Source organism: Pristis pectinata, chromosome 16 (genome assembly GCF_009764475.1).
Source record: "Pristis pectinata isolate sPriPec2 chromosome 16, sPriPec2.1.pri, whole genome shotgun sequence".
Classification (NCBI taxonomy): Eukaryota; Metazoa; Chordata; class Chondrichthyes; order Rhinopristiformes; family Pristidae; genus Pristis; species Pristis pectinata.
Window position 1 is genome coordinate 16,487,691 of NC_067420.1, and position 60,948 is coordinate 16,548,638.

Consider the following 60,948-nt stretch of genomic DNA (forward strand, 5'->3'; position numbering starts at 1 on the left):
GGAAATTGGGTCTAGGTAGTTTAGCTCATGGAGCAGACTCGATGGGCCGAATGGCTTACTTCTGCTCCTTTGTCTTGTGATCTTGTGATCCTTACTTCTTTTCCTAGATAAGGAGACTAAAATTGCACACAGTACTCTAGATGTGACCCCTCTAAGGCCCTGTATAATGCAGTAAGACATTCTTGCTCCTGTACTTCTCTTTAAACCTCCTGTGTTGAAGGCCAACATACCATTTATCTTCTCAATTACTTGTTTCCCCCTGCATGATGTGTTAGTCTTTGGGACACAAAGTCACCCAGATCCCAATCAACATTTTCTAATCTATCTCCATTTAATTAACACTCTACCTTTCTGTTTTTCCTACCAAAATGGATAAAACTTCACATTTATCCACATAATACTGCATGGGTCATATATTTGCCCACACATTCAATTGATTTGAATTGCCATAAAGTATTTTACGTCTTCCTCACATCTCACAATCCCACCCAGGCTTGTATCTTCACCAAACATTGAAATTTGCTTCTCTCATCCAAACCATTGATATATTGTGAATAGCTGAGACCCAAGTATTGATCTCTGCTGAGGCCCATTGATCACCACCTACCACCCCAAATAAGATGCAGGAAATTGCTTTGCTGCCCAATGACCAGTGGCCAGAGCCCTAGGAGGTCACATGACAAAATTGCCAGGAACCTCCCCATTGCAGGGTGTGGAGGTACGTTTCCACTGTAAGCATGTGTCCCTAAATGTATTACAGATGCAAGTCTCTCTGCAGTACTGTTGTTGCCTAATAACATGGATCTCCATTCTCAGTGGTCTTCACCAGCTGGCCATTCAGTCTCACTCAAAAATTTTGGCTTTCTTAATGGAAAATTCACTTAAAATCCTTCCCTTGCGTTTCAGTTATAGGAATGTATTTTTGTACATTTATAAACTGAGCGACTTTATAAACAGTGCACATTTTGAGTATATTATGAGGTCATCTTTGTTCCTTTATGGATGTTTATATTTGTTTAAGATCTTATCAGTTGGCACTCTCAGTAATAATGCATAAATACTTTAAAACAGGAACCAGATAACTTCAGGAAAGCTCTTAGGTGGAGGGAACCTGACAGTTTAAAAGGGCCTGAGGATTAGCTAAGGAAGCAGCTTAATAAGCAAGCAGATAATGACGAGAGGGTTTCTCATCTAATGCCCAAAAAGAAGCCACAGGCCTTTTGGATCTATCATTCTGGGTTCCTTACTCACAAACTTTCTAAGTTCTGTGCTCTTCATTGCTGCCAGATCTCAGCAAACCTTATTCCTCCAGATCATAGTACCCTTCCCACCAATTACAGTTAGATCCTGACAACATCCCAATACTTCCAGATCCCAGCATTCTCCCAATACTGCCTGATTCTGCTGAAACCCTCAACCTCTCCACACCAATATGCACATATCCCAGTGTTAATTCCCCACTGATACTGCCAGTTCCCAACAAGAAGCCACTGAGTTATGACAGATCGCAGCAACTCTCTCATTACTGAAGATTCCAGCATTTACAATCTCCTTCCCTGCCTACTACCAGAACCCCACATATCACTGAAAATACAAACAAAATGGGGATACTGGAAATCTAAAATTACACCAAGAAATTCTGGAGAGACTCAGCAGGTCTAGCCGTATCTGTGTGAAGGAAAATAGAGTGAGGCTTTAGGTCATAGAATCCTCATACTAGATCCCAGCAAATCTCATAACACTCCTGATACCACTAAATCCCAGTAACACCACCACCCGCCTCTCCCCCACTGCACTCCATCCTGAACCCATACAACGTACAATGCACTCAAACCAAGGAATCATTCTTTGCAATGTTATCATATCCCAGAGACACCCTTCCATTGCTTCCAAATGACAGGAAGTGGCCTTTCTCCTAGACTCTGGAATCTTTTCCACCAAGTACTGCTGGACCTGAGCCATCCTCCCAGTATCAATATGACCCTACCCCCACTCTAATTCCCAGCATTCCTCACTTGTTAAAAATTACTTTCCTTCAAAAAAAATTTGGCACATTTTTCGGTTTTTTATAGAAGCTCCAATTCACTGCTTGCAATTACAAATAAACTCTGCAGTACTACATTATTACAGTATAAGTCTGTGCGGTGATGCATTTCCTGTCAGTGTAACAATCACTTCTGTAGTACTTTTCATTTACACCACAACTTTTCCTCTAGCTTGTTGCATTTTCCATGCCTGTCACACTTGAACTTACCTACTTTTTATCTTTACCTTCATACGGCCAACTTTCACTATTGTGGTACAGTTCACTACCTCACCAGTATCTGAAGAAGCTAAACATTCACCAGCTCATACAGAGAAGTAGATACACAGACACAGAGACAGAGACCTCAAGATTCATGGAGTGGAGAATAAGGCACATTCAGTGAAACGTGGATATTCCCAGGAAACAGCAATTTGCCAAATTTAATAGCTAGAACTCCCATTTTCTGCCCAGCAACCAAGGATCATTGGTGAGTAGTGCTGGTGTCTAAGAGGGATCAGGACTTGTTGGAGTGGAAGGTGTTCAAAGCGTACAGCAGTGAGGAGTGAAAGACCGAGTTCAGGAGTAGATTTGGTATGGAGCAGATGGGGGAAGTTGTGATGTGCTCAGCAATAGTGAGGAAGGGAGGGAATGGTCAGAGTCAAAGTCGAGTTTATTGTGATATACACAAGTAGGTGTGCACAGGGGCAATGAAAATCTTACTTGCAGCAACATCACACAACATAGCATCAGATACACAATTCACAAGAAAAACATAAATTAAACATAAATTATACACAATTTTTATAGGAAAGAACACAATTGGAACAAAAAAGTCCATTGTAGTGCAAAGTGGTCATAGTGTTGCTATACTGATTAGGGTTGTACATTGGTTCAAAAGCCGAATGGTTAAAGGAAAGTAGCTGTTCTTGTACCCGGTGGTGTGACTTTAGGCTTCTGTACCTCCTGCCTGATGGTGGCTGCGAGGAGATGGCATGGCCCGGATGGTGGGGAACTTTGATGATAGATGTTGCCTTCTTGAGCCAGCGTCTCATGTAGATACTACCAATGGTGGGGAGGGATGTGCCCGTGATGTAGTGGGCTGAGACCACTACTTTCTGCAGCTTCTTATGTTCCTGCACATTCAAATTGCCGTACCAGACTATGATGCAACAAGTCAGGATACTTTCATATGCACAAGTACATATGCTTACAGGATACTTACAGGATTAGGGTGAGGATTTGAAGAAGGGGTGTTCTGATCACAGGACAGCCCAAACATTGTGACTATAGAACTCCTGTTAGGTGCTGAGTGGAGGCTGTGATTAACAGAAAGGTCACTGGAAAATTACTTGAGAGGCGAGGAGGTGTACACTTGGAACACTTTGAAATGCATTGGAGCACACTACAATTATCTCCATATTGCTGTCAGGTTTTCCAAGCATTAGAAGACACAATCAGTAGTTGTTAACTTAAACCAGGCTCCCGACAGCATTTTGGAAGTGCTTCATGTTCCAAGACAGGATATGTTCATCACTGTAAAATCGATGGCGGACACATACATGGTGGATTGGAAATGTTTTCTTTACCTTTAAATTTCAACTTCTCAATCCTCTCAATGCTTAGCATAGCAGGGTTAAACGTCAGCAAGACCAAGGAATTGATTGTGGACTTCAGGAAGGGGAAATCAGGAGAACACACACTAGTCTTTATTGAGGGGTCAACGATGGAAAAGATGAGCAGCTTCAAGTTCCTGGGCATCAACATCTCAGAAGATCTATCCTGGGCCCAACACATTGATGCAATCACTCTACTTTGTTAGGAGTTTGAGGAGATTTGGTACGTCACCAAAGACTCTTGCAAATTTCTACAGATGAGCATTCTGACTGGTTGCATCACCGCCTGGTATGGAGACTCCAATGTGCAGGATTGAAAGAGGCTGCAGAGGGTTGTAGACTCAGCCAGCTCCATCACAGCCACAACCCTCCCAGCCATTGAGAACATCTTCAAGAGACGGTGCTTCAAGAAGGCGGCATCCATCATTAAGGATCCTCACCAACTCGGACATGCCCTCTTTATGTTACTACCATTGGGGAGGCAGTATGGGATCCTGAAGACTCACACTCAATGTTTCAGGAACAGCTTCTTTTTTTTATTATTTTTTATTTTATTTACAGTGTGGTAACAAGCCCTTCCGGCCCAACGAGTCCACGCCGCCCATTTTAAACCCAATTAACTTACCTGTACGTCTTTGCAATGTGGGAGGAAACCGGAGCACCGGGAGGAAACCCACACAGACATGGGAGAACGTACAAGCTCCTTACAGACAGCGATGGGAATCGAACCCCGATCGATGGCGCTGTAATAGTGTCACGCTAACCGCTACGCTACCGTGAGCGTATCTTCCCCTCCACCATCAGATTTCTGAACGGTCCATGAACCTACGAACACTACCTTGTTATTCCTCTTTTGCACTATTTATTTATTTTTGTAACTTATAGTAATTTTTATGTCTTTATGTCTTGCACTGTACTGCTGCCACAAGACAACAAATTTCATGCCATATGTCAATGATAACAAACCTGACTCTGATCTTGATTCTCAATCTGAAATTGCCTTAATAAGTCATAACATGTTATATGCCACCCAACTCCCTTGGTACTGTATTTCCAAATGCTACCATTACTAGGTACCATCCTGGTAGTTCTGTAACCTGCTTCACCTTAGGATCAATGGCCCAAAATAACCTTAAGTTTCCGTCAAATCCTCACCCTAATCTTTCCCTCCCTTCCTCACTAGTGCTGAGCACTGGTATTCCCACACTTTCCCCCTTCTGCTCCACACCAATCCAACCCCTGAACCCTGCCTTTCCCTCCTCACTGTTGTAGATTTTGAACACCTTTCACACCAACAAGTCCTGATACCTTTTAGGTGCCAGCACTACCTGCCAATAATCCTTAGCTGCTGGGCAGAAAATGGGAGTTCTTGCTATTAAATCTGGCAAATCCCTGTTTCCTGGGAATAACATGTTGTGCCATTTCATCCCACTTTTTACATCAATTTCAGTGCTTCCACATACCTGAGCACCACTCTACTTCAAACTTCGACATCTTCAGTTAAACCCAGTCCCCAGGAATCTTTTCCATGTGGTCCTTATCAGATTTCATTCCACGAAGTCATGGATCTCAGCACCCCATGCAATGCTTTCAAGTGTGTAAACCACCTTCTGAATATCCCACATACTGTAACAACACTCTCACTGCTCCTATCAATCTAGGTTTCACCAGTACTCCTCCATAATCCTCTATCATTCCACTACCATCATCCCACTGATCTCCATTTATGCTCCCTCCCCTGCCATACCTCAGCAGCACTTTGTCTTCCTCCATATTCTCCGCAAACTACTTCCATCTTATCATCTTTTCTCACTTTTCTCATTTTTTGCCCACTTGAATGTTCATACTCAGATGCCAATGCTATCAATTGATGCATGCTCAGCACATACATAGCTACATTATGAAGGAGAAATATATATATTTAGTTGCTCTTTCTAAATAAGCTTGAGCACATTGTGCTTTGGTTGTATCACCTTTGCAAATTCAATTCCAATAGCTTCAATGGAAATAGATATTGGGAGGTGAACACAATCAGCAACTAACATTTAAACATTCATTTCTCCACAGTGACAATAATCAAGGCTTTTGCTTTTAAGTATACATGAAAGAATGTATGCAGTTATGTTCACCAACCTGAAAATACTGACAATAATCACAACACTTTACATTAAAAGTAGAATTTCCTCTGACGCACTTTGAATAACAATATTTGAGATTCAGTACAATATAATAAAATTATATTTGTGTTGTAAATTCGGGCATACATTCTGCGTTATATGGTCTGTTCCAACACACTCTCATATTTCTCTGATTCCTGCCTCTTGTGCACCCTCATTCACCCAACCATTTGATATAGACCAGACTCATCAGCCAGTGTAGCTAACACCCTGGTATTGGCATCATAAAATCTGCTTTAATTTCTGATCTTTCTCCAAAATTTTGGGCATAGGTAGCAAGAGAATGTTGAGTAACTGAAATGTAAGGAGCAAACTGTGGTTCTGAGTGAAAGAGAGAGCATAATTAAACTTTTGTACTGAGTTAGTGTGTATTGCCTAAATGCTTTGTCTATATGAAGGAAATAAAGTGATAACGGTAGAATATTTCCCTCTTTTTCTCCAAAGTAATGTTTAAATGACTGTAATTCATGAGCTGATGGTCCACATGTACAGATACTAATGTTGGTGCATGATAGTCAAACCTCCACATTTAGAAAGGTTTAACAAGATGCTGTGAAGCTGTCTATTGCAGAACAAGTTTATATCAAGGAAGGTAGGCACCTGTGTCCCCTGTCAGTCCAGATGACCTTCTGCTGAACCCATGAATAATCACTTGGAGGAAACAGTGATAATCACCATCCATAACCAAACGATTTTTCATGCCTGTTACTTTGGAATTTTCACCCAATGAAAGGGAAAATGGAATATTCATACACATGATATTCTGCTACATCATTTGTGCAATTGATATTTCACAGTTCTTCTGTCATTTAAGTGTGAATGAAACATAAGCAATTAACAGAACAATGAACTGTCACCAGTGCAGCATACTTTGTATTAATGGAGCCTTTTTAAGTTAGCAGCCAAATGCTTGATATGAACAAGCTAATGGCAATAAGATAGCAGTGTCATCAAGATAATATCTCACAAGGAGTTAATCTATTTTACAACAATAACTACTCTTCAAAATTACCTTGTTGGCTATAAAAGATTCCAATGTGCTGAGGTCAAAAATGGTGCTATATAAGTGCATGTTCTTTCTCTTACTATTTATAATATTTATTATAATTACAAGCAATGACATTTTATCTTTGATTTATTATCATTCCTTCCATAGCTCAACAGAATTACTTTGTGTATAGCTGAACTGGACAGGTTTGTGGGGATATGTTTACTCACAGTAATTTAGCTGATTTTGTATGAAATGAGAGTATATGTGCCATCATGGATTGGGTAAGACAAGTGAAAATTGACTGCAACTCTTGGTAACTCTTGCTGAAAACATTACTGTTTGGAAGTTAGGCAAGCATATAACCATACTCTTTATTTAATCATTGGACTGTGGGTTCACCGGCAAGGCCAGCATTTGTTGCCAATTCCTAACTGCCTTTGAGAAAGTGGTGAGCTGTCTTTTTCAACAGCTGCAATTCAGCTGGTGAAGATGGTTCCACGGTGCTATTGAGTGGAAAATTCCAAGACTTTTACCAGCAATGATGAAGGAAAAGTAAACACGAGGACAATCTTGCATGTGGGATTTTCTCATGCACCATCTGCCCTGTACTTTTAGTTGGTAGAGGTTGTGAATCGGGAAGTGGAGTTGAAGTAACCTTGGAGAGCAAGTGAAGGGTGTTTTGTAGATGGAACACACTGAGCTGTAGTGGTGGGGTGCCGGACATGTGGGTTGCACTGAATTACATGGTGCTGAACTTCTTGATAATTGTAGGAGCTGAGCTATCCAGGCTTCTGAGGAGTATTTTAATACACACTAGATCTGTGCATTGTAAATAGTGGAAATGCTTTGGGATGTAATGAAATAAGTAACAAACTTCAGGATACTACTCCCTGACTTGTGCTTGTAGTTGCAACCGTTAATCAGCTGTTCCAGTAAATTCTCATTTATATCAGTTTTACCAGAGCTCCTTGATTATTTATTAATTTATCTATCTTTCTATCTTTTGGGATCTGGGCATCATTAGCAAGGCCAACATTTACAATCCATCCATACTTGTCCTTAAGAAGGTACTTCTGATGAACATACTCCCATAGTGCTGTTGAGTGGGAAGTTCCAGGACTTAGACCCAGTGATGATGAAGGAGCGGTGATATACAACTTGAAAGAGAATCTACATGTGCAGGTGCTCCTAGACACCTGCTCCATTTATCCTTCTTGGTGGCGGAGACTGCAGATTCAAGAGGTGTTGTTGGAATAGCCTTAGCAGGCAATTACATTGCATTTTGTAGATAGTACAAAACTGCAGCCATATTGTTTCAAGTGGTTGATCAGGACCAATCCAGCAGGCTGCTTTGTCCTGGATGATTTTGCTGTTGGAGCTTCATTCATCCAGGCAACAGAGAGTATTCCATTATGCTCCTGACTTGTGCCTTGTAAAGGCTTTTGCATTGTCAAGAGGATACCCAGTCTATGACCTGCTTTTGTTGGCATGGATATATGTGGCTGGTCCAATTGAGTTTCTGATCAGTGGTGACCTGAGGACTTTGATGGTGGGGAGTTTGAATCTGGTAATGCTATTGAATGTCAAGAGTAAGTGGCTAGACTCACTCCTGATGAAAATGGTAGTCACCTGCTACTCTTGTGCCACCAGTGTGACTTGCCACATGTCAGCCCATGCCTGAATGTTGTCTTGCTACGTGCAGACATGCACTTTTTCATTTGTTGCAGTTATGAATAGAGTTGAACATCGTGTGTTCATCAGCAAGTATCCCCACTTCTGATCTTTTGACAAAGGAAGGTCATTGATAAAGAAGTTGATGGTGGTTGAGCCCAGAATACTATTCTGAGGAACTCCTGCAGTGATGTCCAGGGATTGGCGATAATTGACCTCCATCAACCGCAACCATTTTTTTTGTGCAAGGTATGACTCCAAATGGAGTGATTTCTCCTTGATGCCCATTGACTTTAATTTTGCCAGAGCTCCCTGAATCCACGCTCAATCAAATGCTGGCTCGGAGTCCAGGACATTCATTCATCTCACCTCTGGAATTCATGTTTGGTTCATATTTGGAAGAAAGCTATGGGGAAGTCTGGAGCCAAATGATCCTGGTGAACCCAAAATGGACATTGGTAAGCAGGTTATCAGTAAATGTCATTTGATAGGACTATCGATGACACTTTCTCTCACTCTGCTGATGATTGAGAGTAGCCTGATTGGCAGTAATTACTGTATTTGTTCTGCTTTTTGTGTTGAGGACATATCTGGGCAATTTTGCACATTATTGGGCAGATCCAATGTTGTAACTATACTGAAATAGCTTGGCTAGAGCATAGATAGTCCTTGAGCAAAGATTGCACTTGGTGAAATTACTCCCTGATGTCAAGGGTGGTAATTTTCACCTCCCCTTTGGACTTCAACTCTGATACCTGATTGTTCCAAGGCTGGAAGTATGTAATCCTGCCAGAATCCATTATCTTTATTGTGATGATCCTCATGATCAAACTCTCTGCCACTGCTAAACTATGGGCACTAAAGGGTACTCAGCACTGAGTGGAATCCTACCATAAGTTATGTTTCATGTGTAAGTTTCATGCAAATAAAAGGCATAGGATTTTAATGAATATGGAAGATTATGGCTGAACATGGATTTTACTAATTTGCTCTCTACCATCACTTAACTTATTTATTTTATGTCTATAACATCTTTCATTCACCAGTTCTAACGTAACTCCTAAGAAACATAAAAACAACTCACAAAAGAATGTCAGGTGCACAGAAACTATTAGGACATTGACAGGCAGGACTTTATTGCTCTTGTTGGTTGCTGAAAATGCCCTACAGTATTAACAGCCTTGTTTTAATGACCAGGAGGAAAATCAATCTCAAATTTGTCTGAATTTCCATACAGTTGTCACATTAATTCTGCACACTAATAAGTATTAAAATTAGATTAGTGTAGTGACATGTGCAATGGCAAACTCCTGCTCCAAATACCAAGTGATTTAGAGGGATATGAGAATGAATGTTATTAATATTATCCAAAAACACATGGACAAGACAAAATAGTTCACAGCTTGGTGAATAGTGAATACCATGGAATTATTGGACATAGATTGTTCCCATGTCTCTCTAATTTTTCCCTGTATGATTGGCAAATATTCATCAGAGAGTGGACATTTTCCTTCGCATTGTGAATACAGGAAGAGGTAATTGAAGTGTTTTGCTCCAGGTCATTCATGCACAATAGCAAGAGGCTGATTACGGAGAGACATTGAAATGTTTCTGGGAAGTGGTCACCTGCCGTTGCTGTCATCCATGAAAGCATTGGAAGAATTCACATACAGGACTAGTTAGTAGCTACATAGATTGTGGCAGTTAGTGGATAATATTATGGCAATCTACAGTAGTAATGGTTCCTGGTCTGTGAATAATTCTTACAGAGATTTCTAATTGTGCCTTAGGTTGATAGTAACAGAACCATATCACTGCCTCCATTTGCCTCCAGGTAAACAGTTTTTTTCAACTGAAACTCAGATGAAAAGAATCTCTTGCTATTGTGCTGTAGCAATGTGCTTTCTGTACTCTAATGTTCAGTATCCAGATTTTGACCACTTCCTTTGTCAAATAACTGTTTTAATAAAGCCTTTAACTACAGAAACTCAAAATCACTGCATAGGAAGGGAGAATGACCACTGGAGGCCAAAGTCAGGAGGTTAGAGAACTTGTGAAGAAACAAAAGCAGAGATGGTCTTGCACAAATGGAGTGGGAGAAGCCATTTATGGACCAGAACAAGGATTTGGGTAATGACTGAATGACATTTAACATTGGTCATCTAGAAATCATGGGAGTGGTTAAGTTCAGAAGCAACAAATGTGTGTGTGGATGATTGTTTAAAAGGCAATGCTTTTTAGTAGAAGTGGAAGTGGTCATGGATACATAGAGTCATAGAGTTCTACAGCATGGAAAAACAGAGCCTTCAGCCCAACTCATCCATGCCGACCAAGGTGCTTTCCTGAGCTAGTCCCATTTGTCTGCATTTGGCCCATATCCCTCTGAACCTTTAACACTGTAAAATTAGAAATAAGCAGCATTGCTGGCGGGATAGATCCGGGCTTAAAGCTCGGAGCAGGATTGGACAAAGGTGTTTATCGAATAGTGAAAAATAACTACGGATGCTGGAAATCTGAAATAAGAACAGGAAAGGATACTCAGCAGATCAGAGAGCATTAAAGGAAGGAGAAACAGTTAATCTTTTAGATCAGACGATTCATTAAATGTTAATGTTTGACACTGGAGACACAAGAGATTGCAGATGCTGGAATCTGCTGGGGGAACTCAGTGGGTTGAGCAACATCTGTGGGAGGAAAGCAATTGTTGATGTTTCTGGTTGAAACCCTGCATCAGGACTGTACTACTCCACTGCAAAATCTCTTTGAATTATGACAACTTTGAAGAAATTTTCCTCCTCCCTCCAATGGAAGTTCTGTGAGACCTGTGGTTTTCACTGCTCTCTGGATCTTCGACCACATTCTTACTAATGGCTAATGTCTGTTTTGCAGGACCAAGTAGACCAGTGGGAGTTGGTTCAAACTAAATCTGAGTTGTTAGAGGACAGGAGTACTGTAGTTACAGATTCATGAGGTAAATATACAAGATCATGTGGTAGCAGTTCAATCATGGTGACAATCTACTTTGCAGAATTTCAAAACAAGATCACAACTTCATTGTCTGCTTCTTGCTTAACTCTTATCAAATTAAATGCCCATTTCCACCCATACTAATACAAATAGATCTACTGTTGTGGAACATTAGAACTAGAAGCACGTTGCTTTATTTTGTTGCATTCTCAATATTGAAAGGAACACTCTGCTGATATCAGGAGACTTCACCAGGGAACTTCAGAACTCATTACTCTTCTAAAGTCCACTGAGTGTGCTAAAAGTAGCAGAGTGTTTTCTTCAGAATTTAGCTAATCAGATACTTATTCAATAGGCACTTCAGTGCTGACACCACTGGTAATGTTCCAATACTGGAGGCATTGTTATGACCAAGGCTTGCCACTCAAGTTGAGTTGAGGGCCTTGGAGCAGATGGCAAAGACATGCTCATCAGTGAACAGCCTATTCCCAGTGAGTCTTCAGAGGCACTGTATTCTATGTGCTTCTTTGATGACCAATGTATTTGCAAGCTAAAATTTGTGAAGGTTGGCATCACTGAGATATATGAGGTCCAGATCATTGCCCAACTCTTCTCCTGAAACCCTCATCCAGAAATGAGTACTCCTAAAGTTGGTGGAAACTGTGTTGGATAGTTAAAATGAGAAGGATGCAAAGAATCTTCAAGGCTACTTAGATAAGTTGAGTAAGTGGGCAAGTACATGACAGATGCAATGAGGTTGTCCACTTTGGTGGGGAAAAAATGAAAGGCAGAGTGTTGTTTTAATAATGAAATATTGGAAAATGTCAAAAGGAATCTAGGTGTGCTTGCACACTACTCACTGAAAGCAGATATGCAAATATAGCAAGCAGTTAAGGAGGCAGATGGAATGTCACAAATAAACCATGATCTGCTCATTAAAGGTGATCACTCCTTTAATGTTCATGTAGCATATGACTACTGTTAGACTGATGGGATTTCTTCATCTTCAGTTTATTTCTCCTCAGCAGAAGAGGGAAAACTCAAGGGATAGTCGCAGAGAGAATGGACCAGTAAGATAGGCACAGTTGAGTCATCTCCATTAGATAAATCAGAAGAAACAGTGGGTAAGGTGTAAATTGGAAGGGAGAAGGAGGATTAATTGTGAGCAAACTATTGTCTGTAACAAATCCTGCCCTTACTGGCAAGGCCTCTATGTTGGCCATCCCAGTGATGACCAGTACCCTTTCCCCCAGATCCACTCAGACAATGAACATGGTAATAGTTACTGCTAATTTGGTGCAGATGATCATGATGGTGTTCCAACTTCTGACTGTGGTGGTGTGATATATCTGGAATGATTAAACAGCTGATAATATTTATGAAGTGCGAGATATGTTTGTGAGTGTTAGAATAATGGTGGCTGTGCAAATCCATGTTGGAATATACAAATTTAATATAATAATGGCGATTGATAGAGATTGTTTTCAGATATCAAAATGATTGTGGTTTAAAGCATTGAGCTGCAAGTGTGTCTACAGCAACACACAAAAATCTGAAGGAACTTAGTGGGTCAGGCAGCATCTGTGGAGGGAAATGGACAGTCGACGTTTCAAGTCTAGACCCTTCATCGTTACTGGAAAGGAAGAGGGGAGATGGCCAGTATAAGAAGTGGGGGGAAGGGGTGGAGCAAGAGCTGGCAGGTGGTAGGTGGATCCAGGTGAGGGAGATGAAAGGCAGGTGAGGGAGGGGGGAGAGCGGGAATGTAAGAAGCGAGGAGGTGATAAGTGGAAGTGACAAAGGCTGCAGGAGATGGAATCTGATAGGAGAGGACAGTGGACCTTGGAATAAAGGGAAGGAGGTGGGGAGGGAAACTGGTGGGGAGGAATGTGTGGGTGATGGGCAGATGGAGAGGGTGAGTGAGGGGAAAGAGACAGGGTGATAGTGGGATAAGGGAAAAAAAAGCAAAGGGACACGGGGAATGGTTACCAAAAGTTAGGGAATTCAATGTTTATGCCGTCGGGTTGGAGACTATCAAGGCGGAATATGAGGTATTGTTCCTCTATTCTCTTCTGGCATCTGCAGTCTCTTGTGTCTCCAAGTATGTCTACAGGTGCAGTTGTTGTGAGCTGGGATTCGTTAACAATGTTCACTGAATTTGACCATACATGTAAGGTTATTTAACGTTTCCAGCACTGCATCCAGGTCTCTGGGGCATTACTTCTTTCATTAACCTCCAAGAGCATCTTCTTTGAATTCTTAAATAAAAGGAGAAAATGTTGAAACACTCAGGCAGCATCAGTGAAAACAGGAAGTATTAATATTTCAGTTCCAGGGCCATTTGTCAAAATTCAGTGTGGAGAGAAGTGGGTAAATACATTATTAGCCACGGTCAAAGGAATAGAAAGTCTGACTGAGGTGTAAAACTTGAGGAGTTTTTGATAGGATCAGGGTACGTAGAGATTTGAACATGAAATTGAAATTTTTAAGGTAAGGACATTATGGAACTGAGATCTACTTTGATTCACCATGTGCCTGGGTAATGGATGACTAGAATTTACTGAGAGAATAGAGTAGGCTTTGGATGGGTTGAAGAGGGCAGAAGGTGAAGTGAAAGACTGGCCAGAAACACAGGATGGAATGAGTGATGAGGGTAAAAAGTTTGTAGCAGATACTAAAGACAGCGATTTCAATCTTTCTAGTATCTTGATGCTGGAAATTACTGCACTTCAAAAATTAGAGGTCAGGAAAGCAGTTTGATGCCAGAGGCAGGAGAGATCATGAAAAATGTTGGTGAGGTGGACATGTACATTTGAAAATGACAGTAAGGCTCGTATGATATCACTAGAGGACAGCATGAAGATGGGAAGAAGAAGAAACGTTATCAAGAAGCCGAGAAAATTTCCAGGCTTTTCAAATTATGCCATTCCTGCTTCTATTTTGACCCAGAATGTTGACAGTTCCTTTCCTCCCACAGATGCTGCTCAACCTATTGAGTTCCTCCAGCAGATTGTTTGTTGCTCCAGATTCCAGCATCTGCAGTCTCTTGTGCCTCCTGCTCCTATTTCCTTGAGTTCTTGTGTTTCTCCTCGGGTTGAATCCTTATCTGAAAGACAAATTTCTGACAGTGGAGAGCATTCTTAAAGAAATAATGAAGGTTCTGATGAAAGTTCAGCAACTTGAAATACTTACTCCACTTCTCTTGCTACAAGTTATAATGACTGGCCTGTTGAGTATATCAAGTATTTTCTGTTTTTATTTCAGAACTCTACAACCTGTAGTATTTTGCTTTGCTTTCTCAAAGGAATCTAAATAGACTGGGTGTGATTGGGAAATTACATTTACAGTGGACAAATGAAAGATAATAAGGAAGGCAACTAAACATGGAATTGGATTACCTGTTCAAATATAGGAGAGATTAAATCCAAGAACATGTCTTGGAATCATTCAGTTCAAGTTCCAAATAATAAAGGTGTTTTTAATCATATAAAATATCAAATACATGTAATTCAAATTTAGTATTTGAAGGAATATATAGGATGGAATAATGTCAGTTGATGTAAATATCATACTTACATTTCTTATTAAAAGTTATCATTCTTTACCTGTAAGTCAGTTATTTGTTTCCTCTGGTGATTATTTACTGCATCTGAACCTCTGCTGCTCTGTGCCTATCCTTGCACTGATTTTCTGCTTACACTACGCTCAAACATTGTCTTTAGTGCTTCTCCCTCTGATGTGAAACTTATTTTCTCTTTCACGTTTTATTGTCAGAGTACATATTAACCAGAACATCATTATTCTATTATTTGGTACTTAGTATGGTCTAAACTATAAACATTACATTTAGTGTGATAAAGGCAATATAATCAATAGAAGTGCATTTGTATTACTGTTAATTTCCGACATTTGTTTGCAGTTTATATAGATGACAATTAAGACACTCTAACAGCTTGTGACTTTCCTGATGAAGAGCTAAGCACATAATCTAATAACATTGAATGTCTGATAAAAACAAAAAAATTGCTGGAAATATTCAGCAGGTCAGGCAGTATCTGTAGAAGGAGAAATAGAGTTAATGCTTCAAGTCAAAGTCCTGACAAAGGGTCTTTGCCTTGAAACATTAACTGTTTTTCTTTCCACAGATGCTGCCTGATTTGCAGAGTATCTCTAGCATTTTCTGTTTTTGTTTCAGATTTCCAGCATCTGTGATTCTGTGATTTTTCTATTTATTTCTTTGATTCTTTGATTTTCATTTAAGGTTTAATGCCCAGTTTTGCTGGTTAAGTTTATGTCAGCTAGGTTGGTAATGAGCATGTACAAATTGGCATCAGTAACCTAGTTTTGGGAGATAATCAGCCAGATTAGCCACACTCTGATTTTAGGGAAAACAGAATTGTGTTTGGCTGTGATAACCCATATAAAGATTTAACTTTCATTTCTAGTGCACCTCAGAACATCATAAAGGCATAAATGCCAATGAATTGCAGACACTGTTGTAATTAGAACGCCACAATTAAATAGCAAGTTGGCACATATCATCAAGGCTGACTACATGTGACTAGTGGCCATTTTACAACGTACTGCGGAAATAACAGATGCAAGAGCACAACTGAGAAAATTTACATGAAAAAAGAAAGAAGTGCTATTAATCTTCAAATGGCCATTAAGCAGGTTGGCAATGTGTTTGCTTCTAGCTGGTAACAAAAGCTCAAACCAGACTCTTAAACTAGGCTATTATCATTTTTGTTTTTTATTAAACAAACCAATGGAACTAAAACCAGGGATTTTTAAAAAATCATTAATACCTCTCCTAATGGCAATGGACTTAAGTTAATATAAAAAGCATGAAACAAACAAGTTTTCTTTGTATTTATTTATAAAATCAACCAAAATAGTTTCCTGTTTTGTTTCAGAAATTACTAATTATCTCTCTGCAATGACACCATCAAACTGAGCTCTGGGGGATAATGGCAGTAACCTAATTTATGAAGACTGACATACTGTATACAGATTTTAGCTTTTAGCATTATAAACCTGACAAACAAAATACTGAGCACAATAATAAGGAAAGATTACTGGAATGCACATTATACATTTTTTGGGTAATTTTTCACTGTTTTTCAACAAAATTTTGAGAATTTCTGTGTTTTTTTTCATCAAATGAGAAGATCTGATGAAAGGTCATTAACTTGAGAAGTTAACTCTATTTCTTTCTCTACAGATGCTGCTTGGCCTGTTGAGTACCTCCGGTGTTTCCTGGTTTTATTTTTTATATATAAAGGAGGGTTTGTAGTTTGAACAAATTACCCACTATGACATTATCTCACAGCTATGAAAAACAATAATTGGTGAGGTATTCCATGAAAAATCCATCTTTTCGTTAGTAGCCTGTTTGAGAGCTATGTGAATCAGAGCCAATGGAAAATAATTGTCATCTGATGTAGTTTGCTGAATAAAAAAACTGCTAGTACTACAATTTCTGCAACAATAGTATTGTACTGTATTTTTGCTGATGTGATATTGCTGATTAAAGTCATTATGGTTAGTAACCTCTCAGGACACATAGCTACATTATGGATTTAGTTACCCTTAATAGAATGGAGCTTTTCTATTCATTAAAAATAATGGAAATTTGGCTTTAAATATCACAGTACCTCAGCAAAACATTGCCTCCAGAAGCTATGAAGCCAAGTCCTGACTGTTAATGTACTGTCTTCTCCTATTAAGCTACATAATTCAGTTATTTTATCATTGTTAAGAACCTGCATTTTAATCTATAATTACTGTTCCAAAGTCATAACCACAACTTTTACCACATGTGAAGTATATCTGTGCAAAGCAGCAAGGTTTTTTCCATTGGTTATATTTAACTCAGATGTAATTCTGATGATATCATGTGACATAAGCTAGGGCTTAATTTGTCTCCAACAAGTTTTAACTAAAATTATACTCATTAGTTTTAACATTGTATCATACATACACTTTCACCAAATCATCAATGAGAGATGATAAATAACTTAACTGAGAATAAAAGGAGGCATGTGACCTGATTGATCACTGGACATTTTCTAAAGGTGTTTTTTATATGGATTATATATTTCACTATTCTTTCAATATCTGTCAAGGGAAGTACATGAGGCAACATTTTGAAAAGAGGTTTGAACCAGGTTTAATGTTCAATTCTACAAGGTGTTGCTGGTACTTTTACCTCTAGGGAAGAAAAAAGTGAATGATGATGATGATTTCATATTTTTCCTTTTGTACTCAAGACAGGTCAGATTGGGATCCAAAGTCTATGCATGAAAACATTCCAATACCTATCAGACTGGACCTGAGCTGTCCGCAGTGTACCATGCTATTTTCCCAAGAGAAAAAAGGCATAGATAAGACGTGACTCCATCACAGTATAATCTCTGCACAGTAGTTCATTTATGGTACTCCTTTATTGGAAAAATAAACAACAGGTCCTGTACTTTATCAAGCAACACATGGCATTAATGGATTTTCAAAAAAGGAAGGCAGGAATGGTTGAATTCTTATGGGGTCACAATGCATCTCTTCCTCTCCTAAAAGAGAAAAAAATATTTTTTTTGTGAATTATAGAATCCATAGACTTTTTGTCGTACAGAAGAATATCATTCACTATGTCTTAGCTATGCTAGCACTTTGAAGGTGCAATTCAATTACTCCCATTCCTCTGGACCTTCCCCAGAACTCTGACAATTTTTCATTTTCAATTATATGTCAAGTTATCTTTCAAAAGATTTTGTTGACTCTGCTACATTTACTCTTTCTGGCAGTGCATGCTTGATCATAATAAAAAGTGTTTTAAAAATATCATCTCTTCTGCAAATTTTGCCAATTATGTTAAAAGTGGCAATCACCCTCCTGCCAATGGAAGTTATTTCTCTTTCTACATTTTTAAAAACTCCTCATAATTTTGATTCTTTTTAAACCCCTTTTAATTGTTTTTACTCTGTAGAAAACAACTCCAGCTTCTTCGATCTGTCCAGGTAACCCTGGCTTAATAGTTTTGATCCTCTTTTCCATGCCTTTACTGCTGTTAGATTTGACCATTCCAATGTGCTTTTAAGCCAAACTTTCTACACTACCAAAATTTGAGTTAATCAAATTAACTCAACCTTTACCATATTTTGATCACCTATCACCCCAGTGCTTGCTAACCAACACTGGCTTCCAATTAAGCAACATCTCAGTTGTACAATTCTCATCCCTATTACCAGATCCTTCATAGCTAGCCTATCCTTATCTCTGTAATCTCCATCTATCTCAAAACACTGAATTTAATTATTCTATATTTTGTGGCTGTTCCTTCAATTGTCAAGATCTTCAGCCTTGGAATAGGGCTGGCATGGTAGTGTAGCAGTTAGCGTAACACTATTACAGCACCAGTAACCCAGGTTCAATTCCGGCCGCTGTCTGTGAGGAGTTTGTATGTTCTCCCCGTATCTGCATGGGTTTCCTTCGGGTGCTCCAGTTTCCTCCCACATTCCAAAGACATACGGGTTAGGAAGTTGCGGGCATGCTATATTGGCACCAGAAGTGTGGCAACACTTGCCGGCTGCCCCCAGAACACTCTACGCAAAAGATGCATTTCACTGTGTGTCTTGATGTACATGTGACTAATAAAGATATCATCATCATCATTTCCACTTGAACCTTCTCTTCCTCCCTTTAAGATATCCCCTGAAGTCTTACCTTCTTGACCTATTTTTTTAGTTGTCTTCTCTAATAGCTCTTGATGTGGTTTGGTGTCAAATTGTGTTCCGTCACATATCATCAAAATATCCTGAGATGATTTACTACATTAATGAAGTTGAAAACATATTGTTGAAAATTTCCTCTGTAGTGCCTTCAGAACCAGTGACATCCTTTTTAAAGCTGTGCCCTGAATTGAACATAATGATCAGATTCGAAATGAGATGAGTTCCCAATTCAATATTCTCTATCTCATCACTTACTTCTTTTGCACTTCAAACTTGTTATCGAAAAAATTCCCATTAGTGCCTTTGTTCTCTGCAGACTCAACTATTTCAAATATTTCTTGGTCAGCCCCATAACTTCTAAACACTGAATATCTGCATATCCAAAATTATTTCTGTACATTACTTCTGGACCAATTTCTGTGATGACTGTTGACTCCCAATATTCTCCCTCTTCAAATCTACAATTTTGATCCTTTTAAAATATTCATCTTTTGCATTCCTACACATGCAAGGTAATGCTTAGGATCTGTGTGCATCTAGAAGTCCTGTTTTGTGTTCATCCAAAGGCCCAACAATCCCAGCTTTTCCCATTCTTCATTGACTGGCATCGTGATCTGCAGCCTTGCTTTCAAATCACTCTATGGCTCTGCCTCCTCTACCTGTGGATATTCTCTGCTTCTGAGCACCCAACTACTCATTGTCCTCTATTCCCTCCGCATCAAAACGTTGCCATTATTTCAATCTTGCTATCCCTGCACAAATCCTTTCTTGATCCCAAAAATATTATCAAGTCCTGTTCCTTTATCATATCTAACCTTTTCTATTCCCCCCTCCTGTTATGTATACACGTCTACTTCCTCAATGTATGAAGAGCAGCATGGAGATACAACAGCTTTTCTGGCACTTTAATTTGTATTTTCACATGAGACTAAATTAGCTTTTATTGACTCGTAAAAATTAAAATATTTTGCTCTAATTAGTGCTTAATTGATCCAGTCCCTTACAGCTATGACTGCATCACTGTATGTTTGCCCTGTGCAGGGAAGGTACTACATACTACAAGGCAAAAATTATCTAACACAAATCAGAGATTTTCTGCAAATAAAATTTAAAGTCAGCGTAAGCAAGTGTTTGACGCTGCAACTAATGTAATTCTAGGCAGTTACACAACTGCTAATTTGGGGAGGGGGGGGGGAGGGAGGGAGGGAGGGAGGGAGAGGCAGCTGCGCTCACCCAGCACTACAGTCCCCAGAGTGCACTACCCCAGGGCGCGTGCGCGATTGCGCGCTCCCCTTCATTTGAATAATCTGAGGGCACTTGGATCCAAGCCAATCAGCTGTCAGGAGCCTATGATAAATCGCAATGCATTATTGATAATCATAATTACCATGACACATGCGCACTCCACTTAATGGAGCAATTTGGCAACTCCAAGAATTTGTTTGATTTTTTTTGTATTTGTTACTGATGCATCTACCATGTCGCGTCGCAAGCAGGCGAAACCCCAGCACATCAACTCGGATGAACAGCTAATAGTTGGAAACGGTGAGTGCATTTTCTGGGGGGGGGCAAATAAGAGACCTTCCACTTCATGTTTCATGGTTTATTTGATTGATCAACAGATTATAGGGGGAAAAAGAGAATGTGTGTGTGTGTTTTCCCTTCCATGGGAGTGCGGGTCCGCTCCGCGTTCGCACAGCTCCGAACATCCCTTTGAACTGGTTATCAGATGGGAACGCACCAAATATCAAAAAAAAAATCGGAATAGTTTCTTCGGTTTATCACTCAAAGGCAACCCTGGGATGAAATTAAGTGGGGCGGGGGGGGGGGGGAAGGGGAAAAAGTTGATCAATTCCGTTTCAGAGGCTGAAGTTGATACAGAGAGGGGGGGGAAATGACCATTGCTTGTGTCCTTGCCATGGCCGGAGGGAGCAGGACCCGGGCTCTGACCACTGACTGAAAACCCCTCGAATAAAATCCAAATAACACCTCCCTCTGCCCGTGTACTTAAATGAAATTGAACTCGGGTTCTCTGTATGTGATCGCTGGGATTAGTTTTACTGTAAAAGGATTATTTTTGGGGGTGTTTGACCCAATTATGGGACGGGTCTGGTGCGCACGCTTAGCGTGACTCACTCCTATCGATCGAGGTAGGTATAAATAGTTACAACATGTAACACAAAGAAGATCCTATCTTATCTTGTCACAATTATGTTTAAAATTTCATTTTACTCTCTCTTTACCTGCCTCTTATTTTTGTAGTCATTTAGGCTTCCTGGGGCTGGCGACCAGTTGATGTTGCAACTTGTTAAAAGGAGAGGTTGACGCGATTTTACTATTTAGATTTGGTTGCAATAAAAGTTGGAAATAGCTGCTTTTCGTTTCAAAAAATAATGTTTTGCAAACTTTTTAAAAACTTTCTTGCCTCCCCGATTCATTCTGGTACTCTTCAGCATTTCGTTGCTTTTCATACCGAAGGTGGCTGCAGCTTTGTGTGTGTGTGTGTGTGTGCTAAGGGATAGGGCGAGATCGCGATCACCCTGGACTCCGAGCCGTGACCTACAGCCATCTTTGATTTCCGACTTCCTACAGCCACTCAATGGACGCATTTGTTCTATTTTAAAAAATGTCACAGAAGTTGCAGTTGAATTGCAATGGATGTTCAGGTTAAATGTTAACCGTTAAAAATGAGACCTGCGCTACCTCCCGTCTGGATCCCAATCTGGATTTACATGGTGCGATATTCAAACTTTAATTCGTAACACAGTAAGACCTTTTTTTTAGACGTTTGCAACAGAGTGTGATCAATTCTAGTGGATCGGTGTGAAATCAGCCTGAGTTAATGTATCAAAGATTCTTCCAAAAGCACACACGCACTACCTTATTGTATATACTTCCCATGGTTAAGGGTGGGTGGCGGTTCTTGCGCCTTTTATCACCAATAGATGATTAAATCTTTATAAATTAGTATTTTCAAAATTGTAACTGCAGTTTTAAAATGCGTTGTATCATAAATGATTGATGGGGGTCTAATTCGGAGCACGTGGAGCACTTTTGCATTCGTACATATCTGAGCATTAAAACCTCCTAGCCACGTTTAATGTTAATTATCTCAATGGCAGGACTCTTGTGGTGAAGTGTTCATATAAGATTTTTTTCCCCAAAAGCCTTTTGCACAAGGAATATTTTTCCTGACAAATGTATCAGCTGTAAAACATTGCCGCATTTGCCCCCATTTTCCCTCTGTAAGGGGGGTTTATTTATATCTCTCTAATGTAATACAGCTGGAGCCCATTAGTATTGCAGTTAATTGCTGTTGTGTGCAAGAGCCAAGGATGGCCAGACTCACCAACACACTTTTTAATCAATTTGCTTGTAAAAGTAAACTGTAACTTGCACAACAGTTGTGCTGGTGGTGAACTCTTTCTTCTCTTTCTCCTCCCCCCAACATTTGTTATTGTCCAAATGCTTAACTATCCCGTGGCCCACCCATTGTTTGCAGTGGCAAATCCTTAAAGAAGCATTTTGAATGTTAATGTGCTCTGAAGAACCATTCTGTAACTTCTCCAGTGCTTTACATCTTGTGTTCAGGTGGGGGGATGGAATGGTGGTGCCGGTATATATGTACTAACACATGGCACAAAAGCTTGCAAAACCCCTGGGTACCTCCCTGTCACAAAGAAGCTTAACTGCGCACTAGCTTTAAAAGCAGGAGCAATGTCCCTTCTCCCACTATGTAGAGTGAGCAGCATTGGTGTACAGAATGCTTTGAGGGAGAGTGATATTGCTAAGGAAGAGGGAGCCATGTAAGAGTTGTGGTTTAAGTGGTCATTCCTTTAATCTTGTAATTTGTGTACTCTACTTAGCGCCATCACCCCACACACATCTATTCATGTGGTGTATGAATTTGATTTTTTTAATCAATTATTATAACTTTATTTGGAGATGAAGTTTAAGTACATGATTAAAAACATTTTTTTGGGAGAACACATTTGCAAAGATAGTTGTTTTTCTCCAACATTTAATTGTACAACTTTTGTTACAGATGGAAAAGTAAAGCTGTCACATTGCATTGACAGAAATTAATGTGGTCATGTTTGTACTTTACTAAATTTGTTTAATAAACCTAAAACATTGCAAATGGAGCACCACTGTTAATGCTGTATTACCACTTTGCTTCCATTTTATGTGCTAATTTGTTCATTGTCAAAGATGAAAATGCAAAGTTAAAAACCAACAATCTGGATATCAGTGCAGATGTATGATTTGAGATTAGCAGCATGACACGAAATATAGTGTGTCTTCTTCTGTTGTGTCAGTTTTGACAGAGTGTCCCAAGTGTTGCATTTGATTATCTGCTTTTAAAAGTGCTAAATTTTGTGGGATTGTGTTTAATTAATCTTCAGCCACTTTTTAGACTTCAATCCCATTGTATGCTCCTGATATGTGCTTGGCATATACCACAAAATTCATTATTTAACTTGGAAGACTTGAGTGTAAATGAAGCACATGTGTGTGATGAATATTGATTTGAGCTAGTCTGCACCAATGCACAAATACAATGTTACAAGCCAAAAATATGAATTTTGTCCTTGCTTGATGTAATGTGGCACAGTTGTGAATAGTTTTCCGATTTATAATATGTTAATCATTGCCATTGTGGTAACTTTTGATGAAGCCTAATCATTCCCCTTTCCTGGAAGAAGAGTGCATCAGTTGAAGTGAAGGCATGAGCTACACCATGTGAAAAATGTAACAATATTTTTCATGATGTTGGGAAATTAAAGAAGTGTGGCAAGTGCATTTTGTTTTTGCATTTTGATTGAGTAAAGGGTGGGGGTGAATAAACATTCAGACTAGAGAGGGCTCAGTATTTTTCAGTGGGTGCGTGTGTTGTGTAATTCACAAAACATTTAATTTCTTTCAAAAAAAAGGTGTATTTGCTAGAATCACTTCAAAAGATGTTAATATGTGTAAACTTGAATAAGTGAATCTCAAAATTTAATTAAGAGAATATTTGTGCTACCAGATACAACTGTATGGATCACAAAAAATCCTACTCTAACTAGCTTTGCAGTAGTGGATTATTGTTAAAGGTGTTTGTTTTATTTAGCTCATTGTGATGATATTTTCAACAAATTCAATTTGAAAGAAAAGCTACCGTCAAACACACTGAATCTCACAAGTCTCCCAGAAATTTTGTTTGTTACAGTTGAACATGTGAATACTAGAATAAATGGATTTGAGTGGAAATATCTGTGGTACTGTTTGAGAATTTGGGGTGTGTAAGGTAATTGAGGCTACTCTGCTGCTCACAATAGGAAGGGGGAACTTTTTTTTCTATCCCTGTGCTTATTTATAACAAAATGCCTTGCTGATTGTTATAGTCACTCATCTATTTGTACCCAGTATACATTTCTTAAGCTCTTGGCAATTTCTAATAAATTATCATTTTTTAAAAAAAAGCTTCTTTGCCTTGTAGCATAAAGGAAATGTTAGAGTTCACTGTTGCACAATCCACACATCCATAACTATTTTTATGATCAACTTAACATTTGATCCTAGTGTGGTTTGGGTGGTGGTAGGTTTTTGGGGAATGTTCCAAAGATGGTCATAAGATACTGTGACCTCCTGATCCATTTCTTTGCTCCTTTTTGGGGAATACAGTGGAAGTATGGCATGTTTTTGTTTCCTTTTCCTTTTAGGAAGGGGAATAACAAAAATTGGAATTTTAAAGCTCTTTTATTTTTTTTCTCTCGCTCTCCATATATACTGAAACTTTGCACACACAGGAATATTTATTAGTGATCTCTTTTTGTTATTGAATTTCTTTGAATTCTTTTTGTGTGGTTTCTCCAGATTGTATTTATAAACAATACACCCCCAAGAAACCAGTGCTGCAATGTATCTATCCCTTCTCTCACCTGGAGAGCAATTAACTGTTTGAGTTACCAGGATGTATAACAACCTTTGTCATAATAGTATCTTTTTATTTTTAATTTCAAGATGTACAGTTTAGCTTCTAGTTATATCAAAATAAAAGAAGTATTTTCATGCAGTTTTACTGAAAGTGTGAGAGAATAGGAAAATAGCTGACTTTGTTCAGAATCATCTGTGTATGGGGAGTAAATGACATTGCTGAGTTGGGAACAAATGCAATAAGCTGCCAAAAGTACAAAAAGTAATTAATTTTTCCAGCAAACCTAAATAGGGAAGTATTTTCAACTTCTCTCTCAGCTACATTGATTAGGAAATGTAAAGAGCCTAGAAATTTGGCCGATTAGAGTTAAATTTCTAGACTTTCTAAATGTGGTGGGACTTGTTCTGCAATTATAAATCTGCCAAATGAACTGACTTCCAGATTATTCCCAATTTTATCTTGTGCCATAAAATGAGAAATGCACTGTTGAATTGGACGTTGTCACTATTGATAAAATAGTTACATGTGACTTCTGAGCAGAGTCGTTTTAAAATTTGGTGATTGTAGACAGTTCATCCTGCATTGTTCTCTATCTAGCCAACCATTTTGAAGTAAATAGATTCTTGGAAATGTGAAATGTAAATGTTTTTCTAAAAGATTATGGGACTGTGAGACTTCCAGTGGCAACAATCATCCAAAAGGTTTGCACTTTAATAAAAGTTTAACATTTTGTCTTAAATCTAAGCTTGAATTCTGTACAAGAAAACACAACTTTTCTCTTAATTATTCTTAATTTGATGACGTAGGCAGTGAACCATCTTTGAGCATGGGGCGGGGAAAAAATTGTCGTAAGGTTTCGTGTCAGCCTACATTTAAAAATAAATTGACCCAAATGATTGTTGGAAGACGTGCATTGTCATCGTTCTGATCCTTTGCTTTCATTCAATGCTGACATGGTGGGCAGTATCTTCCAAGATTTGATAGGAAGTGCAGAAAATCTTTTTATATATTACTCTGGAAATTTTAAACTTTTTTTTACTTTTGCCAAAGATAACACTTTTCTTTTGCATTTATATGCTTAACTTGCCAGTTTTGTCTGAAATGTTGCAGTCTGCACTCTGGGTAAACCAGAAATAAATGGCTTTTTTTTACACAAGGTATTATTCTGACCACTGAATTGATCCGTTGATGAAATTTTCCATTAAATCCAAAGACCATTTTTGAAAAAAAAATCATGTTAATATTTTTTTTCATCACCTTAAAGCTGAAAAGGGATGTTAGTAATCAGTTTAAAATATTCATATTAGCGTGTGGATGTAGAGGAAAAAGTTGCATGGATTGATGCAGTTGTTAAATGCTTGTAGTTATGGTTGTTTATGTCGATGATTTTTTTTGGATGTGTAGCATGGAGCCATCTTTAATGTCTCAAACCAATCCCCATAGCTTCCTGTGTATATTAATCCAACCCAAAATTGCCATGGAGATGTACATAGAATGGTCTCTAAAACTAATTGGTTTATGCAGAGCCTATAAATTGTTACAACTGGCAATTCCCAAAAGAGTATGTGGGAGATTTCCTTTCAAAGGATATGTGTAGTTTGTATTTTAACATTATGTCTGAGTATGAAAGGAGAATTAGTATTCAGTTCTTGCCACAAATGCTAGTAGTTGTAGTCTGATTGGCTTGTTTTCTGCTGAAGGTGAATAGTAGGCAAATCTTGTGCATGCCATTGTTTTCCTTTCAATGACATACAGTACAGCAGATTTCTACAAGAGCACCAACATCTTCATGAAACTGCTGATGTAACCTTTGCCTTCTTGGGCCCGCTGGGTGGCAAGTTGATGTCAAGCTAACAATTAGGGCTCCCAAGCAATTGACCTTGGCAGCAGGGTTTTGCGTTGTTTAGTTTACTGTTAACACCACAGTAGTGTTAAGCATGACTTTGAATAGCCTGTTTACCAACTAAAGCTTATTGGTGGATACACATGTATATTGGAAGTGGTTACCAGGAGCATCCAATTTTAGTCTGTCTTAGTTAATCTTTTGTGGGTAGTACTTTTCCTTAGTAAGAACAAAAGTTAGAAATGAACAGGGCTTCATTGTTTTCAATTCAGTTTTTCAAAGGTATTTCATCAAGTTGTTCAACATCTGTCGGGAGCCCTTTTTTTAAAAAAAGATGTTAGTAGTTCTCATCATTCTTTAAAAAGTAATTAACTTGAGTCTTATTTAAAGTAAGTTTCCACAAAGTGGGGGATCCAAATTGTTTTGGATTTTCGGAAAAAAAACTAAATGGCTTGTGTTGAATAACGGTAAGCAACAGTTGACCTTCAAGTCTGCAGCAGCTTCTCTGCAACTTGAAATACTTGGGTAAATCATGAAAAATGTGGACATTTAATTGTGGTTTGTCCAAAATTATTAATCTTTAAAAAGCAGTTTTTAAAAATGCTTGTAATTTCTTTCTTGTACTTCAATGGCTAATTTTGTTTTTGTTCAGTCAATAATATTTTTGTGCCTATTGTAGAAATTGTTTGCAAGCTTCCATAGTAAAAAACTACAGCTTGTCATTGGTTTTATCTAAATCAAATCATTCACACCCATTCCTAATGAATTGAGCTGCTTTTATATTGGGTTAAGTGCCATGCCTGCACAACAGTAGCAACCCCACATAAACTTGCTAGATTCACCACCAAACCTGACTGGTGAAGAGGCTGTTTCTCTCCTGCCAGTCATAGCCATGATAAACTTTACTTTGTGTTTGCCTCTTGCTGTGAGGCCCATGCATCAGGAGCTGGCAGAACTAGCTGACTGACAATACAAAAACAACCTTGGCACAATATATGCTATGTTTCATCAGCTGCACTATACCGACCAGAAAGTCCCAACCTTGATTCTTGGCCAGTGCTGTTATCAGTGCTACAATTAATGGTGCTACTCTTTGCCATATCTGGGCAAGGATTGGGGGGGGGGGGGGGTGGTGGTGGAATGATTATAGGGTTATGATCTTTTCTCCCCCTCTGCTTTTTGAATGAATATTGCTCTAAAAATGGATGTAGTTGAAACCTTTTTTGGTTTGGCGTTTCTTTTAATGTGCTCAGCTAGTGGAGAAATAACCTTGTGACCACCACCACCACCCCCCACTCCCCCCCAACTATTGCAGTAACACATGAATAATGATTGCATTTGACTCCACCAGAAACTGTGACACTATTTCCCATCTGGAGTAACTGCACCAAGGAGAGGAGGAGGTAAGCAAATCAGCAAAATAAATAATTTAAACTTGGACCTTCCAAAGTTCCAAATTGTTCAGCAAAACCTCTGCTCCCTATTTCCAAACTTGTCAGTTCTGTTCGTCCATCATTCTGATCTACATCAGGCTGTTGCCAGCAAGGGAATCGTTTGTTTTTAAATTTTGGCTTTGGCCCACCTCCCATTTCTGTAATCATCTCCAGCCCTTCCAGCCCTACCACCCCTGATATCACACAGATTCTAGCACTTTACACTGTCCCTTTCCACCATTCACAGCTGTGTCTTTAGCTGCCCTGGCATATATGTACAGGAATCCAATATATCTCTCTCTGCTTTTAAGGAGGCTCCTTAAACCTCTTTGCCCGTGTTTTTGGCCAGCTGTCTTGCTATCTTTCATGGCTTGGTATCAATATTTATTTTTTTCCCACTGTAAAGTGCTTTGGAACACTTTAACAGCATAAAGGCATTGCACATAGGGGAAATTAAGAAATGGTGATGACAATCAGCTATGTTCAGAAGTAAAGAATATCATGGCTGGAGAATGGAAGCATCTCTGCTTTTGGGACCAAGTGCAGACAGCACAGCCAGAAGAGCATGAGAGTAACCTCCCCAAATATGCAACATGTTCCAATACAGGGAGCTTCCAGTTTCCACACAGCCATGCATGTGAAGATTTCATGAGGAATAGTATAGTGCAGTTAGAAAGTAAATTAAGACTGCTTTTTTTTGCACCCAGCTCCACCCAGCTGTCTAGTTAAAGAGTGAATGTTCTTAAAGGCTGCAATTTTAAAAATGTATACAGTTGTATGTATTTTTAATTTTGTGGTCATATTCATACTTCTGGATATTTTTGTACTTTTTGCTTGACTTGGGTGCCCTCCTGTGTTAATCCTAATAGTTGCAGTTATTGTGTAAGTGGTGTACAAGTAGAACAGATGTTTACCAGAGAGCTTTCAGCATTCTGCCCCCAGCAGGTGATCTAGTCTCCGCTTGAGATTAAGTTTGCTGTTTGACAGTGTATTTCTGTGACTTAATCTTTTCATTTTGCTTTTTAAATTAATGGGTGTTCTAAATGTTAAGCACTTCCTGCACTGGCTGAGCAAATGGGATGTAAGTGCAAATTTATTTTGTGTCATTTAAATACCGATGTTGATTTTGGGTACAGGCAGCATTTTATCTCTACCGTAGAACGAAACTTAAAACTTCAAGGTGGAAAATGCATGAGTCTGATCAGACACTGGAGCCAAACGTTTAGCATTTCTTGTATTCTGAAGTGGTATTTAAGCTTCGGCCATGGCTTCACTAACTGCAGTAAAGTGCTTTCTGTATTAATTACATATTTATTTTAAAGACATTGAGCACTTGAAAAGCTAAAACAGGGTTAAGTGACGATGGGAAGAGAAGATGAATTTAATTCTGTTGAATTGGGAGATGGAAACCAAATGTCATTGTTTGCCTGATGTAAAATAATATGGGTTATAAATGACAATTGTTATGTACATAAATTGTCTAAGGGGAGGTGGTGACAAAGTCCCAAATGAGAAAAGCTGGCACTTCCATCTGGAATTGTCCTTTATTTTTCCTTCAGATTTTGGCATTATTTTGATTCTCTGAGATTTTAATTAAGAGGGACCATTTTTCAACCATGGTGTTTTCAGAAATATTGTTTACACTCTACTAAATAAACAACTTGAATTGCCTGAGGAATTGATGCTTCTGTTAATAATTCAGTTTAAAAGCTTGAATGTTATCAAGTTTGTTCTCCTGTATATGAAGTGTTTCTCTTTCTGCCACCCCTGCAAATTATTTTTCCCTAGAGTGTTTTGTTTCCACCTTAAGTGCAGGTGCGTGGTATTTTAAACTGTTAATTTGAACAACTTTTTAATTGTTCTGTAGACTGACTAAGTATAATGCTGTCCTTATCTTTGCATCGGCTCTGTTGAAATCAGTTAGTGCTTTTTGTCTTAATACCATTTGGCAACAGTTGGATCTCAATTCCCTGCTGAGTTTGGTGCATTCCCAACATTTATTGGATTACAGGATGCTTGGAGATTACATTCTTGAAATTCTAGGATCTAGATAAAAGAATGAAGTGGGGACAATGAAGTTTTCTTTTGAATGTCTTTTTGATTTATACTTCTCCACCCTCAGTGGCTTGATCAAACATTGATGTTAGCTAGAGATAATATAGTCTAGATTTTTCATTGTTAAACTGTAGAATGAGTATTTGGCTTGTTATTGGAAAGCTGCACTATTGCTTAATTGTTTAAAGCCAGGCATGCTCGCATTTCTGAAAGCAACCTGTATTATTAGAGGGTGTTTGACCTCTGTGTGAAGTAGAGCATGAACACTGGTCAGTGCTATGCTGTGTCTGCTACTCTCATCCATAAAAAGAAAAACCTATTTATGATGGCAGCAAGTATTCTTTGCTTCTGGTTTACTTGAATCTATTTGGCTATTTTTAATTATCATTGCAAGTGACATTTAAGTTTGAGCCAACTGCAATGAAATTCTGCTTAGTGATTGCTTAAGCAGAATCAAGTAGTGTCATTAGAGACGTGGGTACCCAGCAACATATCAAATCTTGTTAGAGGAATTGTGCCTAACATATTTGTACATGTATTTGCAATGTTTCAGATGATTACATTTCAAAGATCTTGGTGAAATAAGTGGTGTTTCTACTGTACTTCTACAATTTGTCAATCACAAAATACAGCCTCCCCCTGAGAAAGAGGCTACCACTTCTAAACTCCAGGTTTTAATTGCTTCAAGGTTTAATGCATCTTGAGAATGAGGTTTCCATTGTGATACCTGCTGCTTTTCACCAGGTACTGGATTGGTATGTACTGTAAAAGACCACAATATGGCATGTCTGTTCTACTTAACTGTTTCCAAATCAATTGCTTTAATTTATTTGAGCTTATCTAAGAAATCAGAGCTAACAAGGATGTCAATGGCAGCCTCTAGTGAGGGTAAAAACACTGATTACAATCTATACAGGAAATTCAGAGCGCCTCACTAATGAGACAAAGACAACTGTTTCTTCTCGGGCTTTTAACTTACGGAGTTCAGCTGCTTTCCTTTGGCTCTGTTTGTAAGTATATATTGGGGAACTAAGGACTTGAATATGGTATCTTGTTACAAGAGGTTAACAGGAAGTGGGTTTTACTGGTCAGCTTTAGTGTTGTGCATGAGTGAAGTGAACAGTGATGTGCTAACTGCTATTGAATGGTACAGTTCTGTCAGAATGGGGAGGCACTTAGGGTGGGGGAGAAGGAGTGCTGTTCGTGCAATGGCTGGAATATCTCTTGCATGTCTAAATGGCCTGTTTCTCGTTTAAGTATAATTGGGCAATTTGTTTAACACATTTCCATTCTGGCAACTGTATGGCTATTGCACTAATCATAAATCTGTACAATGTCCATGATTTCATTTTGGAGAAGTCTTGTAATATTATTCTCCCTTGCTCCCTGGGTTGAGTGTGTCAATTTTTCCTCCCACTATTGAGGGCATTGCTGGATTCAGTCCCATGAGTCCTCCTGGTACTTCACTCGCATGGATTATTTTTTCATTATTGTCAAGATGGTAAGTATTGTAAAATTGCTGCAAAAAGTGGGGGAGTAACTTAGTTTGTTTCTGCTCTTGCTGTGTCAATAAATGTGCACGTCCAGGTCGACTTAAGCAGCAGCAGTTGGGAGTGTTGATGCCTGTTTATGGTTTTCCTTTCCCCTTTCACTAGGGTAAGGCAGAGAAACTAAAGCTAATGTTACCGTCACTTATTTGACAAAAAGCAGTGGATAGCTTCAAGCCATCTGTGAATGACTTGCGTTACTTGCACAAGATGATGGATATTGTAATTCATTTCTGTTTAAAAGTAATCTTGATATTCCATATCTATCAGTATGGCTAATGTGAAATGGAATTAGTAAAGAATTAAACAAGCAAATTTCATTTTGAGTAGCTCAGATAATGTAATGGTCATTGTCCATTTCAAGATTGATGCAATGTTAGCAGTACCAAGAAATAAGTTGCATTATATTGTGCCTTCCACAATGTTAGGATGTCCTAAGGGTAGTTTTGAAATGGTCTACTGTTGTGATCTGTAAAGATCACGACTTAATCTGTGACCAGGTGTAATTGAATGTGTTTGTTAATATGGAACTTTCAATAGCAGAGCTTTGGGGGCTCTATAGCTTAAGGTTAAATGGGAGAAATTGGTGATTTTCCACTTGGAGTGAAGAATGTTGAGAGGGAGTTTAAAATTAAAGATAATATGGTGGATGGTTCAAGCATTGGGAGAGATGGATTACAAAATATTGAACAACAGATACAAGGGGGAATGCGAGGAAGTTTTCCTTTTTACTCAATAGTTATGATCTGGATTTCAGTGCCAGTGAAGGTGATAGAAACAGAATCAATCAAAGGCCTCAGAGTTAATTGGATAAGCACATAAGAATAATTTCTGGGCAACAGAGAAAGAGTAGGGCAATGTGACTGATAAGATTACTGCATTATAAATTGGCATAGACTCAGAATTATTATGGCATAGATGTAGTTATTCAGGATCTGTTGAGTATTTTGTTTACTGCTCTCTTAACAAAAGAAATTCTTTGTCCTGATTCACCTGGCTACTTGCTTCATTGCTGCTTGTGATCTTGCTTTGTATAAAATGATTGTTGTGTTTCTGTGCATTTACAGCAGTGACTACACTTCTGAAATACTTTGGCTATGAAGGGCCTAAGGTGATGTTGGATGGATTTCTTAAAACAAAATGATTCTTCCTCCTTCCCCCCACCCACCCCTTTTTCATTCTTAAAAATGGAACTATTTTGGCACATGATTTGGAAATTTTGCATGGTTAGCGGTTTTGAGTAGTTTTGGTCATTGCCTTGGAGAGAGAAATCTTCTTGTTACTTCAGTAATGTACAACTCTTTAAGGAGATCCAGATTGCTTTTAAGAGCATTGTCCCCATGATGCATTTTAAACAATTTTTGCCACATAAGGTAATGAATGCTGGAATTTATAAACGGACTAGTTTGGTAGCAAAGTTTAAAAAAAACAAGAAGCCTTTTTTAAAAAAAAATCCTGTAAGTTTGAAAGTAGTGGAAATTCCTGGCGAGTCAGGCAGCAACTGTGGGGAGCAATTGAATTAATGGTTCAGGGCAATGATCTTGCATCAGGATTGGGAAAAGTCAGAAAGGAGAATATTTTCAAAAGAAGGGAAAATGGGGAGGGCTTGAGAGGACAAAAGGAGAGATATGAGATGTGGAGGGCAGGAGAGATGGAACATGAGCAGGGGCATGTGTCATCTACCTCGTTGTGTCTGCTGCACCATTCAGTAAGATCACGGCAGATCTTTTACCTGTGTCACTAACTCCATATCCCTTGATTTGTTTTCCTTAATAATATGAAAAAAAATCTGATGATTTTTCCCAGAAGAGTCCAGGAAAAATTATGATTGCTGTCTTGAATATACTGAGCAAGTTGGACTCCACTGCTCTTTCCAATGTATTCCAATAATTCACTGGCCTCTGTGTGAAGAAACTTCTTCTCAGCTTTGTTCTGACTGGCTGACCTCCCTTATTTTGAGGCATTAGCCACTGGATCTAGACAGCCCAGCCTTGGGGAAACACGAAACCTCTGCCCTGTCAAGTCGCTTAAGAAATTTGAAGATCTCGGTCTGACAAAGGGCTTTGGACTTGCAACTTTAGCTCTCTTTTTCACAGATGCTGCCTGACCTGCTGAGGGTTTCTAGCTTTTCTGTTTTTTTAAATTTGTTTTCGATTTTGTCTCGATAAGATCACAGCTCATTCTTAAAAACTCCTTGAGCTTATGGGCCCAGCCTGTTTAATCTCTCCTCATAAATCAAACCCATAAAGATCCAATCTAATGAACCTTTATTCACTTTGTCTGTTGAAAATGTATCCTTCCTTTGCCAGGCAGATTTTCCAGATGTGGTCTCACTGGGGCTGTATGTAACTGGAGCGATAAGTCTCTACTCTGAAATAGAGGCCAAGATATTTGCCTTCCTAAATGTTTACGAATCTTCAGTGATCCTTGTACAAGAGCACCAACACTCCTCGCCAATTTCTAAGAAAAGATAGAATGAAGATTTGGTAATTGTGGTTGGCTGAGAGAGAACTGTAAAGGCTGGTGAACAATGGAAGTTATTTCTGGGGAGGGGTAAGTTGGAGGAGACTACAGGGTTGCAACTGGTCTGTCCAACTTGCATTCATAAATCCCACCCCAGGAGAGCACTGACAAAATTGCAGGTACAAATTGTAATGTTTACTTTGAAAACTTATGGAGCATTTTTTTTCCTGTGAAGACACTAAGAAAGGTGCTTTTGCAGATACTGCAGGAAAGAAATAAGTGAGCCCTCAATCAATATTACTGTTTATAAACGGTAAATGGGTGGAGATCTCCTTCCAGCCTCCACCCATGGCACTCTAGAAATGGCTCTGACATGGTGTGCACTGAATACCAGCCACAGTATTTCATTCTTTGCTGGAGAATTGTGCTGGATCTCCATTCTGGTGAGAATGGTATCCTAATTTTTTGAAGCTGCTTTTAAGGTGAATCTTTGGGGGCAAGGAATGAGCATCACTTAGTCACTAGAGCATGAAAGATTCAATGCTCCATGGCCTGGAATGGTCTTCCTGTTTACCAGCAGTGATTTGCAATGTGGCAGTTACAAGCTGGCAGTCAGCAGGTTTATTTAATCCCAAGATGTGTGTCCTGTTGTGAAGGGTTTAATCCATAAAAAAAGCAGTTGGGCTTTGGGTGGTTGGAATAAACAGTAAGTTCAGCAACAAGAATAGCTGGCAGAGGTTACTTCTGTGTTTCTATTGTACTTTGCAGAATTATAATTGGTGTTTTATGATATTAACAGACTTCATGAAGATCTTTTTTTCAAAAGAACTGATTAGATAGAAGGTTTGAGACATAAAGGCATGTTCTTACAGTGTAGGTAGATGGACTTCTGTATGTGTAAGCAATAAAGGGCAAATTCTTGGTTTCTATGGTTCTCAAGTAAAACTGTGTTCAGTCTACGTTATTGAAAAATGCATTCCTAAACTAAAATAAGCATCTTTTGTGATTTAATAACACAGTACAAATTTTTCTTTAAAAATTATTTTAAAAATGCAGGCATACGTTTAACAATGGTAATAACCTGTTCACATTGCTTAATTTCCTGCAAGTCCTGTACAGGCTAATCTGCTCTTATGTGGAAGGGAAGAAAACGGGTATTGTGATTTAGCAGCGAGGTTGATGGCAAAGGTGTGGAGGAAAGAAATGGATGTCATCACAGTACAGAGCTGGGAGGCGGTCCAAATGGCCTGGTTAATCTGATAACAAGCAGTTGTTTTCGTTTTTAAAATTTTTTTTGAATATGTAAAGTAAACTTTGGACCAGGAAGCAATTATGTCCCATGGCTAGATCCAGCATCAGCAACCTACAGCATTTTTTTTTGTTAAGGACCTGTGTAGCTCCTGTCCCTGATCAGTTGAACAGAGATTGATTAAATGCACACATCCCACATTGTTCAAGATTCCGTGCCTCCCCCCTTCCCAATCCCATCTGAAGGAAAGTTGTGTCCTGTGGAGACAGGGTTGGGATATGCTGGACACAACTCCTGAAAGGAATAACTGGTGATTTCATTATGCAGTTTACCCCAATGACCAGGAAGAGTGAAAAGACCAGAGGCAAGGGCTTGTTCTCCCAGGATGCCAGTTTGAGGAACCACCTGATGCCAGTTTGGGGCACTAGGGGCCAGCCTCAGTGGGAGATCTGAGCTCCTTTTAAGGAGTTGGCACCAACAGGATGGGCTGCAAGATTCTTCAGAATTTCCAGCCCTGCCTGGGCCTCTGCATTTGCTGTAGAAAGCCATGTATATTTGAATTTAAGAGATTCTAGATCAATCTGATGCTGTGAAGGATGGTGGTTTTTGAGATGGACAGAGGAATTGGGGGAGTGGAAAATGTCTGCTCTCTGAGCTCTCTGATATCTAGGCTTTAGGATGCTTAGCTTTCATGTATTTTTTTCTTCTGAATGGCCTGGAGTCCTTTTTAGAGGTTTATGGTTGGGTTTGAGGATTGGGTAAACTATTTTCTTTTCCATTTTATTTAATGCATTGCCTTGTGCACACAGTGATGTTTATGAATATCGACAAATGCATTGTGTTTTCAGATGTCTGTCTTAATTATTTATTGAAATGGGGAGTACATGCACTGTGCTCATTAAGATATTGTGTTTTTGATAAAATTTGAAGTAAATGGCACTTTTACTTTGTTTTCCTGACTCTTGTGTTAAGTATTGTGGCTTAATAGGAGTTGTAAGTTTTTCACTGCAAGGTTAGTTGTATAGGGGAGTCCAGATACAGTAATGCAGGCATTGTAGCTTTTGCCATTTCCCAAGGTTCTTGCCATCTGCCTAAAAGAGGCAGTTTGTAGATTGAATGAGTAGGCCATTCAGTTGGGTGGGAGCAGGAAAAGAAATGTGGTGGGGGATATAGTTGGAGTTTGGCAGCAATGACCAGGAGTTCCAAAAGGTGTATTGTCGCCTCATACCAAGTTTAAAGACAGTACCTTGCAGCGAGTAGAGATAGATCAGTTGTTTTGGATGATGTAGAAACCTATGAAGGAAGAACCAGAATGAAATTCTTTTTGAGGAGTTTGAGAAGCTTTGGTTCAAATTAAGATACACTAATCACTGACGAATCACACTTTTTCTGAGGCAAGTTCTGGTAAGGCAGGAGAGTTTTTTTTGAACAAGGAAACCAGCCAAGGAAGAGGGTATTTTTGATAAAAGCATCATGTAATGGGTTTGACTGATTTTCTTTTCTCTCCTTGAGTCTGAAGCATGTTGTACACCTGGACGAATTATCTAAGTGTGGGGGGGTATAGTGATTATGGTTGATTTGGAAACTATTATTGTATGGTATGATGTCTAATAGACATGTAGAGATTCATAACTAGTACTGAGTATGCAAGTCCCTCAACTTAAATATTGAAAATGAACAACTATGACTATCAAAGGTAGGATGGTATAAAAGCTTTTAAGAATTGGTAAAAAGGCAAGCTTGAGAATTTTAAAATTTGGCAAAAGATAGCTGTACATCTTAGCAGAGGGGGAAAATATTGAAAGGCTGAAGTTTGTATAAAGGAAAAGATCAGCAAAAGAAGATGTAGCCCCTTTTAAGAGGAAGAGAAATTATATTGGCATCTGAAGAAATACAGATTATATTTAACTTTTCCAATTATTTCCAAAATGTTTATCTTCACAAGAAGGACAATAAGAATGAGAAACTTGAATTTCTTATTTAGTAAAGTAGTAATACTGGAGAGATTTAATGGGGGTGAAAGATTAATCATTTTTGAGATCAGTTCATAATCTACATCCTAGAGTGTTTTGAGTAGTGGCTGCAGAGAGGATATTAATTTGATTCTCCAAAATTCCCTAGATTTTAAAATAGTCCCCATGGATTGGAAGATGAGTGTAATCCTGATATTAAAGACCAAAAAAATTTGGAACTATAAACCAGTCAGCCTGATATTGTTTGGGGAAATAATAGATTCTGTTAATAAGGATGTTGATATGGATTTACGAAAAATAAATTATGATAAATGGTAGTTTTGAGGGTGTAAGTGAGAATCAGTGAATGTATGTGCTTTATTGATATTCCAGAAGCTTTTTAAGTTGTGTGATTCAGACTTCACTGTAGAAAGTCAGACTTCATGGGATTGATATTATTATGGATTTAAGAAAAATTGTTTTGTCAACAACAAGAGTCCTTGATGTTGGTAGATTTGGAGTTCTATATGTGCACACTGGGCAAGGAGGGCATATTCCTTCCTTGCACTTGAGTGAACCAGATGGGATTTTGCAACAATGCAGCAGTTTCATGCTAAACAATAGGAATAAATGGGCTGACAGACTGCAACTGCTGATATTTGGTCCTCTCTTTGCAAGAGCATAGATGAGGAAGGCGTGTATTTGGGTATATTAATGACAAATTGGGGTGGCACGTAGTTCTGTTGTCTCTCATTTCCTGTGATACAGTTTTGATCCTGACCTTTGGTATTGTCTATGTGGAGTTTTACATATTCTGTCTCTGACCTCTTGCGTTTCCCTCTGGTGCTCCAGTTTCCTCCCACGTTCCAAAGATGGTCAGGTTAGTAGATTAAACTGCCATTGCAAATTTGCTCCTAGCATGGGGGTGAGTGGTAGGATCTGCAGAGAGTTGATGAGCCTGAAGGGAGAATAAAATGGGGTTAGTGTAAATGGGTTGGCACAGACTTGATGGGCCAAAGAGCCTGCTTCTATGTGGTAACACTCTAACCAATATATAAGAATGTAAATGGGTTAAGTGAGTAATTTTAAAACCTGGCTGATGGAATATAATGGGAAGATTTACACCTTGATTAGAAAAACTTTTTTCAAAAAGTGATATTTGCGAAACGTTGTTTAGATACACCTGGATGACCTTGTACACAAGTCAAGGTAACGTGGAATACCTCACGAAATAAAAAAACCAGTTAGCCTTTTAATTGTAATGGGACTGGAATACAAATGTAAAGAGTGAGTATTCACATTGGGTATTGCTGAGACCACGTCCAGGATACTACCTGTGTAGTTTTGGGATCCTTGCCTACGGAAGAATGCGATTGTCATTTTTGGAGGGAGAGCAGTGGAGACTTCTGGAATGAGTGAGTTGTCCTAAGGGAAGAAATTTAACCAGACCAGGCATGTTTTCCCCTAGAACAGTGATCTTCGGTTTTACAGGGAGCGGGTCTCTTTCGGCAAACAAAAACCTTCAATGTGAGAGCCATTTTAACACTTAATTTAGTAGTTAGTATTCAATCATCCATGTTGTGCTACCCATATGTGCTTCCTCTCACATGCAAGCTTGGACCATGGACACAGATGCCTGTGTCCACTGCCTCCTTCCTTGTCTTGCATCCTCCTATTGAACCCTCGCACCTGGAATCCTCTCTGTCCCTGAACTCCTTAGGTGTTTCAACACCCCTCACTGGCTCTCTGACCTCTTCCTGCCCTCACATAGACTGCCCATCTTCACCCCTTGCATCTCCTCCTGAGCACACCTGTCCACATTTGTAGCCACAGTTGGGATTGATGATGATTTGTGAGCCTTGTGATGAGCTTCTCCAGAAGTTAGTTAACCTCATTCAATACTTTAAATGAGAAGGTGATTCTGGAATGATGATTTCATTGGCTGGGGAGATGAGAGCTGGGATTAAAGCCTTGGACTTGGAGGCAGGCCATTTAGAGAGGGGAAATTTCTTCCAATTAATGAAGAGTAGCTAACATTGTGTAAATCTGAAATTCTCTAATCTACAAAGCTGTGGATGCATAATTGTGAAATATATTGGTTTACAAACAATACTGCTGGATACAGACTGCTGTGGAGAGACTAAAAAGGGGAAGAGGTAGATCAGCAATGATATGGAATAGTAGAGTAGACTCCAAACAGGTGAATGGCCTCTTCATGCCTTTATTTCCTTTTTATGATTACTTAGCTACAGTTATTGTTCAAGTATTTTGGTCCAGAAAGTGACTATTATGATGGCTACCAATTACAGGTCCTCCCTGGGTTATGAATCCTGATTTACAGAAACACTGTACATATGATAGTGTTTAGCGATAGTGATGGATTTGGCGTGGGGCTGCAGGCATCTTCTGCCGGGTGGAAATGGGGAATTTCCACGTTTGCCTTATCTCCTCATCCTTTTTTTGGCGGGGTGGGGTGGGGAGAATCCCCTTCCCTCCCTGAACTACAACATTTGAGGGCTGGGAGCACTGAGAAGACGCTCTCTCTCTCGCGTGCTCTCACTTGCGCTCACTGAAGCAGTGAGGTCAGTTGCCAGCTGCTCTTCCCATGCCTGCTTGTTCTCCCATGACAGTTGTTTCTCTGACCCTCTCCCACAGTTTTTGTTCATTTCCAACTTGCGAACGGTTTGGGTTACAAACAGTTCTCAGCAATGGAACCCTGTCATGACCTGGGGACTGCCTGTGGTAGCTAAAACTCATCTGATTGCTTGATCTGACATTGTGCATGGAAATATCTCTGCAGATCTGGTGAAGAGTTTCTGCTTGTTGCTTTGTCAACAGAAAGTGAAGCATGAATGCTTAATTGTCTTGTGAGAGAACTAAGTATGTAGCATTTTTTCCGAAATTGGGCAAAAAGCTGAGTTTTTCACATTTCCTCTTGTGAAACATTGAACTAGTCTATCCTACCATTTTTATTATGCAAATAGTAAGCTACTTGTCTATTTGTAATATCTTTTCTTAATTTTTAAAATGTTATTACATTTTGATGTAAACTAATTAGTTTTGGACATGCCTTGATTGATTAGATTTGCCTGTAGAATTCCAGAGTAATGAAGTTGTAATATGATAGCTTTCTTCACCCTCCCTCTGTATGGATTTAGAGAAGAGCTTTTGTAACAGTTTTGCAACACTAATGTTTTGTCATTTGATTCATGCAAATATGTCCATTGTACATAAATATCCATTGGCACACAGAGGCATTGGAAATTGACATTTGATATTATGGGTGTTTGTTTCTATAAAATTCAGTTTTCACACTTGGGATGTGTTTAATCTTGCTGATTATTTAAGTATGTTTGTGTTACATTCCTCTTGTATTCTTTGAAAAGACATATTTTCAAGGACACTCGTACTTCACCTGTTCTCATTATCTTTTTGTTCCTGAGTTATATAATTACATTGTGCATGGTGATGCACTTCATTGAGATGTAGTCATTGAATGCATGACTATAGATGGTCTATTGGCAATGTTTTGATTGCACTGCATCCTTCGGAGATGGAATAGAGTCTGCATTTCTAGAGAGCGGATGATGTGATTTGGTTAACCTATTTGAGTCTTTCTGTTCAACGATCCAACCTCAAACACATTTTACACTTCAAGGTAGTGGGTGGGAAATAGAATAGGGTAGTGGTGGGGGGGGGGGGGAGAAAGTGAAGAATTCTGTAAATTACTTTCTTTGATTAAAAAGTTTAACTTTTGCTTATATGGTGTCTTTCAATAGAGTAAAACTTTACAAGGTGATTGGAGTGTTGTCAAGTAAAACTTAATACTGACCCACAAAGACAGATGGTCAAAAACTTGGTGGAAGTTGGTTTTAAAGAACACCTTTTAAAGGAGACCACCAGTGCAGCAGTTTGAGGAAGGAATTCTATAACTTGGGGACCTATTCAGTCAGTGAAGGGGCTGTGAAAGTAAGGATGTGCAACCAGCCAGAACAAGAGCAGTTCAGATACCACAGTGTGTTATCAAGCTGACAGGGGTGACAGATGGGAGGGGCAAAGGAGGGGATTGTAAACGAGAATGAAGATTTTAAGCAGAGAAAAAAAACAAACTACTGGAGGAACTCAATGGGTTTTTTTTCTGCTCCAGATTCCAGCATCTGCAGTTTCTTGTGTCTCAAGTGAAGGCTTTAAATTTGGTATTGCTGGACCAGGAGGGAGTGTCGACCAGTTAATCTGGGGTGCTGGAAAAAGTGGAAGTTAGGATATGGATGACAAAGTTTTTCATGAATTGAAGTTTACATGGTTTGAAAAGCTGGATTAATTGTACATCTTTGTTAATTATGTTAATAGCTGCAAACAGTGGTCAATGTGTACCTTTTTTTCCCTCCATAAAAGTACTTTGGTTATCTTAAATGGAAGCCATATTCGTGATCTTACTATTAATTTTCCTTATTTCGGAGCTGCTGTAGGATTATAGCTCTTATCGGTTGACTTGCTTACTGACCTGAGATGCTGAATTATTTTCAAAAATGTCCACTTTTTTTGAACTCATGAATTTGTTTTTGTTCATTTCCTCATGGAAGTTTAAGGAATGGTCTGCAATGTGTTGTAGCTCCCTCTAGAGTTAAAATAGGTAATGAAACTTGAGTGCACAAATTTTTCATTAGGACACACTAGAGGCTTGAATGGAATTAAAAAAAACAAGAATTGCCATTTTGGATAAAAACTTTATCCTGAATGTTGGGTTTTCTGCATAATTTTTGTGTCCATTTCCTTCATCTGTCATTGCCACTGAAAACCCATATTCATTATAACTTGGATCTAATTAAACTCTCTTCCTGTCAAATTATTTATTTCCATTCCTTCTCTTTCAGCCACTCTGCTTTCCTTCTGGTCTTTCATTCATGTGATTTGATCAAGGATTAATTCTGACGATGAATCAATCTTCAGTGTGAAATAGTAAACTAATGATTTTTAAAACGTGTTTTGCACATTATTTACCAGATGAAGGAATGTATGTGTTTGTCCTGCAACTAACTAAACATTCTTGTTATGTTAAGGTAATATTGTTAAACAGCTTTCAAACTAAAGGGGTTACTTGTGTGCTTGGAGGGGGAAGGAAGGTGAGAAGAGAGCACAAAGCTATGGGCATTTCGATTATCCTGTCTCTAATCTTAAATGCACAGATGTTTAGTGATTATTTAGCATGGTGATTTAGTGTTGCTGACAATCCCTTCAGGCATTTCCTAATGGACTTACTGGCAGTAATTAAACTGATCTGCTTGTGGTTTAATTTTTAGTTTCTTCCATTTAAAGGCATGTTGTCTTCCTTGTGATGAAATTCCAGGCAAGTGGTTAAATGCTGTAAACAGTCATCCATTTTAAGAAAAGAGCATTCCACAAGTTAAAGTTTACAAGATAAAACAGCCTGTGCATTTTGTACTCGTGTAGGAACAATGTGGCTTGGATATTTATCTCTAATAAATGTAGCACATCACAGGTAGATACATGCAACAGAATCATGGTGATTGGTGGGAATCTTGGGAGCTTGTACAATATTAGCCTTTTGTCCTGGGATTCTTCCTCATTGGGATCGTGTGTTTCCAAACTCCTGATGCCTTGGGTAAATTGAGAGAGTGTGTGTAATGTTGAAAAGTTAGGAGCATTGAAGAGAAAGGGTGGAAAGAATTGAATTGCACCTCATCCTGCTGTTCTTCATATTTACATACTGCAACTTTTCTCTAAATTTCTAAATGCAAATCCAGAATTCATTTAACAAAAAAAATTCTGAATCTCTTTTAACAGGGCAGTTTCCAATATAGTTTGTTAAACATAATATCCAACTATCTACTTGAGTAGCTGTACTCTAAGTGAGGACTTGCTTCTCTATTTGGGGTCACAAAGGATTTGTACAATGATGTTTGATTCCTTGTTTACAGTGCCAAAATGGGAAGCAAGTTCCTAAGAAACAACTATAGATGTTGGTTCTTGCCAGAATCTGATCACCTGGTTAAAATGAGTTTTAATTGTTTTTAGCACGTCTGCATTTGTTTGACCATACTTGATCTGATGTGATGAGGAGAATAGGAAGGAAATTGAAGAAAGAGTGCTGCTTTGCAGCAAACTTAAAGAAAACACTACTGGACATTGGAACCAGCCATGCCCTCTGCTCTCTCTCTGTCCATTCTGGTTAATGAAATATGAAGCCACATGTACTTTGCAGAATATTTCCAAAGATTTCACTGCCAAGATTGTGATTATCAATGAATAGAATTTACTTGACTCATCTCATCATAGAAACAATAATGCAATTATTTTAAGAACTCCAATTAATGCCAGCAATTTTGTTTTTAGAACTGCGCACATTGGGCAGTAAGCACATTTTGTATATGATGTGAATTAGCTGGGCAGTGGGGGACTATTGTTTGTAGGAAGGAGACTTTAGTCTTTTTGAGACTCTTGCTCTTGGAATCTGTGAACGGCTCATTGTCAGAGGACTGGAAGCCAAGTCACAAAAATTCTATCACTCCCAAAAAGAAACAGATCAAATGAAATGATAACTCCATTATGGTTTGCACTTGTGTTTTAATTGTTGTATATTTTCCATCAACTTGAGCAATTGCATTTTCTAATTGATATTCTCACTTTTTTTTGTCAAACTTGGCAGTGGTGGAAATAATCTACCAATGAATCTATTATAAAGTTAATTGTGATGGTCATTTGTAACTGGTGGGCTCATCATTTCATTAGAGAGGGAAAAAATGCTCCCAAAAGTATGCATTGTCAAGTCTGCTTTCCATGGTTTTGACGCATGGGTGTTTGCTTATACTAAGCAGTTATTGTGCTTCTGTTATTACTTTGCAGGTTCTCAAGGATGTCAAAATGATGGAGTTGGGGAAATGAGCGCAAAGAAATGCAGGACCGACGAAACCAACATCTGTAAGAAATGTTGTGCCGAGTTCTTTGATCTTTCCAAGTTCCTTGAGCACAGGAAAAATTGCACTAAAAACCCACCAGTTTTGATTATGAATGAAGGCGAGAGGGAAATGCCTCCAAAGGACTGCCCAGAGTCTTGTCCAGATAACTTTCCAAATGGCCAAATGAACAATCAATCTAAAAACAATGATAGCCCTGAAGAAAGAGTGCGTGAAGAGAGTGAAACTGCTGAAATGAATGTTGATAATGTAGAATCTCAAAAACCATGTGCCTCTAATGCTGCTACAAGTTTACATCCAACCTCTGATGTTAGCTATGTGTCCCAGTCTAAAATACCAAACACTAATGTCACATTGGAGACTATTCACAACACTAAAGTCGCAGTGACTCAGCACGTTCCAGACAATACTCCTGCCAACAACTCGAATGCAACTGCAAGCGTCAATGTCATTCCAATCTTGCTTGAGCAATTGGTCTGCTTGCAGCAGCAACAACTTCAACAGATTCAGTTAACTGAACAAATCCGCATCCAGGTGGCAATGATGGCACCTCATTCTCTGCATCCATCCATTGTTGCAGCTGCAGACCCCCTTAAAGCACTGGGGGCACACCTTTCACAGCAGCTTTCTGCTGCTGCTGCTTTAATTGGGCAGAAAGTGGGTAGCCAGAGCTACTCAATAGAAGGTTTTAAACCAGTACAGATACCTCATTCTTCCATTGCTTCAACTCATTTTAGCAAAGGCTTGCACCACTCTGAGTCAGCATCTCTCCAAACTACTAGTACTCTAACTTCACTAACCTCCAAACCTGATTCCATCTTGTGCTCTGAAAATCCAGCCAGGCTGAAACATGGCAACCTTACCGGCTCGGTTACGAGATTTCCAAATCCCTTGCTACCTCGGTCCCCAAATACAGCAAATATTCACAGCCCACTGATTGGACTATCTGCAGCTTCAGCGGCACGAAATCAGAAAGGCAAGCCTCCAAATGTTGCAGTGTTTGAAACAAAGTCCAGTTCGGAGGAGTCCTTTTTCAAACACAAGTGCAAGTTTTGTGGCAAAGTATTTGGAAATGACAGTGCCCTGCAGATTCATATCCGTTCCCACACAGGTGAACGACCTTACAAATGCAATATCTGCGGTAATCGTTTTACAACTAAGGGTAATCTGAAGGTTCATTTCCAGCGACATAAAGAGAAGTACCCGCATATCCGGATGAACCCATATCCTGTTCCGGAACATTTGGACAATGTTCCAACTAGCAGTGGAATTCCATATGGTATGTCTATACCTGTTGATAATTCTGCAAATTGGGCAGACACCAAACCTGTCTTGCAAACGTTGCCCAATTCCATTGGGTTGAATCTGTCGACTACTTTTGAGGACACTTCAGATAAAGTACCTGCAAGTGATTTCCTGCAAAGACGATCTCCAGCAGTAAGTGAAACTGCATCTTTGTCATCAAATATCAGCAGCTACGAATCTAATGTAGAAGTTAAGTCTACAAATGAGAATGGCAATGCACCTACTTTGACTACTTCCATAATGTCTGAAACATCAAAGCCTAAGCAACCTTTTGGTAATGTACTTGATAATAGCCAAACATCTGAGACATCCAAGCTTCAACAGTTAGTGGAAAATATAGACAAAACATCAACTGACCCAAATGAATGTGCTGTGTGCCATCGTATACTAAGTTGCCAGAGCTCACTAAAAATGCATTATCGTACCCACACTGGTGAAAGGCCATTCAAATGTAAAGTATGTGGTAGGGCTTTTTCCACAAAAGGCAACCTCAAGACTCACTATGGAGTTCATAGGGCAAAGCCTCCTTTGCGAGTACAACATTCATGCCCAATTTGCCACAAGAGATTCACTAATGCTGTTGTCCTTCAGCAGCACATTAGAATGCACATGGGAGGTCAGATCCCGAACACCCCTCTGCCTGAAGGCTATTATGATGGTTCTGATCCAGAGCCAGCTTTGGCTGATGAAAATGCTGAACTTGACAGCAGTTTTACTGATGAAAATATGGATGAATCTGAGTTGGAAGGGGAGAAAAGTACAAAGGTGCCTACAACTGAGTATTCAAAACCGGTTTTGCCTTATAGTGACTTACCGGCCAACTCTCCTCTGCTGGTATTCTCCAATATAGCTGCTTTGGAAAGTCAGATGAAAATGATTAACTCGAATTCCAATGTGAGCTTGCAACGACAAAGCAGTTTAAAATCCAGTGAGAATGGCTCCCCCGAAAGTGAAGGTATGGCTAATGATTCTTTTTCAGCGGTAGGAGATCAAGAATACCAGAATAATCAGAGCCCAGGTGCTGCAGAATCGGCATTGTTTCAAGCTTCGTCCCCTGCTAATAGTTTTAATGGCAGTCACGTGTCCAAGTCGCCAGGGTTTCCTAGTGAAAATCCAACAACAAAAGTTGAGCCTGTTGAGACATCCGAACTGACAAACGATGCTGCCTTAGATTTAACGTCTGCCAATATTCATCGGAAAGTTAAGGAAGAAGTCACTAGTGTTCCATTTACTAACGGGGATTGCAGTAAGTATGGAAAGAAATACATGTAGTTAAAATGTTGCTGTTTAATCTTGGCATTAGCTCCAGTCTGTTCTTTGAGACTGCTCCATTAATTATAAATTCTTACTAATGATTAGGTGCTCATTTAAATAGGCCCTAGTAATTGTAAACGGGAACCTTTTTTATAAAGAAATAAAACTTGTGTATGCAGATCTCTGAGCCTTTACGTTGGTTGAGATAAGTGAAGTGGTTTCATGGTGTAAGACAAGTGGTGATTGGCCTCCCACCCTTCTATATGGAATAAAGAGGAAGAAGAAAGCTATTGTTCTACTTCCTCTTGTAACTGTCTGTTTCTTGCTAGCGTATGGGCATTGATTGCTGTCCAGTAACAAATTAATGTCAATATGTGTGAAAATTTTTGAGTGTCCTGAACTAATCTTGGACTGTTTCTGTACTATTGATGAGGAGGAAACTGATTTCTTTTAGTTCCCTTTTGACCACCAATTTCAAGGGGCTTTGGAGCAATCTTAAAACTCTTATCACTGGTCAAGCCGAGATCAGTGGACTTAAGACCAGAGATTGAACCTGAGAACTTTTCAAAATTATGTGTCTATTAACAACGCTTTGTCAGAGAGACTAGGTGGGGCATGTGAATGCACTCTGTCTGTACTGCAAGCAAACTGAAGTTATTGAGAATCAGTAGGAGTATGGTGGAACAAGACTTCTAACAGAAACACCAGCAAATTCTTCCCAGTGAAAATGGAGTCATTACTGTGGATACTTTCAGTGAATGAAAGATTGTTGCAAACAAATTTGTGATTATAGGTGTAAAATGAATCGTGTCACTTACAGCAATATGGCCATCAGGTTTGATTTACAGCAATTACTCAATCCTCTCCAATCCGGCTGGGAAAAGTGCTAGCACTTCAAAATAGGATAACATCTTTTAACTTGAAACTTATTTGACTGTTCGAACTTCATCATTAAAGTGATGAACTTCATCTTTAAATATCCCCAGTAAGTTTAATACCTGCAAAATAATTGAATTATTCCTCTCAAATGTATGATCTAAAACTGGTTGAACCCCTCATATCTAAATGCTGTGACCTACAGATGCTGAAGAATATTGCCCTATTAATTTCTTCTTGATTCAATAGAAGGACCCAGTACAATTTTTACTTTCCGTAGTAGGTGCTCTTGTTGATTATATTTGCATTTTATGGTACCTTGAGCTGCAGTAGCAGAACCTGAACGCAATTATTATTTGAATAAGGGAACAAAAATATAAAAAGGGGGATACAGGATTTGTTGGGGACCTGAAAGAAGCATTGATGAGCAACAGCAACTGAACAGTATACAAGTTTGTCCAGCCACTCATCTCAAAAGATGCAATGGTTTTAGAGTCATCTTTTGGTTCCCTTTAGGAGATAATTGGCTTGTAGTCTTGCCTCTGTATATCGTGTGGCTTCAGCTGAAGAGCATTTGTTTGGATATTTGACAACATAATCTGGTTGTTTAAAGACCCTGTGTTTGGAAGATTGTTGCTTAATTTTGCAGATTTTTTTTTTGGTGTCTTCAATATTAACTTTTTTAAAAAAAACACATGCTGTGCTCAGTCATTACTCTTGATATAATTCACCAATACAATAGTTCTGTACAGTGGTATGTCTTTTCCTTAGCTGTAGTATTTGATAGCTTAGCAAATCAGCAATATCCTCGGGAGCACAACAGCGTTAGTATGTTAATCAAAGTCACTGTGCAAATACAACGATATAATAGTTACAGCATTTGGCCATCGTGCCTAAATCAGCTCACTAATACGCCACCTCACGGGTTTCATCACACTGCCCCAGCCCCTTCTCTATAGCCTTGCAAATTTTTCCTCACTGTATATTTATCAATCTCCCTCTTGAATGCCAGTACTCCAACTGCAAGTAGTGCATTGTAGATTCCAACCACAAACTGTGTTTTTAAAAAATTTCTTATGTCACTCTTAATTCTCTTTCCCCTTTTCTACCTATGATTTCTCATCCTCGACCCCTCCACAGTGGAAATAACCTCGCCTGTATCCACTCTGTCCAGAAACTTCCTAATTTTATACCCTTACCATCTGGGACTTTTATCGATTCACCATAGAAAGCATCCTATCTGGATGCATCATGGCTTGGTACAGCAACTGCTCTGCCCAGGACTGCAAGAAACTGCAGAGAGTAGTGGACACAGCCCTGCATGTCACGGAAACCAGCCTCCCCTCCTTGGACTCCGTCTTTACCTCTCGCTGCCTTGGCGAAGCAGCCAACGTAATCAAAGACCCCACCCACCCAGGTCATTCTCTCTTCTCTCTTCCATCAGGTAGAAGATACAGGAGCCTGAGGGCACATACCACCAGGCTTAAGGACAGCTTCTACCCCACTGTGATAAGACTATTGAAGGTTCACTTATACGATGAGATGGACTCTGACCTCACTATCTACCTTGTTGTGACCTTGCACTTTGTCTACCTGCACTGCACTTTCTCTGTAGCTGTGACACTTTTTACTCTGTACTGTTATTGTTTTTACCTGTACTACCTCAATGCACTCCATACTAACTCAATGTAACTGCACTGTGTAATGAATTGACCTGTACGATTGGAATGCAAGACAAGTTTTTCACTGTACCTCGGTACAAGTGACAATAATAAACCAATACCCTCTTCTCATTCCTACCATCAAGGAGGGGTACAGGAGCCTGAAGACCCACACTCAACAATTCAGGAACAAGTTCTTCCCGTCTGTCATCAGATTTCCGAATGGTCTATGAACATTAACTCCTTTTTGTTTTGCACTATATTTACTTTTGTAATAGTAATTTTGTATCTTTGCACTGTACTGCTCCTGCAAAACAACAAATTTCATGACATACAAGTCAGTGGTGATAAACCTGATTCTGGATTGCCCTTCAGACATCTCTATAGAAAACAGTCCCAGCCTCCCCAATCTATCCTTGTAACTATAGTTCCTCATCCCTGGATCCATCTTCTTCAGTGCTCTCTGGACCCTCTCTAATGTCTTCACATCCTTCCTATAATGAAGTAACCAGAAATGAGCAGAATACTACACTTGAAGCCAGACCAGTATTTCATAAAGGTCCAGCATAACAGCCCAACTTTTATATTTTATGTCTCTGCAGATAAAATGCAGAACTATGTATGCCTTCTCACTTTCTCAACCTGCCGTACTACTTGTAAACCCATATGCCCATGTCCTTCTGCTCTTGCACCACTTTTAGAACACTATCCTTTTACTCTATTATTGCCGCCTCTTACCAAAATGCAGCATCTCTCATTTCTCCACATTAAACGCCATCTGCCATGTGTGTGCCCACTCCACCAGCCTCTTCATTATCCTGCTGCAATTTTTTCTGTTTGCAGTTTGCAATACTACTATGTTTTGTCACCACACACCTAGAAATTTGTGGTTTGCATCTACAGGTGTAGGTTATTAATGCAGATCAATACAAATCCCTCAAGAACGCCTTCAAGTCTGAGGTGGGGGATTGGAGGGGGAAAATAACTGTTCACCATGACTTTTACTTGGCCAAGTTCACATCCATGTCCCTTTTAATCCATGTGCTTCAACTCTGCTGATAAATGTTGAAAACAGAAGATGTATGACTGGTAATAATCTTTTGCATTCTGATATTGTAAGCTCTTTTGTATCTTTTGGAGACTGATGCATTCAGAGGGCACAGCCTCAGAATAGAAGGGCATCCCTTTAGAACAGATGAGGAGGAATTTCTTTAGCTGGGGGGTGGTGAATCTGTGGAATTCATTGCCACAGATGGCTGTGGAGGGGAAGTCATTGGGTATATTTAAAGTGGCAGTTGATAGGTTCTTGTTTAGTATGGGTGTGGTGTCAAAAGTTACAGGGAGAAGACAGGAGTGAGGTTGAGAGGGGAAAAAATAAGTCACCCATGATCGAATGGTGGAGCAAATTTGATAGGCCGAATGGCCTTACTCTGCTCCTTTGTCTTATGGTCTAATTGATAGTGTGTCTATAAACAACCCCTCCAGATTTTCTTGAATTGGTTCCTGGAATCTAAAATCATGGAATTATACACCATAGAAATGTGGCTGGCAACTTGGTGCATTCTTTAGTTTACTGTGCCTTGGAAAGCACATAATTGTGCCTTTTTAAATTTCTCATTAGGTCATCTTCCAACAGAAAGTATTGTTTTTCTAGTGTTTTCATAACTAAAAGTTGGTATCTGAATCTTTTCCACACTTCTTTCCTGGCCTTGACCCTGTTTTTTAAAGCAAAATTCAAAAAAAAGTGGAAACAAAATTTTAATTGTAGCTTAACTAATAATTCATACAAATTTGGCATTACAACAGAAATATTTCACTTTCTATCAAATTATCTTGGGTGCCATGTTCATGAAAGGCACAAACTAAATGCTTCCTTTATTACCACTTCTGATTTTTTTGAACATCAGACACATTTATTTATGAATCTTGGGATCCTTTTATTTTTGTCAACAACTGAAGTTCAGATCAAGTATACAGGCATTCATTGATTTGAGTTGTTGCTCTAATCCCATTGACTCATTGGGGTATGTGACTTCAATTTGTGTATCTTATTTTTTGTCCTAGCAAGTAGTTTGCTGCTTTCTGCCCATTGGAACACAATACACCAAAAGGACCATAAAGTGTATGGCCCAGCCTTTTTATGAATTTTTGCAGGAAAACATTTCTTCTCACTCAGGGATGGCTGTATGTAAACTCTGAACTATATATTCTCTACCTAATATGATCTCTCATTAAGTTCCATCATCTAATCTATTTGCATCATCCTGAAGCCAATGGTAATGCTCCACCTTGAGGGATGCAGATCAATAAATGGAACTCGTATTTATCACCTTCTGCTTTCCATGTTTAACTAATTTCTAAGCGTACTGCCCCATTCATTTAAATAAAATTTGGAGGCTTTCCCCAATATCAGGGTGTCCCAGAGCTTTACAGCAAAGTAATTTAAATGTGTAGATATTCTGGTATTGAATGAAAAACAGTAACTGATTTGTGTTCATCAACATAAGAACATTAGAAGCAGGAGTGGGTTATTTGGCACTTTGTGCCTGCTCTGCCATTAAGAACATGGCTGCCTTTTCCTTGGCACCATTTTCCTGAATTGTTTTACCAAGTCTAAGGCTCCACAGACCCCTTGGGTAGAGAATTCCTAAAGATTCAGTACCCTCTGAATGAAGTTTTCTCCCAATCTTTATTCTGAATGGCCGGTTCCTTATTTTGAGCCTGTGGCCTCTGATCTAGACACCCCACATTGGGGAAACGTCAACTCCTGCATTTTCCCTGTCAAGTTCAATAAGAATTTTGCATGTTTTGATGAGAGTTACCTCTCATTATTTTAAATTATCAAGAGCGTATGCTTAATCTACTTTCTTGTGAGATAAAACCCACCAGCCTGGGAATTAAACTGGTGAACCTTCGCTTCACTTCCTCCTATAGTGCAAGCAGGTGGGGAGGCCAGATCTGTACACCGTACCCCAGAAATGGTCTCGTCAAAGTTCTGTATAATTAGAGCAAGATGACGCTACTCTTGTAGACTTGGTCTGCAGGATGTGTTCCCAGGGATAAGGATGCCAATGCAATTAGCATAGAGAGAGGGATGGAGAGATGTTATTGGCAGCATTGCTAACAGGAACCTGGTGCAAAATATTTTGATTGGATGATAAAAGATGTTCTAACAAGTTGGCACTCTTAAGCCGGGTACTCAGATCCTCTTGTAATAAACTACCATTTGCTTCCTTGGTTGCTTGCTGTACCTGCATGCTATCTTTCAGTGATTTCATGTATAAATACACCCAGATCCCTCTTGAATACAACCATCTTTCAATCTCCCAGTGCATTACCTCACATTGGAGCATAATGTGGACATCTGTCCTATCTTTTTGTCTATTTGTTTAGCCTGTCTATGGCCCTCAACCTCTCTGCGTCATTAGCACAATTCACTGCCTCCTAGCTAGGTACTTTATCAGCAAAATGTGGGTATATTATATTTGACCCTGTCATCCATATCATTAGTTCAATTTGTAGGGATCTCAATCAGTTGACCAAATCTCTTTGAATTGGTTGAAGGCTAAATATCAGGCTAGATACTGATATCTACATTCTGATTCAAAAAGTGCCATGAAATCTTCTTTTCCACCTTCTTGCTGAGTCGGAAAGTCGAAGCATCTGTTTGATGTCTTGCCTAAAACATTCTGTCTTTAGCAGGGTAGTACTTGGGCTGAAATATTTAAGTCTCTGGAGTCCAGATTTAACCCATGACATTGCAATGCCATGTGCTTTGCTTTTGTCAACAAGCCAAAACTTACCAGATGTCTTTTTGAAATTTGGGTGTTAAGCAAACTGTTTTTCCTTTTAATCTGGACATTTCACAATTTGTTCATGGAACTTGACAAATTCAGTAAAGCACCTGTTCCATAAGTGGTCCACTAGGGGTGGGGTTACGGTTTTTAATTTTGTGCTCTCATGGTATAGATTTTCATTTGTGCCATGGTGTGAACTTGGAAAGTGATGTACTAATGCTGCTCAGATAATGAGTTCTGTCTAGCCATCATCTTGCACCCAATCTCTATTTTGATGTCATTTCTGAGCTGGGTAGAAGTTGTTAGATGCAGAACCGATGTGAAATTTTTGTATAATATGTGCTTTGTTGTAGAATTCCAATATAATAACCTTCTGAACCAAGTTAAAGTGGAATTATGACCTATAAATATCCTACTGTTTTCCCATGGACCCGTGCAGAATTGGGCAGAAAGGGTCATTTGTACGTGTAGTTTGTGTATCACCACTGATATCATTTCTATTGCTTCTGTTCCTTTAAGCTGTCATAAAAGGCAGTTTTAAACATCTATGTTGCATTTTATTTTATAGAAATCATTTTGGAAGCTCCTAAATTGAGTATTTAAAACAAAGTCCTGTTTCTTAGTAAACCTATAAACTTAAATCTTTGCTGTAAAATTGGTCAGTATTGATGACATTTTTTAAAAAAAAGGACATTGCCATTCACTTCCAATCCTGGTCTTCTTCCTGAATTGTCCTTCCCATGCTTCCCACTACTGCTCATTAATCCACCACCACCACCAAGCTTGCTGCTTCTGCTTAGGTTTATTGCTTCAAAAATTGAGCTTTCACTCATTTAAACGTCCTTTTGATGAACCGGTGGAGCTGCCTTCTTTGAAAGTTAAAAATATTTAAACTAGTGGCTGTGTTTAAACTAATGTTTGTCAGATATTGCTGGTATTTACATCACCAGCTAGTTCTGCAAGTGAATTGCAATTGAGAACATTTACTGTTTGGATAGTGACATGACCCAAGCAGCATAGCAATAGAACCCCTATTGCATCTTTTATCTGATGTTGCATATGCCAACCCTTTGAATTCTCCTAAACTTCAGAAGCTGATTTATAAAGTAACAAACTGTTTTATTTGTCACAACTTGCATCGCTGAACAGAAGATAATTTTTAATAAAAAGTTGATCCTTATGACTAAACTCTGTTGCAAGTTAAATGCAAACTTCCCCGTTATGGGTTATTTAAGCATGGTGTTCCTTATTTCCTATCTGATCAGTATCTCTTCTTGATCACAATTTCAGTCCATAAAGGGTTAGAAAAGAAACACTGCCTTCCTAAGCTTCTGTTCACTATCATCTTAAAGAAATAAATGTTAATAAATCCCTTTTTATCATAAAAAGGAACTTGACACATGAAGTGAATAACCTGATGTCTCTCTAGGCTGGCATGTTGGATGTCTTATCCCAGGAAATGTCCAAAAGGGTATTTAAAGCTAACAGCATTATCATAATCCAAACTGAACCAAAATTCTTGCATGGGTAGGTGCAAGTCCAAAAATATTGCAATGGGCAATGATTTCCCAAGTCCTAGAAGTTGCTGTTAAGTGCACTAGAATTTGTTGCACTTGTACAAAGAAGGGTTTGTTGAACTTGACTGGTGTGGGTAAAGTGGCTACATAACTTGTGCCACAACACGCCTCTGTTCACTGGAAATGATCAGTGTTACTTTAAAAAAATATATTGGGCATATTGCTTTTCTTAATCATATTTACGGATTTGGTTTCCATTAACTGTCTCCATTAAATATTGCTACTGTTAATTTCTCGGCTCATAGCACTAGATGACGGCCATCTGTTTTGTGATGGCTCAGTGATGATGTGCACCTTCCTGATCTCCCACTTTCAGAATAAAGTGATGACCCAGAATTAGAGGAGGAGTGTACAGCACAGTGGTTGGATGAACCATCCTTCCTGTTGTCACCCAAGGAGTATTGAATTTGGTTCTTGAAAGAAAAGGTCTGCCCTTTTAATTTAAAAATAATATCTAGGCTAGAGCATGCCTGATCTGTGATGTTTTTCCCCTAATTTTAGTAAACAAATTTAAAAAGTGGGTGAAAGTTTAAAAATGACCCCATTATCTCATAATTGTACATATTATCTCAAATGGATGAAGATTTGGATATATTTGAGTGTCTTAGAACAATTAGCCAGTTTGGTTGTGGAACGCTGACACATTCTTGCTAATTTATTGGTTAATCTGCAATTGTAAAGTAGGCCATATCTTGTAAAGAAAAATCTCACAACTGAGCTGAATCTTTAAATTTGTACATTAGTGTTGTCCATCTTTTTTTAAATGTTGGTTCCAGATAACTTGATGTTTTGTGCTTCCATGATGCAGAGGCTGGTAATTCTGAAATGAAAAAAAAAGTTACTGTAAATACTCAATGGGTCAAGCAGTATCTGTGGGGAGAGAAATGAGTTAACATTTTGGGTCAATGCATGTGTTTCTGATTGGCTGCTTTTCTCCATTTCACCTAGCTATTGCTGAAAGTCTAGTGTTCTGGCCTAAGGTAGGGAAATCTAGCATAATAACTGAGGATTGGCTACAGTAAGGGATCCACCATGTATAATTTACAACCCATATTAGACTAAACAGTGAAAAACTGTTGTATGTTTTTAGGTGCTGTTCAAGTTCCTGCAGGTTCCTTTATCAGGGCTCCTCCTTGTCTGATTAAAGTGGAAGTAAGCGACCATGGAGAACGACCAGCAGGAACTACTGCACAGTTTCTTACCCCATCAACTGTGGCTTCAATCATGCCACCTATATTGGCACCTCCACCCCGTCGCACACCTAAACAACACAACTGTCCTACTTGTGGAAAGAGCTTCTCCTCAGCAAGTGCTCTCCAGATTCACGAACGCACGCACACTGGTGAAAAGCCATTTGCATGCACCATCTGTGGAAGAGCTTTTACAACGAAAGGAAATCTCAAGGTAACTTGTTCAGATTGAAGAAAAATGCTTCAGTGCATGTTAAAAATCTAAGTAATGGCCTGGATTTTGTGGTCAGTAGCAAAGAAACATTGCTTGCCGTTCACCTGGCTGACAGCTGCCCACAAAGATTGCTCTGGTTTCTGGGGCTGATCTGTACTAATCCGGCATCCAGTCCAGCAGCCTCTGCAAGGGACCTTTGGCATCCGAACAAGAAACTGCAAAGCTCTTCGACTAGTCAGATTGAAATATCTTCACTTGAGATGCATGGAGTCTAAACCAGGAAGTATAAATTAGGAAGCATTAATTGTAAACCATGTAAAGGAAATATTACATAAAATTACAATAAAGAATAAAGGCTTAGGATAGGACATAATTTTAGAAATTACTTTTTAATTTCTTGAACTAATTAACTTCTGAAGGAATTCTAAAGTCCACTCTAAAATTTCATTTTCCCAGGTCGTTTATTTTTTTTGACAGTCATGCTGTTTAAAAGTTCACTTGCTCCTGAGTGGACAATTGCCAGTTTTTTTGGCATATTTAGTGGGCAGCTTGACGCAAGTACCCATGTTCATATCATTTCAGTGATTTCAACGTGATCTCACATCATTACAGTGATTTGCAGTGTTGAGTCTGTCTGCACAGATTATTACATATCTGCAAGAAGCAGGGTATTTCTAGCAGTAACTGGATCCCTGTATTTAACTGTACATCTGCATACTGTAGAAGTTGCTGACAGATTTTGTCTTGTACAACAGATAATGCTGATGGCCCCAGCATTTTCTCAAAGTCCAGATAATTCAGGCAAAGCTAATCTGCATCTTTCTGAAATGTCTTTAATAAAAATTTTGGGCAAATTTCCAACAACATTTTATTGGTCAAATGCACTGCCAAATGTGGTACTGGGCAGTATAGACACAAGTCACAGGTTTGATCTCTGGTCTGTGCTGAATTAACTGATCTCAATGTAGTGGTGAGAAGCCCCAGAATTTGCTTCATTGCTCCTCTGTTTGGGGAGAGAGGGAAGTAATGCAGTTCTTACTGTTGATAGATGCTCTCCAGCAATGGTTACAGGAAATGTGTGAATGTTGTGTGAAGACATGACTCAAATGTGTTATGATACCTTCCCTCCTATCTCATTGCCATGAAGTTAACCTTTGCAGTGAATTGGGGAACGTACATACCATTGATGAGAACTGTTCTCTTCAATCTACCATTTGAAACTAATATGAAAATTAGTCACTGGAAGAGCATCCCTTAATGCATGCTTATTAGAAGGGAGGGAACATAGCATTTTTTAAATTGCAGAGTCAACTTGTAAATGATATTGAATGCCAGTTGATCCTAATTAGGGAGTGACTGCTGCTGAAACTCAAACTGGATTGCACAAAATCAGCCACTTAATAACTAAGATGCACTTTTGTTTTGCAGGTCCACGTTGGAACTCACATGTGGAATAATTCAGCTAGACGTGGGAGACGACTTTCACTAGACAGTCCTATGATACTGATTGGCAATGACCCAAAGAAGATTTCTGAGATGTTCCCGAAGGATCTAATGGCTCCATCAATGAATATTGAACCAACCGTTTGGAATCAGTACACCACTGTGCTTACTAATGGCTTAGCTTTGAAAACCAATGAGATCTCAGTGATTCAGAATGGTGGTATCCCTCCCATCACAGTTAGTGTGGGAAGCGGTTCTGCTGTAAGCACCAGTACTGCAGTTTCTAAAGTGGATGCATCCCAGTCTGGCATCAACCCAGCAATTGCTGATGAGGAAAAACCTAGCTCTGAAAGTGTTGCAGCACCTCACTTCCCCCATTTTGTGGAAGAAAGCAAAATAGCTGTTAATTAATAAAGACATTCTGTAGCAAATGTGCAGAGTAGAGTAGATTTTAGACTTAGGTTTTATGAAAAAAAACAACCACAGACCTCAATATGGCTACTATTTTCATATAATCCCCAAATATGTAAGATAGTTTTTTTTTACTGTAGCTGTCTCTAACAAAACTGCTGGGTACCTCCCTGAATTTATGTTATGAGTACAATCATTGCTTTGCAAATTTAGTGTATAAAACTCTCTGGGATTTATCTAAAAAATAATAAAGCGGGTCTTGCAAAGTGAAGCGTTTACAATATTGACTTGAGTTTACAATATTTGAAGTGTACAGCCTCTTTCTCATGAATTTTTACTGCAAATTCCTTATGAACCCAAAGATTGAAATAAATTCTGTAATTAGTGATAGTTTTGAAATTAGTAGAAATTGAAATGAATCATTTCCATAAACTACTATAGATATGTCTTTGAGAATGTGTGTATTTGTATTTTGCTGTTTATACATTAACCATTTATGCGGGTAACTGTTCTAGAATGTCAATTGGTGCCACTTATCTGGAATTTGATGACAACTGATCCATCAAAAAATCTTGAATGAACTCTTGTTTTAAACACAATCCTAGAAAGAGAGATGCTTTTATAGGATTATATACTTGGTGAATTTAAATTTCCTGGTGTTCCTTGGGATTACCATTCCAAAATTATAATAACCAGTGTAACACCACTTCTGATAATCAGCTAGAAAGACTCTAGCGATTTTGGAACTGAGTAACATGAGGGGAGTTAAGTGATGAGGATATAGGAATAAATCAGCTGTTTTCTTTCCAAGCAAAATAAATAATTGCAGCAGTACAATTCACCTTGCTGTGTCTAGACTGGAGAGGCAGGGTAATCCTGATCAGTGTAGTGATATTTTCCAGTAACGTTGTACATAGTGAGTAAGGGAGAGAAGGATTGGGCTCAGCTGTGATACCTTCCAGAAAATTAACTTGCACATACTATCAAATAAACAATGCCAATGACACATTAGGGTCTGAATTAGGATCTGGCATGAGTTGTAGCATCAGGAGAAGACATGAAATGTGCAGGCAAAATAAATCTTTGTAGGAAAACACATCCTTTACTTTCCAGGACTTAGGCTTTAAAACTGATCAATGTTATTTCTGTAATAATTTATGAAAATAATGCATGGTCTTAGGAAAAATTAGTGAAGTTATTTGGTCTTGGAATGTTTTTGTTTGCTGGGTAGGTATGAGGAAGATGGCAGTAGATAAACTCCATAGAATCCCAGTCACTTCAATATAAACTTCATGCAACTGGTATTTGAGATCTGGAAGAATTGGCAACTACCTATCTTACAAAGCATGATGTTTGTCCCTTTTATGAAAAAGAAACACCACAGACAATTTTTAAATTTAGAAAGGCCCAAGATGTTTAAATTTGAATTTGCCTTTTCCTTCTGTTCAATAGTGAATAAAACAAGAGTGTATTCTTGATCAATTTAAACACATCCTGGTTAAAGCCAGGTAACTTGTTTAATTTGTGGATGGTACACCATTTGTGCTTTAGCCAAAGGAGACGCACGTGTAGCATATGAGGGAAGTGGGGAGGGTGGGCCCCAGAACTTGAAGTAATTTTGTTAACTACCTCACTTTCTAATTTACTTGTTTTTGTGTTTTTTGTTTTGGTCATACTGGTTACTTTTTGTAGAATATGACCAATTTTTGTAACATATGAACTGGCTTGAAGTAGATGCCTTGTGCAGTTGGACACCAGTAAATGGACCAAGTTTGTTTTCTTTTGTTGACAGATTGGAAACATTGTTTTTTTTAAAATGAAATTCTCTTGACCTTTTCTGCGTGCTATAGTTTAACACTGAATGTACAACTGGAGTGCTGAACAAAATGGACACCGCCTTTTGGCTTGCAGATGGAATAGTTTGGGACTTAGAAGATTGAGTAAAATTTAATTACCTACGTGGAAGAGTAAGCTACCATTTCAGTGCAGTGTTTTTTTTGGAAGATTTGAAATGATTGCTTCACTTTGGCCTATTTTGATTTCAGTTTCATGGTGCTTTCATATGTAGAGGACTGACATAAGGGTAACTGTGAATCTACAGAATCTAAATGGTTTACATGATAAATGGATTTTTTGTTACATTATGTTGTCTTGAATATGCTGTCTTTTCATGAATGTTTTAGCAACTTTCTTTAGTACATCTGAATGTAAACTTGATTCTTTCTGGCATATGGGAATAAATGCAGGATAGCATTGTCACAATCATGGGTGTTGTTATCTTTGTTTGCAATAATTAAAAATCTTAATTAGAACATTCAAAACAGTGACCGATACTCTGTTATGACCTAATAGTGATTTTCTTTTTTAAAAAAAACAGAAAATGCTCTGTTTGCTCCCTCTCATTTGATGTTCTTGCCTTGAGTAGTTTTGAGAAAACTCCAGTTCCTTTCTGTGTCTGTGGGGGAAGAAAAAGGAGAACAATAGCAAGGGTTTGCAGTGTTCCATCATTACACTGCAGTGTCTACCAAGTTCTGGGTTGAAGGCCATAAAGTGAAGGTGAAATCTCACCTGATCACACAATCTGAATAGTTATCATGCAATTAAGTGTGTCCATTCAGGAGGTGAATAGCATAGATCATCTGCAGAAACAA

General features: G+C 38.8%; 1 protein-coding gene across 1 annotated transcript; it reads left to right on the forward strand.

Moving 5' to 3' along the window:
- The first annotated feature begins 20,551 nt into the window (after window positions 1-20,551).
- sall4 (spalt-like transcription factor 4) lies at window positions 20,552-60,614 on the forward strand. The gene is made up of 4 exons (XM_052030936.1): window positions 20,552-20,717; window positions 44,499-47,120; window positions 56,130-56,443; window positions 57,872-60,614. Exons 1-4 carry the CDS (start codon window positions 20,651-20,653, stop codon window positions 58,295-58,297), a joined length of 3,429 nt encoding a protein of 1,142 aa, XP_051886896.1. The 5' UTR covers window positions 20,552-20,650; the 3' UTR covers window positions 58,298-60,614.
- The last annotated feature ends 334 nt before the right edge of the window (window positions 60,615-60,948 follow it).

Coding starts and splice junctions, on each gene's coding strand:
- sall4 (XM_052030936.1), top strand. CDS start 20,651: ATGTCGCGTCGCAAGCAGGCGAAACCCCAGCACATCAACTCGGATGAA. Junction 47,121..56,129: donor ATTTACTAACGGGGATTGCA/GTAAGTATGGAA, acceptor GTATGTTTTTAG/GTGCTGTTCAAGTTCCTGCA. Junction 56,444..57,871: donor CAACGAAAGGAAATCTCAAG/GTAACTTGTTCA, acceptor TTTGTTTTGCAG/GTCCACGTTGGAACTCACAT.